This window comes from Leptosomus discolor, unplaced genomic scaffold, assembly GCF_034619465.1.
Source record: "Leptosomus discolor isolate bLepDis1 unplaced genomic scaffold, bLepDis1.hap2 HAP2_SCAFFOLD_94, whole genome shotgun sequence".
Lineage (NCBI taxonomy): Eukaryota > Metazoa > Chordata > Aves > Leptosomiformes > Leptosomidae > Leptosomus > Leptosomus discolor.
Genome location: NW_028237920.1, coordinates 218,520 through 288,454, shown reverse-complemented (window position 1 = coordinate 288,454; position 69,935 = coordinate 218,520). Strand labels below are relative to the sequence as shown.

The 69,935-nt window shown below is 51.1% G+C and overlaps 1 protein-coding gene across 1 annotated transcript; it reads left to right on the top strand.

Annotated features, from left to right (window-relative positions):
• Nucleotides 1–40,156: 40,156 nt before the first annotated feature.
• LOC147412369 (coiled-coil domain-containing protein 40-like) lies at nt 40,157–52,966 on the top strand. The gene is made up of 18 exons (XM_086481439.1): nt 40,157–40,269; nt 41,454–41,622; nt 41,800–41,990; nt 42,513–42,596; nt 42,685–42,904; nt 43,739–43,893; nt 44,718–44,840; nt 45,238–45,359; nt 46,082–46,325; nt 46,433–46,615; nt 47,856–48,101; nt 48,862–49,075; nt 49,625–49,794; nt 49,919–50,010; nt 50,613–50,733; nt 51,397–51,585; nt 51,797–51,955; nt 52,716–52,966. Exons 1-18 carry the CDS (start codon nt 40,171–40,173, stop codon nt 52,959–52,961), a joined length of 3,027 nt encoding a protein of 1,008 aa, XP_086337565.1. The 5' UTR covers nt 40,157–40,170; the 3' UTR covers nt 52,962–52,966.
• The last annotated feature ends 16,969 nt before the right edge of the window (nt 52,967–69,935 follow it).

Genomic DNA, 69,935 nt, shown 5'->3' with positions numbered 1-69,935 from the left:
GGGCACAGAGGATAGATTATGTAGCTCAACATACTTAAGGGGCTGGGGGCTTCCAGGCCATGCTGCTAAGGTCAAGTTTGAAGTCAGTCTGTGGCCTCAGTCCTTCCATCAGTGGGGCTAAATCCTGAGGATTTTTGTTGTTGACGATTGCAGAGATTCACTCCAAAGTTGAAGCAAAGAGCGACCGTGTGTCTTCCTGTAGTAAGTGGTGCCTGTGTAACAGCCAGGATCTGACTTACTCTGTGTCTCGGATCTCCTAAATGTGTGTTCAGCCTAGAGGATGATGACCCATCTTGCTCAAAAGCCTCTTTAGAGTAGAACTGCTGCTTCAGGGTGATGACTCGGGTTAAATGGTTCACAATTGAAGAAAACAACCTTCTGAACACCACTTGAATTCTTGGAGCTGAGCATACATTTTTATTTCCGCACTAATGTGCAGTAAGCTTTGGTTCATTTATTTTAGGGGAGAGAGCGGCTTTGCAATGGCATCCGCCAGCTCCCTCAACACTTGTCGGTGCATCCCATCAGGGCCCATGGATTTGTGGGTGTCTAGTTTACCTAGAAGATCCCTAACCCAATCCTTCTCGACCAAGGGGTAGTCTTCCTTTCTTCTGACTTCTTTCCCTAGTGCCAGGGTCAGGGACTCCTGAGGGTCAGCTTTAGTAGTAAAGACTGAGGCAAAGGCAGCACTTAACAACTCCACCTTCTCCATATCCTCCGTCACCAGGGCACCCGCCTCGTTCAGCAATGGGCCCACAGTTTCCCTCGTCTTTCTTTTACTGCCAATGTGTTTGAAGAAGCCCTTCTTGTTGTTTTTGACATCCTTGGCTAGCTTTAAGTCCTGGTTGCATCCCTGCGTTCTCTGGCAGTGTTTCTATATCCCTCCCAAGTGACTAGCCCCTTTTTCCACCTGCTGTACATTTCTTTCTTCCCTTTGAGTTTTACTAGAAGCTCCTTGCCCATCCAAGCAGGCCTCCTGCCTCCTTTGCTCCACTTCTTCCTCATAGGAATGCACCCATCTTGAGCTTGGAGGAAGTGCTGCTTGAATAGCAACCAGCTCTCTTGGGCCCCTCTGCTTTCTAGAGCCCCAGCCCACAGGATTCTTCCAAGTAGGTTTTTGAGGAGGCTGAAGTTGGCTCTCCAAGTCCAGGGTTGCCATCCTACTTAGTGCCCTGCTTCTTCCATGCAGGACCCTAAACTCCACCATCTCGTGGTCACTACAGCAAGGGTGCCCCCAACCTTCACATCTCCAACCAATCCTTCTTTGTTTGTCAGTATGAGGTCAAGCAGCGCCCCTCTCCTCATTGCTTCCTCCACCACCTGTGTCAGAAAGTATCCTCAGTGCTCTGTAGGAACCTCTTGGACTGTGGCTCCTTGGCTGGGTTGCTTTTCCAGCAAATGTCAGGGTAGTTGAAGTCCCCCATGAGACCCAGAGCCTGTGATTGTGAGGCCACTTTCAGCTGGCTGTAGAAGGCCTCATTGACTTCCTCCTCCTGGTCAGGTGGCCTGTAGTAAACACCCACAATAGTGTCACCCACATTAGCCTGCCCCTTAAGTCTCACCCGTAAGCTCTCAACTTGTCCCTCCCCTAGGCAAAGCTCGATACATTCCAGATCCTTTTTCACAGAGGGCAACTCCCCCACCTCGCCTGGCTGGCCTGTCTTTCCTGAAGAGCCCGTAGCCATCCATGACAGTGTTCCCGTCATTGAGCTGGCCCACCATGTCTCCGTTAGTGCTATGAGATCACGGCCCTGCAGCCGCACACAGATCTCTAACTCCTCCTGTTTGCTCCCCGTGCTGTGTGCGTTGATGTACAGGCATTTTGGGGAGGTAACTGAGCACGCAGGTTTCCCTGGAGGGATGGAGGAGGATCTACCATAGCTAGACATGCCCTGGAGGCAGCTGGCCTTCTGGTTTTCTTCTGGAGAGGCAGCTGTGGGACACTTGTTGTTGCTCTGCTTCGCCTGGTCTATTCCCCAGTCGAATGTAACGGCAGGGGCATTGCCACCCTGGACCCCATGCCTGGGCACATTCAGTTTGAAGCCCTCCTTACCAAGCTGGCCGGCCTTTTACCAAAGATACCCTTGCCTCTGCCAGACAGGTGAACTCCATCCCTCCCCAATAGGTTAATGTCAAAGGATGCCCCACTGTCATAAACCCCAAACCCCTCACAACAGCACCAGCCGCACAACCAAGAGTTGATGTGCATTATCTGTTGATTTGCGGCTGCTTCTTTTCCCCCTAACTGGTAAAATGCAGGAAAAGGTAACTCGGGCACCTGAATTTTGCACTGTTGACCCCAGGACATTGTAGTCTTCTTTGATTCTACACAGGTTGTGACTTGTTAGGTCATTCATGCCCACATGAAAGAGGAACAGTGGGTAGCAGTCCATGCTCTTGACAAGCTGTGGTACCTTCTCAGCTCCGTCTCGGATCTCACCCCTTCCCTTTTGTTGCTGCTAGGTGTCACTCCTTGGCGCAGATGGTTTAGAGCGGGATGCTGATGGAACCGAAGAGAAGTCCTCAGAGCAACGAGCTCGCCGACCAGTGAATGCGTTTTTCTTGTTCTGCAAACACCATCGCGCTCTCGTGCGTAAAGAACACCCTTGGCTCAATAGCCGTGATGCAACCAAGGTCCTGGCGGGTCGGTGGGCTGTTGTAGAGACAGAAGAAGAGCAGAAATACACTAACATGGCCAAGGAGGTGTGTTCTGCCGGGATGTAAAGGGAGTTCATTACCTATTTGCCTGTTTTCTGTTTCTCTGTGTATTCAATGTTTTCTGTGAGGTCTTTCTCTTCCCTGAGTTCCTCAGCTTCCCCAGTGGGATTCTGGTGCCCAGAGCAGCTGCTCTTCTTGCTTTAAATCACGTGGTCCTTCGGACCAGAATGAAAAGAAATTGGTCTGTGTACACAAACTAACCTGGCTCTAGTAGTCATTGGCACAAATCTACGTATTTTGTGGTAGATATCACCTGGTAATCCCTGCGGTACGAGCATTATCACGGGGACAGTGCATGGGCAGGGGCCACTGAACACAGTAACATACAGTTCAGTGTCAGCTGACCAGTGATCCTTCGCTCAGGCTGTGCATTTGCTATCGGTAATACAGGTTGCTGTTATAATACAGGTGGACAAAAGAAAAAGCATAGTCAACAAATGTAGTTGCTTTTTACTTTTGATGCTAAAGAATTTAAAAATTCTTAGTGTTTCATGAAGTACTCTCCCTATGTATTGTTCCCCAGTTTCCGACAGAGCAACGTTTTGTGAAGCAGAGTCCGGTGTCTGAATCAGAGAGCAACCCATTGTCAGAGTCCTTTAACTGGGAGCAAGGAAAAGAGATTTATCCCCATATTTCACAAAGTATCTTTAGGTCAACTTCAAATTTAAATGAGGCCTTTTAAGAAATAGCTTGCTTGGTAAGCTGGCCCCAAGAAGGCTGCAGATCTCAGTAGCAGAGTGAGGGGGACACAGCCAGGCACTCAGGCTGATAACATCACCCCAGAACAGATCCCTGTAGTTACCCACGTGATATAGGTTGTGGGTAACCACTGAACTCGATCTTAGGAAAAATGATGGAGGGCCAGTCAGAAGGAAGGACATCTCTCATTTGTCCAGTAAGGGTGGAGCGCTACAAGAAGCACAGAGAGCTGTGAAATGATGGAGAAACCATTCTCTGTACCTGTACCTGTCACCCGAAGATGTCTGTTACTGTTAACACACGGGTACAAGGTTTGGCGGTTCAGTACTTTGTGTGAGCACGGAAGAGCCCACACGGAAATTGAAGTGTTCTGCATGGCAGGTCATTTTTGAAGCGGGGTCTGGAATGCCTCTGTAGTTCCCTGTCTGTGACACAGTGTAGAAATACCTGAGTATCAGCTTTGTCCAGCTGTTCCTGGTTTGTTCTGCATTCGCACTCACAAATTGGTGATGCTTTCTGAAAGGTGTGGGAAAAGGGCAGTTAGGAGATCCATCACTATTTTTCTTAGCCTTTTGTCTTGAATGAAGGAAACTCATTCATTAACAAGGAAAATAATTGCAGGAGTTCTGCATGGAGTGACAGATTTGAAACTATTAATGATACTGCTGTAGAAATCATTGCTCCTGTAGCGATTTATTTCTTTTTCTTGTCATGAAGAACAAATTGCATACTCACAGTCAAAGCAAAACAATAAATCTAAGTAGTTTGCATCATTACAACTGGTTCCAAGAATGTGTAGAAGAGAGATAGCATATAATTGTTATTCTTTAAACACCTGCCCTGGAGAGCTCGTGCTGTGCCTGTAGAACTCAGTGTTGGCTTCTGTTGGTGGTTTCCTTAGCAGCAGGCTTTCTATTTGTATCCTGCAGACTCCCTTGATCAACTTAACTTTTAAAGTTCCACGATCTAGGATATAAGCCCATTAGCTGAGAGGATTTATCAAGTGGAACCACAAGCGTTCCTGCCGTTCGTTAGCGTTTCCCTTCACCGAGGGGAAAATGAAATCTGGCCACTCGTAAACGTGCTCCAGCGTTTTTAGTTACTCCCATAACAGGGATAGTGTTCTTCTGTTAACTCTCACAGGCCTTACTGGGAATATCCAGCTGCCTTGGAAAATCGCCAGCCAGGTTACGGTTGCTCAAGCCCCGTTTCCCTTGCGAGAAAGCCCGTCGTTTTTAAACACGGCCGTGCGTCAGCAAGACCCCAGCAGTGGGGATTGTTCCTGCAGGGAGCAGCCTGATGAATCCCGGCTGCTGCTGCTCAGTGACGGAGCTGGACGGGTCTGCCCGTGAGTGCTCGGCCAGCGGTTCCGCAGGTACAGGCAGCCCAGCTGGGAGCTCCTGTCCTTGCTGTGCTGCTGCTTTGGCAGCCGCCTGCGGTAGGAGGGGACAAGTGTTGCCCTCCCGCAGTTTGCTCCCTCCCCTTTGGGGAGGTCGGTTGATGTTCAGCCCTGGCTTTGCAGAGCAAATCCATTCATACAGCAGCTCACGTGAACTGCTCCTGTTGGGAACCGACGGAAAGCTGATCGCTGCCTTGTCTGGCGAACGGCAGGCGTTCTGGTTCTCCTGTGATGGACAGCCTGTCAGCTCGTCGGATTTCTCCGTGGAACAGTTCGGTTACTCGAAGCAGCAAGGCTGATACGAAGAGCTCACACACCTCATTGCTAGCGGTTCTGTGCTTTCCACTCTGCAGGCTGGAAACGTGATTCCTGCGTGGGCTGTGGCTTTAACGAGGGGAGGCAAAGCTGCTTCACTGTGTATTTCCCTCCCATCTCTTCCCTTACCCCCTCCTCTTCCCTTCCCTCCACCAAGCTATTTTTGTGGCCTACTGAGCTCCCAAACCGAACTGGGGGAAAGGGGCGAGGTGAGAAGTGTTGCAGTCCTCAGGCTGCAGATTAAAGACACGGGCCCTATTCAGAAAAGGCGGGGGGTGTGGGGGGGTCAGCGGGCCCTGCAGGGTTTTGTTGTTTACAGCCGTTCCTGTAAATCCAGGCTTTCACACGGCGGGTTCACTCGGCGCTGAGCTGCTTGGCCACTGAATAGTTTTCCCCCTTGCTGCAGCCTGCAGGCAGCAAATGCCGGCTGGCAGGTTCAGATGGAAATGAAAGCAAGCGACGCACGTGCGATGGTGATCCTGCCGCAAGGCGTGCGGGGTGTTGGGCTGGGAACCACTGCAGGGACTTCCATCAGAGGGCCAGGTTCCCGGAGCTGTTTCTGTGTGGGACACCCAAGGGGTTTTCTTCCTTCTGCGCGTGTTTCTGTGCAGGCACACGCGTGAAACGTAGGTGCTTCTCTGTGCCGTGGTGGGGCCTGGCGGCAGCTGGTGGGTGGGAACATGTGCAAGCCCAGGAGAACTTCCTGCAGCTGCCCTGCCGTGTGCTTCAGGGTAAAACAGCTCTTCTGGTCCTTTGCTGCCATCGAGCGCTGCTGAGTGCCCGGGAAGGTGGTGGGTATTGGGTTCCTCCTCCCTGGGGTCAGCACTGGTCCTTGCTGGGTGGCCTCCCACAGCAGCCAGTGCTGTACACCCCTGTCAGCCGTCAGGCAGACATCTGCAGCAAGATCAGCAAGATACTTGGAAAACATCACTGTTGCATTTTGTGAGCGAAATAGGTCCCCATCCTTCCCCTACTCCCCAAACTGTTGAGAATCCAGAGCTTTTCCCCCACCCTGCTATGTGTAGCCTGGCTTTGTTTTGGTGCCTGCTACCAAGAATATAGCAAACAAGTGAGATGTGTGCTGTGTGCTCTGGGCCAAAGAAAGTTTTAAATGGTCCCAGTTTATTGTATGCAGCCATGCAGCACGGTACATTTGGAAGGAACGCTGGGATCATGTATCAGAAATTACTGAAAACAAAATGATACTGGTAGTGGTTTACATTTGGTGCCTGGTTTGGGAAAGCATATACTCCAATATTCTAAAATACAGATCTCCTAGAGAACAATGAGTGCAAGTTAGGGAGCATCATGCTGCATTTATTGCTAAATGTATGTTTTAATTGCATTCAAACTAGGAAGTAAACCAAGATTGTACCTGCAAAAGAACTGGAATGGTGTCTGTTTCCCAGAGTGAGCGTACAAGCACTGGAGAGCAGCTTGCAGGACCAGAACTTCAGCCTGCTCTGGGTAATAGAGCCTCAGGAGAGGGAAGAGAAAACCCACTTTTTAAAATACAGCTCTACTGATCTTATTATTTCTTCTTATTAAATTGTGTTGTCAGTGAGACTCTCGGCATGTGATTGAACTGTTAAAAATCAAGATATTTAAGGATTATTTACTGTATTAAATCCTCTTACAAGGGGTGCGCTCTGTTGCCCTGTGAATAGTATAATGCCATGACTGGCGTAACGGGTCCTTTTCTTTGCTAGCACAAGGATGAATTTATGAAGGCAAATCCCGGGTACAAGTGGTGCCCAACAACAAACCAACCTGTGAAAACCAAGACATCCGCTGTTAGAAACAGGAAAAAGCTGCGGGCCTTGGCATCAGACTCTGCAAAAGATTTACCAAGCCAGAGGGAAGTGACAGAAAGTGAAGGAATGCCCCAGTTTAACTTGGGGATGGCGGGTGAGATTTCCACCCATGTTACTCAGACGCAGTGTCCTTGTTTTGTTGGAGGGTGGGTGTGGCATTGAAACGGAACTGTGACACCGCTTTGCCTTACTGCACATGGGACTGCCGTGCAAATACCTTTCCTGTCCCTAATTAAGCTGCCAGGCTCTGGTTAAACCTCTGCATAACAACTTTCTAAAATTTTCCTTCGTGCATGATTGCTGTCGGGTGTCGAGTCCAGATCTATGGCGGCATATCATAACCCACACTGCCTTTGGGGTCCAGATTTGGTTGATTTTTAATCCCAGCTTGTCTGTTAGGGATGTTCATTTTCTCATCAAAAAGGGAAATGCTGGTTGTGTGCATTCTGTTTCACTGTCACAGAGCGGTGTTCTGTCGTTAGGAATTTGCGTTTACGAAAAGAGCTTATGGGTGTCTGTGAAGTTGGAGGTGTTGACATTCTTGTGGATGAATGTACAGGTGGAGCTAACCTTTATTTAACCTGTATTTAAATCAAGAGAAGTGTAATTTAATTTCAGTTACAATATGCTTTTTTCCCCATTATACCTTGAAGGGGCAGATTCGAACCTTTGAAACATTTAAAAATAATAATAATCTGTGAATAAGTGTAGGTGAAGTGCCTGAACTGGTGAAAGGCAGATCATCTCTCACTGATACCCACAAATAGAACTGTTCAACCGTGACCTGGAAATACAGAGACATTAATGTTAAATACTGTCAGCTTAAGAACATAACGGTCAAGGTAGAATATCATTTTTCCCCCACCATCCTTTTTTCTTTTTTTTTCCTTTTTGTGCTTTAAAGTTTCTAATTTTATAAATACTGATGTATTTGAAACATTGACATATCCTGCCCGGTTTATGACAGCTTATGTGGCAGATAGGACTTTTCTGCTTAGAGAGGTCATGGGCTGGAGGGTGGAAAATGCTTTTCTGGAACAGGTGTAAAAGGATAAAAAGGCTTGTAAGCCTTTTTGCTAGTATAGTGGTTGTGAAAATGCCAGTCATGAAATTCCTTCTGGCTATGAAGGAACTGGGAAATGTGATCAAAATAAAGTTTTTCATGATACCTAGTTATGATATATGGGAGACCCATTCTAAAAATCGCAGTCCCCTTCATCAGGCCTGCTTTTGCTCTCAGAGAGTGACATCTATGGTCCTTAAGGTTTATTGGCGTAACACAAAGAACAAGGAATAGGTCCTGATCCGCCAGTCTGCCGTTCCCCACTGCTCCTGCTGGGCTATCCCAGTGTAGAGTTTCTGAGTACAGAGAGATCTTGAATCAAAGTAGAGGACAGAGAACGTCAGAATTAATTAGAAACTAATCTTCTCCATTGTTTTATCTACAGAGCCATTCACTTCTGAAGACGGCCCTTTTGTGCTACATGTGATTTAATTGATTGATTGATTGATTGACTGATTTACTGCAGGCTGAGTCAGTGAGCGTAGTAATTGCCAGGGTCTCACCCCAGCCCTAATGCCAATGAGTGCTGGCTACTGCTTAGGGATAACAACAGCTCCTGAAGTCACGGCAGCTCCTGACAGAGATGTTGGCATATCCAAATCACGACCAGCCTGCCACGCCAAAGGGATGAGCGTTTTGTCAGCTGTGTGCCAGTTCATGCTGAATCTGGTTTGTGGTGTTCTGCTCCCCTCAGCTTCCTGTGATAGTGCAACTCAACGCTGACTCTTCTATCCAGCACAACCTCTTTTAAAACCCAGGCTGTATACCAGCTGATGAGCTAAAAGGTAGCTGAACTACCTCAGAAACACTTTCACCTTTGACATGTCACTGGCTGTCTTGCACCTTCAAGGCATGTAGCTTCCTTAGGACAGGGATGATATGATTCCAGAATAATTCCAGGAAATTTGTTTTACTTGTTGGTAACTGTTAATCCTGTCTTGATTGCTTTTTGCATATTGCATTTCATTTTGTAAAATGGAATAGAGGGAGAATAAGATCTTGCTTTCTTTTTTTAAAATCCCCCAGAGGCCAGATCTCTCCTCTATTTTGGCATTCCAACAGGAACCACTCCACCTTTAAGTTTCTCATGGTGACTTATCATTGTGTCAAGAACCTGAGGTGTGGCACCAGCACCAGGCTTCTGACCTGCAGACCTGCTGGTGGTGTCCTTGCTCGTCCGGCCCAGGAGTTGTAACTGAGCAGGTTTTCCTCATGACGTGGCTCACCTGTGATGTGTTGGGGCAGAAGGCAAAGACCATTGCTGTTTGCAGGGGGGTGTTACCGGTGCAGCATCTGCCCTCGCAGCTGCAGAGCTAAGTGGGCAACAGCTTTCCCATATGAATGTGCAAGATTCCCAGTGCTTTCACATTTCTGCATCAGGAGAAAACCTTCTGGGCCAAAAAGCTTTCTAGTGAGGCAAAGAGTGGAAAAAACACACTTCCTAGAATAGCCAATATCCTGAGAGAGATGCAGTTTTTGTTTGTATAGAGAAGCTTCATTCTGCTCCCAGGAGGAAGTTAGTTGAAACTGGTACCTGCTGGCCGTCTTTCTGCATAGTTCTTCCTCGGTTCTTTCTTTCCTCCGATGGAAAACCTGCCGTGATGGACAAGCCATCCTGCCGAGTTTCTAACCAGACCAACACTAACAGAGTATGTCATTCCCAAACAGTGAGATGCTTCCAAGCTTCATCAGTAGGAAAAGCTGTTGAGAAAGTCACGAATCATTTACCATTCTGCAACTCAAGTTCTTGACTATTTTCTCACTACTGTTGCTTTAACTGTGAATTGCTTTAAAACAGCACTTAAAGCTTGTAATTTTTCATACCAGTAAGTTCTTGGTGCCATAAGAGAAACGTTGTGCTGAGACGGCCCTACAAACAGGTGGCAATGTTGGTATGTATGCGTTTTGTCTTCTCTTAGATGAAGTTACTGTGTCATTTGAAACCTTAGTGGAAGGATGTTTGGTTTTCTCAGGATCAGACATCTAAGTGCCAGCCCTCTGCTACAGCTGCAGCAGAAGTATTCAAGTTGCTTACGCACCAAAATAAACTTTCCCTTCCCACTTAGCTGTCATTTTTTTCTCCCTTCCTCTTAATTTTTATATTTAAATGAACAGTTTAAGTGTTTGCTTACTTGGGGAGACCCCCAGTGCTATGTTTGTCCTGTTACAATAAGCTACTTCCTTGAAGGGCAGAGACCCCCGAGAAAACATTTAGAAGGGGGAAAGAATTTTAGAGCCATAAGCTGGATGTGCTTCAGCTGGCCAGAACAGAGGAGGGGGGAGGAGACCTGCAGGTAGCTGAAGGGAAGCACTTGAGAGCAGCTGGGAGACACCAGTGTGCTGTGGGGATAAGAAAGTGCTGCCCTGCAGTGTGTCAGGGCAAGTGTTTTCAGGAGCCCTCGAGAAGAGTTATTGCCCCTGAACAGCGCCCAGCTGGGCTGATGTGGTTTCCCTGCTGACCCTTCACGTACCAGCAAGACGAACTCCCCCTGGAAAAACTGGAGAGGAGAGCTGCAGGGATCGCTGGGACATGGGGGGTGGACCTGTGTGATGACACCAGGAGTTCTTGATTTGCTTAGGCTAGAAAAGCAAGTGGAAGAAGAGTGGGGTGAGTGCTGTAAATGCAGACGAGGGAAATAACGCTTTAGGGAGAACAGTTACTAAGCTGAAAGGTATGGGCACCAGAAAAAATGTGTACCGCCTGGCCCTGAGTGAATTTAAGCTGAAAACTACAAGAAGACTCATAATGGTTAGAAGATTTGGGTTCTGCAACGGCCTTCCAATGGGAATAAAGAAAAGAGAAAGCAACCAGCCAACCCCTTCTTGCTTAATACGGAGTTCAGTAAGTCTATGATGAGCCTGGAGGCCTCTTCCAATCTCTCCTTCCTCCGAAAGAACTGCCTCTTCAGGCATTGTCTTTCAAGATACGTGTTCCCTTTTCACTTTTTCATTGCTCGGATGTCCCTTGTTTGAAGGACCGAACTGTTTGCTGATCAAGTATTTTGATGGCAAAAAGTGCTCTGCTGACAGGATCACTTCACTTGTGGATCGTGCTTCGGGACTTGCTGAGCCTTCCCATTTTCTGTCTCTATTTCTTCCATCACTGCTTGTTACTAGATCCTACTCTTCTGACAGTGCCTTGTCTCTTTGTAGACACGTAATACCTTTTGTTCCCTTTTTTATTTAAAAGTAAAAGGTTTAAAAAGCCAAACCAAACCAACAAAAACCTGTACACCTTCTACCTGTTCATCACAGCAGCGGTTTGAAGCCAGATGCTCTTTAGGCTGTGTTCTTAAGAGGATGAGCCGCTCTTCTGTCCTTGAGACAATGGATGAGCTTGGGTTCCTCACATGGCCTTCCTCTGCTGCTGTTCACCGCTGCTCTAAGAGGGTATGGAAGAACCTACCCGGTGTCTGTGAGCGTGAGGTGCTGTCTGAGGGAGCCCTTTTGGCAGCATCTCTGGTATTGAATTAAACAGCACCAGCGAGTGCTCCCGTGAACTGGACCTTGATCATCTGCAGTGCTAAATCATTTGGAGGTTAACAGTTACAGGTTTGGCCAATGTCATTTAAAAAGCTCAACAAATTCCCTGGCACCACTGACGAGTGGGAAGGGGCCTGGGGATTTCCCAGGGGGCATTTTCAGCGCAGCTACTCTGCACCCAAATTTTGCACAACAAAATGCCATCAAAAGGACAAGAGTAACACCTTCAGGAATGTCAGGCATCACGAGTTGCAGTACTGAAGGGGTACACAAGTTCCTTCTGAGCCCACATTGTCTGGGTGCCTTTTCTAAAGATGAGAAAAAATGTTCTGCCTTCCTCCCAGGAAAAAGAAGCTCAGGAAAAGGCAAGTCCTCAAATCGTGAAGAAAAGTGGCCTTTTCCACGAAGTGGACCGAGTGGGAACAAAAACCAGGAAAAGCCATTAGGATTTAGTCGAGTTGCGGATTAACACTGTCCGAAGCTTTAGTTAGGTCAGTGTGGTAACTGAACCGTGAGCTCTCTTCATTGCAGCCCAGTGAACTGCATCCAACACTCAAATAATCACAGTTAGTCAGAATTCCTGAAAATTACCAACCCCACTGGGCTGAGCCATGTTCTGGGTACCTGTTGCTTGTGTACCAAAGTAGTTCCTTTGAGGTCTTTCCTGGGTTACACTACCATAAACAGATTTAAATGACATTATTTACTCCCTTTAAAAAAAGGTGCAATATTTACCCACTCAAGAGGTGGTGAAGAGGGTTACTTATATTTTGAGAGCACTTTGCAAGCAGCATTTAACGTTCTGTGTAGGTGTTCAGTCATCCTAAACAGAATTAGACTAGAAAGAATGATCTCTCTGCCCGCTTGGAGAGATTGCATATGGAGGAAGAGTAAACAATTTTCTAATATTGACAAATAATTGTGATAAACATATGATTTTTCCATTGTAGAGACAAGATGTTTAAACTGTTCGCATTCACTGTGAATAAATTAAATGTATTGGAAGAATAATTAATGATTACAAATGCATTAAAACTTAGCAAGGCTCCACAGAATTACTTTTCCATTATCTAACTTCCCCGGGATGTTAAGTGAATAAAAGCAGAGCCATGTTTTTGTTTGTTGGTTTTGGGGTGTTGTTCCCTGCCCTCCCCCCCACTAGGGCTGTATGCTTTAGTGTGGTATATTTTGGAGTAAATGGTGCCAGAACAAATACAAAGCTAATTCCCACCCCAAAGCATCAGGTTTTAGAATATCCCCAGAAGATTGAATCATTTGACATTTTTCTTCTGCTTTGAATTGTTGTTGTTTTCTTTCTGGTGTAAGGACTTGTGTGTGAGGTTTATTTACTGGCTTTATTGTCCTTTTTTGTTTGTTTCCCTCGCAGAACAGACACATTTCCTGTATGAATCTGTGCAGCGAACAGAGCTGAAGTCACCAGTCTGACATTGATTTTTTTCCCTAATTTTAATGTATGCAGCTGATGTAATCCATGTGTACTGACTGAGGAAGGCAGAGGCTGCAGTGTATGTTCTCATCACAAAACTGGATTAACATATACTAGTTTGGTGCTTAGAGTGTGTTTGCGCTGCTTCTTTCACAGACTCATCACAGAAGGGTTGGGGCTGGAAGGGGCCTCCAAGGCCACCCAGTGCCACCCGCTGCCCTGGGCAGGGACACCTCCCACCAGCCCAGTCGCTCCCAGCCCCGTCCAGCCTGGCCTGGAGCCCTGCCAGGCAGGGGCAGCCCCAGCCGCTCCGGGCAGCCTGTGCCAGCGCCTCGCCGCCCTCCCGGGAAGAGTTTCCTCCCCGTATCTCACGGGAGGGAAGCGCCCCGCAGCCCCCGGCCCCGCCGCTGTCCCGCAGGGCAAACGCCCCCGCAGCGGCCCTGGCCCCGCGTCCGGCGCCCCGCTCCGGTCGGAGCCGTTTCTGCCCGCGCTGCCGGTGCCGCCGGGAGCGCGGCCGCGCGGTTCCCTCGGCTCGGGGCCGGCGCCGTCGAGCCCCGGGGGGCCGGGGAAGGGGCTGCCAGGCCGGGCGGCGGTGCCGCCTCGGGGGAACCCCCAGAGCGCCCGGCCCGGCCCCGGCCCGCCCGTGCCTTGGCCGAGCTGGGCTCTGCCCACGGGGCGGGGGGAGAGAGCCCGGGAAGGGGCAGTGTCCTCCTTCCCTCTCACGCCGCTTTCGCCGCTCCTGCTCCTTCCCCCGGCCCCTCCTTGCCCTCCTCCGGGGGGGCCAGAGCGGCAGGACCCGGGTGACAGGGCCAGAGCCCCTTCCCGGAGGGGCCCGGGTGGCGAGCGGAGCGGAGCGGGACGGGGAGGTCGGGGCGAGGGGGCGGGGAGCCGCGGGGCCGCCGGCTGCGGTGCGGGGGAGAGGGGGCCGACTGCTCTCCCCTCCCGCAGGGAAACCAGTGCCGGGGACACGGGGCGAGGAGGGGAGAGGGGGAGCGCCGCTCTCCCGGGCTCCGCCGCTGCAGTGGCCCCCGCGAAAATCAAGTCCCGGAGCTGTCTCGGAATCGGGCGCGCAGCAGCCCACCCACCCTCCGCGGCCCGGCCCGGCCCCCGGCCGTTGCCCCTCGAGACATTTCCCGGGCTGGCCCGGGATAATCGACGGTGGGGCCGGGACGAGGGGACGAGCGGGCGGGGAAGCGCCGCTGCCGCTAAAGCTCGTCACAGCGGAGCGCCGGGTCGGCACGACAGCGCCGGCGAAGCGCTGCCAGCGGGAGGGGAGAGCTTCGGCCGGCAAGTCGCGGCCGGACGGGATCGGGCCTCTCGCCGGTCCGGGGAGGCCGGCGGCCGCCCGGCAGCAGTCGCCTCTCGCTCGGGGGCACCCGCGCCCGTCCCCGCCGCGCCCCCTGCAGAGCTCCGCCTTTTACGGCGGCGCCGGGGGGGGCAAAGAAAAGAGGGGGCTGCGGGGACTGCAGGGGCGAGAGCCCCCCCGCCCCGGGCACGGCGGGACCGAGGCACGGCGGGAGCATCCCCGGCACCGGGCAGCCCCGGCGGCGGGTGTCCGTCCGCCCCGCAAACGCCCGGGGAGGGCAGGGTGGGCAGCAGCGGCAGCCCCGAGACCGCCCGCAGCCGTCCCGGGGCGGGCGAGCCCCGCCGGCGCTATCCCGGGATGGGGAGGCGGGGACGGGCGGGTCCCCCCGCGGGAGCTCGGCCGCCGCCGGCCCCGCCGCCCCCCTCCCTCCCCCCGAGCGGCGGGGACAGCCCGGCCGCCCGCCCAGCGCTCGGCTCTCCCGGGGGGCTCCAGGCCGCCCCTGGCAGCGGGGCCGAAGGAGCAGCGGGGCCGAAGGAGCAGCGGGGCCCCGGGCGGGCTCAGGGAGAGCATCGCTCCGCTCCGCACCCGGCCCCCGGCCCGGCCCCGAGGAGCGGCGCCGAGCGCGGCTTCCCCCGCCTCGGCCGGAGGACTCGGGTCTCACCGCGCCTCGCAAGGGGCAGCGGGATCCGCCGCCGGAGCCCGCGCGCGGTGCCGGCCTTGCCCGGGACAGCGAGCCGGGAACGGCCGTGGGAGCCGGGTCCCACCACCGGCAGCCAGAGGAGCCGCGGGGGAGAGCGGGAGGCCGGGCCGGGAGGGCGCGGGCTGCGCAGGGGGAGAGAGCGCAGCGGCTGCCGCCCGCCGGGGCTCCTGCCGGCCCGCCGGGAAAGGAGCCCCGGAGCCCGGACAGCGCGCTGGGTGCGCCTGACGCCACCCCGCCGGGCTGTTCGCCCTTTTTTCCCCTCAATCTGACCAAGCTCAGCAGCAGCTCGTACACAGGAGTTACCCTTTTCCTCCAGCTGTCGAACAGTCGAATACTGTTTTGTTGTTACCTTTGTCGTCGAACTACGAATTCCCGTGGATCAACGGCCAGAAAGTTAGAAGAATTCGTGATTCGGGACTTCAGTACCCCTGGGGAAAAAGGGAAAAGGCCGGTGGTTCAGCCCGGCTCTTCCCTGTCTGATTCGTTACTATTATTCTATCTGGTGATATGGATGGACGGGGAGACTCACTCCGAGCCCAAACGAGCCGGTTTATAAACACCACCGCCTGAAGGGCTCCGTTTATACTTTGTCAAAACGACAAAACGGTGGAGACGCGCGGGGACAGCGCGATGGCGGGACCGCAGGAAAGGTCCTGTAAGAGCACGACCGGCTTGTTAATCGATTAATGTTTATTGAGTGTAAATATTTGGTAAAGTTTTTAGGAAAACAGGCGATTCTAAATGATTAGACCGGTCAGCAGGGCTTTTGAATAACGCATCCCATTAAATACATCTAAATATCTCTGTAGCGATTGCTTTATTTGCAGGGCATCCCTCGCACCTTTCTCTCCCGTTCATTTGTTCTTCCGCCGCCGGCAGCTGGTTTCTTCTTGGCGCTTTCGCCTGAATATCAGGATCCCCAAATACGTGTTTCTCCCTGTACTTATAAACCGAACGTTTACAGAAAATGCTCTTTCAGCCTTGAAATCGGGAGCGGTAATCACTTGGAAATTTCGAGTCGGAAGCGAAACTATAAAACTAAGGGGAAACCGAACTGAGTGCGTATACTTTTTGCTGGTTGGTGACTTCTGGTTTGTACACAGCATTTAATTTAGACAGGTTTGATTACAGACATATTTTTCCCAATAAAAGCCTTTTCTTTCTGTTTGAAATTCCCCCCCCCCCCCCCCCCCCCCCGTGCATGATTTTCACGTTTCCTTATTTCCACCGGAAAAAAAGGCGATTATTTCCCATCGCTTTCCCCCATCCATCCTCAATCTCGCTACAAAAAGAACGGATATTATTATCAATAATGACGCACCCGAAAGGCGCCTGCGGGGCGCGGGGTGCCGGGGAGCCCGCTCCGCTCCGTCCCCGGCCGCGCTCCCGCTCGGGGGGGGCCGAGGGACGGCCGAGCTCAGGGGACACGCCGAGGGGGCAGGGCCGAGGGCTCGCACCCCGAGGCGCGAATCCTTTTAACGGCAACGACTGACGTGAATCAGCGAGAGACCGGGCCTTCTCCTCGCCCGGCTCCGACCTGGCAGCTCGGCATCGGCCGGCGCCCCCCAAACCCTCTCCCGGTGCCTGCGCCCAGCGGAGACCAGCCGGGAGCCGGGACCCCCGCAGCGCCCGGGGGACAGAGCCGCGTCCCAGCGCCCGCCCCGGCGGCAGCGCTCAGCCCCGGCCCCGCCGTCACCGCCGCGCCCCTCCCCCGGGACGGCGCGGCTCGGCAGTGACCGACTCCGGCCGGAGCGGCTGCCACCTCCCCCCAAACCGCGCTCGGCCCCTCACAGACACCCCGCTCTCTGCCCGCAAACCGCCCGCGCCAGCGCGCCCCGCGGAGGCGTGCGGAGAGCGGAGCGCTCACGGCAGCCGCTCCCGCCGGCCCCTCCCGCGGACGCGGGGCTCGGGGGGTCCCGCTGCCGCCCCCGCCTCCCGCCCCTGCTCCCCGCCGCTCCCGGGGCCGGTCCGCCCGCGGCAGAGCCGAGCCCGGCCGGCGGCTGGGGGCGCCGGGCGGGACGTACCGGGCGCCGGGCGAGTCCCCGCCGGCTGCGGCTCCGCTGGGAGCGCGGGGGCGGGCGGGGCAGGGCGGGAGGGAGGAGACCGGCAGGGCGGGTGTTGGGCTGTGGGGGCTGGAAACGCCCCCGACCAGACCGAGGCGCCGCAGGAGCGTTCCACAGCCACGACCCCCTGTCACTCCTACGGCCGTTCGGCACCCGAGGCCCGTGCTCAGCCTCCGGCCCGGCAAGTCTCCCCCCGGGGGAGCGGGGACGGTCCCGCAGCTCCACCGCGGCGGGCGGCAGAAACCAGCGCCCCGCGCTCGGCACGGAGCCGCCGTCCTGCCCGGCACCGGAGCGCCCCGGGGCAGCACAGACAGCTACCGCGGCCCTCGCTCCGCACCCTGGAACGCAACAGCTCCGCTATTTCAGTCAGAACTGCTGACAGTGAGGGAGAGTTCAAATCCCTGACAGACAGAGGTGCCTCTCTCAAATCGTCCTTCGCCGGCACAGCCCGGCTCACGCACGGGCAGACCAGGCGCCAGCAGGGGCTCCCCGGGGGCCCGCTCTGTCCCGGGAACCGCGCTGCGCACCCCTCTCGCTCAGACGGACACGACCAGCGGCAGCACCGCGGGGGCCGGGGCGTCTCTGCGCGTTCGCCGCGGGGAAAGGAGGTTCGTCAGCGCCTGGGCTCTGCCCCAGCCGATGCTGAACCAGACCCGACGGGACCTCTTGGGCTGCAGCATCTCCCCCCGCAGCGAGGAGCAGGCGAGGCGCAGCGGCTCCCGGCCGGGCTCTCACGCAGAGGGTCGCGGCGAGCGGCTGCAGCCTCCCCCTGCCCCGCGGGGAGGAACTTGCCCAACTTTCGCAGTGTCGCAGCCCGGGGCTTCTCCCAAAGCGCCCCCACCCTGCTTCTGCCCTCGCAGTCATAACCCCTTCGTTATCCTTGCCTGCACTTTGAACAGCAAAACCAACAGCCCGCGCCTCTTCCAGACCTAATCCCCTGCCGGCTTTTCCTCTGGGCAGGAACAGCAGCCGTCGGCACAGTTGCCGTTTAACCGCCGCCGGGAGCTCAGCCCCACACAGCCGCTCGCTCACTTCCCCCCGGTGGGACGGCGGAGAGAATCGGAGGGGTAAAAGTGAGAGAACTCGTGGGTGGAGATAAAGGCCGTTTAAGAGGCAAAGCAAAAGCTGCGCACACAGGCAAAGCGAGACAAGGACTCCAGTCACCCCTTCCCACCGGCAGGCAGGCGTGCAGCCCCCTCCAGGAGAGCCGGGCTCCACCACGCCTTACGGGTACTTGGGCAGACAAACGCCACCGCTCCCAACGTGTCCCCCTTCCTTCTTCTTCCCCCAGCTCTTTACTGCCGAGCATGACGTCACACGGTACGGCACAGTCCTTCGGTCAGCTGGGGCCCGCTGTCCCGGCTCTGTCCCCTCCCAAATTCTTCCGCACGGCCGGCCTGCTCGCTGCTGGGGCAGTGGGAGAAGCAGAAAAGACCCGGACGCTGTGCGAGCACTGCTCAGCGGGAATGAAAACTTCCCGGGATTATCGGCTCTGATGCCAGCACAAAGCCATCGTCCTTTGGTCATCAAAGAAAAAAAAAAAAAAAAAAAAAAAAAGAAAAAGAAAAAGAAAAAAGCGCGGGACAAGCTGTTTTTTCCCCCACAAGGCTCCCAGGCGGGGAGGGCAGGACGGGCTGACCCAAGCTCCAGCCCGGCCATGTCGGAGCCGCCTCACTCCTCGCCACGGCCCGTCCCGACCCTGACGCGAAGCCACCGGAGCCCCAGGGCGCACCCCTGGGGGCCCTGGCTCGGGAGAGAGCGGGGCCGAGCCGGAACGGCTCCCAGACCGCCTGGCCCGCACGGACGGGGCAGCCCCGCGGAAACCTCTACCGCGCCCTTCGCTCCACACCCGCAGCGAAACCGCTCGCCACCCGGGGGGCCCCTCCCCTCCCCGCACCCGGGCCGGGCCGGGCGGCTCCCGCACGGTCGCTGCCGCCGCCTACCGCCCCCCCCCGCCGCTACCCGAGGCCCAAAGACGCCCCTGCCCCAGTCCCGCCGCGGGCACCGCGGCCCCGCCTGCCCCGGTCCCCGGCGCTCCCGCTCGGCCGACGGCTCCTCCTGCCCCGCGGGCACCAGCCCGCACCCCGGGCAGCGGAGTCCGGCACCGCCCGCCCGCCGGGAGCCCCGCGACGCCGCCGGGGCCGGGGCCGCCGCTCCCCAGCAGCCCCCAGCGAGCAGCCGGTGGCTCCGCCGCTCTCCGCCGCCCAGCCCGGCCGCCAGCCCAGGCCCGGGCCGGCCCCGCTCTCCCCAGCGGCGGCCCCCGCCGCGGCAGCGCCGCCCCGCCCCCGCCGGCCCTCCTCCAGAGCCATCAGCACCGCGGCACCGCACGTGACGTCAGCTGTAAATTCCAGACCCGACTGCCGAGCTGCAGGCATTCCAGTCACAGCCTTGTCAGGCTCATAAGCCTTCACGGGCTGTTTCACCGCCGTCCTCGGCTCCAAGATCCCTCCCAGCACTCCCGCCAGCACCCCCTTTCTTCTTGAAGGCTGCCACAAAGGGAACCAAAGAAAAAATCACGTTCAAAAGCCCAACCTAAAGAGTGAGGAGTAAAAGCAAAACCCAGAACTGTTAAGATAATCGCTGTTCAGAGGACAAATTAATGTGCAAGGTGCCTCAGGCACCAACGGTTTGGCTCTTCCCACAACTACCACGAGCAACCCCGAATGCAGGCAGAGCTCTCAAGGGCAGGGTAAACAGCTTGTTGTTCTTTGTTCTCCTCAGCCCCACTCACCCACTGGTTAGATACCCTTGTTAACTGAAACGGGACTTCAAGACTTACCTGTTCATTCTCAAAATGTTAAATGCTAAAGGAACACTGTTTAAAAATTCTGCAAATATTCTTTACTTGAAGTTTCTGGTTTACATTAAATAGCTGTATGCTGGTGATTGGCTAATTATTTGAAAGAGCTCCAGGCCATATTTATTACTTCCTTACCAAGCAGCCAGCAGACATCTCATATAAAATGAGAACAACAGAAAGCAGGTCAGGGAGTTTCATCTCCCGAACCAGGACCCTTTGTCTAGGAAAACATTCTGCTCTACAGGCAGAAGAAGAATGACGTGTTACACACAGATAATTACTGTTTGATCCCCAAACTGCACAAGTAAAACACAGTTGAATTATTGATGAAATGAGCCTTCAGGGTACATGAAAGCATAAAGTGTAAATATTTCCTGAACTGCCAGAAGTTCAGCTGTCTGACAAATACCAAAAAACATGGGGAAATGGGAGACCGAACCTCCCCCCCTTCTGTCTGCTCGTAATGCAGCAAAATAGAAACTACAAGATCAAGTTGATGTTCAGCTGCTCGGCCAACAGGAAGGGAAAGTGCCTGTCACAGAGCCCTGATAGCGTCACCTTGACAAAAGCTCCTCCACTGGGTGACACTGGGGTATCATCTCTAATCTGGTACAGTCAGTCAGGAAGTGCTCTGAGAGATGCACGGCCAGATTGGAATGCATCCTGTCTGATAGAGAGGAAAATGAAATATGAAGACAATTCTTTCATTTACAGCCCGAGCAAGGAAACCCACCAACTCACATTAAATGCTGGTAACACTAGCAAGGATACAGTCACAATTATAATCTCAGCTATAAACAAACATACTGTCATTCAAAATTTCTTAGCGACGTACAATTACAAATAACATGTTATAATGACCCATGAGATTTCCAATCAACAGAATCGCTGTTAAGCTCCATAAGAGAGGCCACACAGAGTAACTCATTGTATCTTTCCATTTTGCATAGTTAAGACCAGAATGAACTACAACTGTTAAAAGAGAACAACAATCATTTATTAACATACAGCCGAATAATACCAGTCCAGTTTGGAAAACAGGGAGTAGATTGATGTGACATTCTAACTTAGTCTGAAGCAATAGGAAAAACCGGCCTCACCACAAGAATGGGACAGCTGTACACACACGGATATACAGAGTTCATTTTTTTTTTAAACAGAACAGAGTCTAATTCTATTTTTAATTAAAAATACCTATTGATGTGCATAGGTATATGTGTGTGCATGCACACACCCACACCCCCACAGGGTAGATTTTTATCATCTCTATTGTGTAGCAGAAAATGGTGCTATTCACACCTGCCCCTGGTTTCCAATGACACCCAAGGGTTCTCAGTACCTCTGAAAAGATGCTAAAGTCTCCAGGGAATTCAAGTTTGTGAGAAAAGATGAACCACTCACTTCCCTAAGCTTTCAACCTGTCCCAGGCAGGCTGAAAACCAGTAGCTCTGTGCTATCCCAGAGGAAGGCTCTAACGGCTGGAAGGCTCACACGAGAACAGCACTGCCGCAGGAGCGGGATTCTGGCTCCGGTACTGAGGGAGCACGTTGCAGGGCTTTCCCTTGAGCTCGCTGCTGGGTGCTGGGTGTCCCAGGAACACAATTCGTTGGCTTTGCAATACGCAGCACCAGGGACTCCACACGATACTGCACAACAGGTTGGATACAGTCACTGTAATTTCAGAAATGCAGAGTAAACACGGCTGTATCCAACTGTGCGAGTACACACTCACATTTCCTGAATTTAAAGTACGGACAACCAGTTTTCCAAAATAAACAGCCACGCTCTCGCTTTTAAGGTACATTTTCTATCACATACAGTGGAACTTTTCCATGTGTTTCCTCATCATTTAGCCCTAATAACTGAAAATCTAGTACTTCTAATTTTTACCTATGGAAAAATAAACACCCAACAGGCTGCAACAACATGTGCGGATGGCCATGCTGCAGTCAGGGAACAAGCGTTTCGTGAACTGTATTTTTGCTGGACTTGCAGAACACTGAAGAAAACACAGTATAACATGCAGCTGGTGAGCATTTTCCTGGTCATCATTCCAGGAATGAGGCACTGCATTATGATTTCAACATCTGGGAAAACAGAGAAATGACACGGGAGCTGTGTCAGCTGGTAATTGTGCCTCCAAGCTTTTAACCGTGAGGAGTAACTAGAACGTGCTTTGCAGCAAGAGAACTAAGGGAAGAATCCAAGTTAGCCCAGTTCAAAAGTCTGCTGCTTTGCTCTGGGTATCGTGCTTTCTGCCTGAGGATGCCACAAGTAGTATAGGAAGCATAAAAACCCAAAAGTTTAAGAACTGTCACCTTGTTCGAGACATCACAAAATGTTGCATGTGGAGGTAGCAACATGAGAAAAACCAGCCCTATTTATTTATTACTCAATGCTTTAGTAAGGCTTTAAAAGCACTGATAGCCAGGTATTCACTGTGTCCATTCACAATAAAAAAGAAAATAGCTGAAAATTACACACATGGGTGGCAAAGGACTGAAAATCCCAAAATATCAAAGAACAGCCCCAGGTAATCCTGATTCTGTTCTTTGTAAGCAACTCAATCACTGCCCAAAAGCCCTCTGCCTGACGCACTACACATTCAAGTATTGTACTGAATGGCTTCGGTCTAATTTCTTTAACTCTGACGTTATCAATGAACTCAGAGAACCAGCAGCTTTAACCAGACCCTGCTACCTCACAAACAGGTTGGGGTTTGAAAGTGTAGCTCTGCAGCAGCATGAGCTGCTGCTGCTGCCTTGCACTAAGCTGTGTCCAGTGCTGAGCTCAGGTGTGTGATGAGGTGCTCAGGGACTGGCTCTGGCAAGAGCGAGGGGTTTGGGTTGGTTTTGTTTTCTTTTTTCTAGTGTTCAGCAAGTTCTTCAGTCATCTGACTAATAATCCCTAGGTCTATGACCATCTCCCTCTTAGATTTGTTTAGTCTACTATGGAATATTCAAGATAGCTTAATAAAATAAAAGAAAAAAACACCTTTAAAAAAGGTCTTGTAAAACTTTCAACACTGAGGAAGAGCTGAAAACTTGGTTTTAGTTTTGATTCCATTAATTTCTACTACGTGGAAATGACTCAGGTATTCCTTCTTGTCATTGAAGACAACAGAATGAGTTAAAAAATTTCAACAAAACAAGGAACAAAATCTGAAATACAAACTAGTTGGATAAACCTCTTTTAATGCAGGTTTATTAAATGCAATTCTTCTGTCACAGAACAGATTGACAGAACAGTTGAGGTTGGAAGGAGCTTCTGGAGACCATCTAGTCCAACTTCCCTGCTCAAAGCCTATGACCTCGTCTAGTCTTTCAGTTGGCTTTGGATTTTTTTAATTTGACTCCAGTTTCTACACAAAGGTATGTTTCACAAATTCGTTTTCACAAATGTATGATTTTTGTGTATAGGAAGTGATGTGTTTTGCTAACCCGTTGGAGCACGGGTGGAAGGAGCCATCCCCCGTGCTGCCCGGCACCGTAATACAGAATCCCTGCTTAATAACACTGAGTTGTCAGTGAGTTTTCTTTGAGTCAGTTACAGCACTGCTTCAGCAAATGCTTCCCAGGCTCTGGAGGTGAAGTGGCCTCACGAAAAACTCAGTTTGGGTAAACATCAAGATTTTAACTATGCAGAGGCAAATTAAGCTTCAAAACACACATTTAAAGAGATACACAGACGCACAAGTCAGCAGAGCGTGTGATTCTGTGATTTTTCTGAACACAAATGGCACTAAACACATGACTAAAACTTTCTTAAAACATACACTTAAACCAAAAAATGGCCCAAGTTTCAGATGCTCAAATGCCTACAACTTCTACAGCCTAAACTTAAGAACATAATAGGTGTAGAACAAGGCTTGAATTTTCCAAATTTGCCAGAAGTAGGGAGGTACTGAGAAGCTACTATAAGCTGTCTTAAAACAAGAATTTTTACCATAGTGAAAAAAACCCCACTGAAACGCAAAATCCAAACCAGTTTGGGTTTTTGGGTTTGTTTGGGTTTTTTTTTTTTTTGTTGGTTGTTTTTGGTTGTGGATTTTGGGTTTGGTTCATTTGTTGGCTGGATTTTTAAATGACGATCAAGTTGAGGACATCAATACAAAGTACAAAAAAACCCCCACAAACCACCCCCTCTCCCCACTCCCTCTCCCGTAAGTAGAAGTAGGATGAGTTACCTCCTCTTGTTGTCCCACTAATCCAACTCTTCTACAATCCTTTCCTCCCTATATCTAAAGTATAAAACGAGCTCGATCTTGTTTAAAAAGCAGTGACCCTCAAGACAGAACACAAAGGCTTACAGCACCGTCAAGACTCAATGGTTGAAACCGTTTCCTCAGTTGCAAGTCGTGCCATCCCCTTACCACTATGTACCTCCCAGAAACAGTACTTTCCCCTTCTCTCACAGAGGAAAATAAATTCTAGATTGGAAGGTAAAAAAGAACGGGGGGCGGGGGGGGGGTGTTTGAAGCGGGTAAGCAGAAGCCTCAGCTCTGACCACGGAGGCGAACATGAGGTTTATCACTCACGACGCTGCTCCTGGATCCCACGCTGCCACCGGGAAGGCGAACTCACCCGGGAAAGTCGAGTTTCAGATTGATTTCTGCCCGAGGGAAGGAACCGCAGGGAGATCCTGCCTACGTCAGCTCCCCAGCCACATCCCCCACGGCGCCACACGAGCCTCCCCAGCTCGCGCGCTCCGTTTGGAGATGAAAAACAGCTAAAAAGGAGCTACAAGGCGCTGGCCCAAGGGCACCTCCTACCTGCCAGCTCTGCAGCCTCGTCAGAGGGGGGGGTCAGGCCCCAAGCCCCGGCGGTGGCCGATGACCCTGTGCCCGATCGCGGCTTTGTCTCGGAGCCGCGCGTGCCTCCCGCCCGCCGCCCCGCGAGCGCGTTCATCGCCGCAGCGGGGACCGAAGGCGGAAGCAACCGGCGGGACGCTCGCAGCCCCGGGACCGTTGTCCCGCAGGCGCCGGCACGGCGGGAGACGCGGCCCGGACGCGCCCGCCCTCCCCCGGGCAGCGGAGGGGCCGCCCCGGCCCCGACCCCCGCCCCCCCCCGCCCCGGGCCGCCCTCCCCGCGCCGCGCCGGCGCCTGCGCTCTTGCGCCGCTCGCACTTGCGGTGAGAGCCCGGGGGAAGAGGCGCTGCCGGGGCCGCCTCGCCGTCCGGCGGCGGGGCCGGCGCTGCGGCTGCCGCGACACCAGCCCCGGCCCGGGCCGAGGGAGCTGCAGCCCCGCGGCCGGGAGGCCTCTCCCGGCGGGAGCGCCGCTGCGGGGCCCCGGAGGGGAGCGAGGTAACGCGGCGTCCGCCCGCGGGGCCTCCGGTCCCGCTCTCTGCGTCCCTGCCGCCGGGCCCGCTCCCCTTCCCTGGCCGCCCCGTGCCTTCGGAGAGCCGCCTGCCGGGGACGGCCGCGGCGGGGTGGAGGTGAGAGGGTTTCATCTCGGCGCTGCCGGGGGGGGAGGCAGGGAGGGAGGGAGGGAGGGAGGGAGGGAAGTGCTTGACGGCCCTTGCCGTAACTGCAGACCGTGGGGGCTGGGAGCTGAACTGGGAAGCCGCAGCTTTCGGGACTTGTCACCTTGGCCGTGACGCCGTACTCGAGGTCACCTCGCCGGGAAGCGAGGGAGGGCAGAGCTGAATCGTTGGACTCGGAGATGCGGTTGTGTTTAACTGAAGCAAAATGACAATCAATGCCCCTGGTTGTGCTTTCTTACAGCACGCAGTGGGTTTTCCTTAGGAGAACCCTCGCTGTTGAAAGCTGCGGGAACGGAGCCGATGGTTTTGAATTCAGGTGGCCTCTTAAGTGGCAAATAAATATGTTCCATGGGAAGATAATGTTCTAGCTTTTGGCTTTGTAGGTGAGGTAAAAATTTCAGCTGTTGAGCTGCAGCAGGCACAGTTCTCTGTAGCTTCAGTAATGCCAGTGTCAGTAACCCTTGCTGCTTGTCGGTGTGGGTTTTGAGGGGAGATGGTATTTTACTTGGTATGAAGGACTCAACACTGTTTTACTGTCTGCAGTCCCAATTTGATGCTCTGTTGACCATTCGCAGTGTGTTCAGAAGCGTTCTTAGCCTCACCTTCCTTCAGAGAAGTCCTCTCTGATGTCTCTGGTGTACCTACTGTTCTACGGTTTCCCAAACCTCAACCCAAATCAAAAGGCAGTACCTAGGAATCGCTCCCTTTTGGGTGGAGTTTCTAAACAGTTTTGTGTAGATGCCTCCAGCAAAGAAGATAAAAATAGCCATTTCAGTTTCTAGGTGTTTTGCCTGAAGTTTCTGCAAAGCTTTAAGCTCGCTCACGTAAATCAGTGAGGCTTTAGAATTATCTCTTGTTTTATTTTGTTTTGTGGTTTTGTTTGGATTTTTTTAAACACAACTTTTCCTGTGTCCCTTGAAACAACTCTCCTGGTAGAGGTGGAGGGAGAAGGACTGGGAAGAGTCATGGCTCAGGGGTGACGTAGCCAGGCACGCTGCTGGATGCAAACTCTAACGGACTGAGGCCCGTGGACTGCAATTAGACAGCCCAAACTGCTACAGCCCCCAAAGGTGTTCCTGGTGCTTCTGAGTGTGGCTGTGCTCGAGGCAGGAGTGTTCGGCCTTCCTGTGAACCGCCAGTTGAGCCCTGTGTTTGAGGGTGCTGTAACACTGGGTAGTATGATGACTTGGGGAACTTTTCTGCCCAGTTAGAATCCCACAACTTTGCAAAGGCAGTAACTTTTGTAATTACGTCTTTTTTTACGAGGTGCGTGGTGGACGAGGAGAAGCTGAGCCTGGAAAGCTGTGGCTGAGCGACCCCGAGGCGATGCTTACGGACTGGTCCCACGTGTGGGATTGGAGAGACGGGAGCAGGTCAGTTAACAAACACCTTCATCTCGAGGGGACATGAAACAAGCTTTTTTGGCAATGAAGGGGTATAGAAATGGCTAGCTTCATCTAGCTAGAGACAGGCTGATTCAAAGTGTGAAAGTCTCCTCGAAAACAAAGAACCCTGAAGTAGTGGAGAACTTGCTGTGCTTCAGAAGGTTTGGTTAAAATTTAGGCACTCACGAATAAGAACCTCTAAATACCTGTAGCCTGTGCACGTAAATACAACGTAGGCAGAGAAGTTTCTTGGAAAAGCTTTGGACCTCTACCGTGCTTTACCAGTTCAGCAGTGTCAGCAACTGGGGATTTTAAAAGCTCTGATTCTCAGATCAGAGTTCACGGTACAGGTTTCTAGGTGTGCGCTGTGTGTTTTATTCTGGCAGAAGAACAGGCCTGTATGCTGTGACCCCTGGGGTACCTTGTGGGTGTAGCTATCAGTACACCTTCAAGGTGAAGAGTGTGTGTATGTCCAGAGAACCCAGTTATTTCCAGGCCCACCCAGTTTCCTGGAGGATGGTGAGGACTGTGCAAGGACTGAGCTGTGAACGGAAGGAGTTTGCCATCAGCTGAAGTAAAGGTCTGTGGGGTTGTTTTGTGATTAGGAAAGATAATTGGCTGCTGGTCTTCCAGTTCCTCGAGCCCCTTGCTTCTGTGAGGAAAAAGGGCAGCTGTCTGGTACAAGACCAGTTGTGCTGGTGGGTTGCTGGGGAGGTGTTCAAACCAGGGCTCGCTTGCCAAGGGCAATGTCAGGTGGTGAAGAGGAAGACCCCCGGGTCCGAGTTGCCAGGGCCAGGAGCAGCAGTCGGTCTCTGCCCAGACTTCTGGAATGCCGTGGGGACAGGTTTGCTCGTGCCAGGCTGGGGTCTGTTAGATACAGCCTGCGCTCAGCCACGGGGAGTGGAATTTCGGGGTGGGATTACTGTGCAGCACAGGGGGGCACAAATTCCTGTGTTTTCATCTCCCCCTTTAGCGTAAGACTTAAGTTTTTATACGGTGCTGACTCAGCAGCCTATTTCAGCAGCTTAGAATTAAGAAAGGTTGTTTCACAATTAAAGCCACTGAATTTCGTGCTGCTAGTCAGAAGCTGGAGATGTGAAGTAATTCGAATTCAGATGTTTCATGTGGCTGTAAATGATTCCTGGGTTGTCACCTGGGGGGTCAGTCTGTGGGCGCGGGGGTGGAGGCGGCACAGCAGGAGGTGTGTTCCTGCGGGGCGGGTGGCGAAGGGGTGAGCGTGCGAGGGGAGACCTCTGGGCGTAGTCACAAGGGAGACTTGTGCAGGACTTGCAAAGTGGGGGTTTTATGGTGGTCCTACGCTAGCGTGGTACAAACTGCCTACAACGGCGGGCACTGGTGCTGCGCTGCAGAAGGGAACGTCCTAACCCCTGGCCCGTGTTGCCCCCGAGACTTCCTCATGTCACATCCCACTTCTTCGTTGCCCCTTCTCCATGGGCTCAGGGTTACAGTCTTCCTGTGTCTCAAGTGTGTTTCTGACCGTCAGAACAAATTTCTAATGAGTTTAATATTTAGGAAAATGAATGTAATACTTATTGTAGTTTACTCATGCATTAATTACCGAGTTGGAAAAAAAGCTGTGTTCTTTGAGATGTGAGCCATGTTCAGTGTCCTTGTTGTGATCCATTTTATACTCACGTTGTGTAATGCTGACCTTGGGGATGAAGGTATTTCTGCGTGTTTTATTGACTTACATCTTGAAAATGAGGTGTTGATATGTACATTAGATGTTAGGCAAGACAAAAACATAATAAAAAAAGCACAGTAATGGTATCTTTCCTCTCACCCAGTTATTATGGTAGAGCAAGTTTTTTTTGTTGGGGCTTTTGTTGTTGTTGGTGGTGGGTTGGGTTTTTTGTATTTAGAATGGTCTGTCTGTTCCTGTTTAGACACAGAGGCATGTGAGATGTTAAAGCTGTTGTGACCTGATGCATCTACAGCTCCAAATTAAGTGGATGAGTGGGTTAATTGATACAATATTGAAACAGAGGAGCCTATTTTATTGTAGTTCTGATTTTGCATACATACGAGATATGATGTAATAATATTTATGCAATGCATGAGTAACTATTCATTATTAAAAACTGTAGAGCCTGAGGTTGTCTGGCAGGTATCAGGCTTTCTGTGTGTGAGGTTAACTCCTTCAGGCTCATTTTCTTTTAAGAAAATGTTTAGGCTCTGCCATATCATGAATGCGGCATCACAAAGTAAACAGTGAAGTAGTTTAGTTGTCCAGCTGTTAGAAACACAGTAGGAAATCCCTGGCTTCTCAAGCCATAAACTGTGATATGAGTTTGCATAATACAGGCGTTTCTAATTTGTCTTGGTTAGAGAAGACCCTTCACTATAGTCTGCAAAGGAAGTGTGATTTGGCCATTTTCTATCTGTTTCCATGTGAAACTTTTTAATGGCTTTTTTTGCTTTCTATACCTTTAGTGATGATTGCTAATAAGCTTCAAGAACTTCTTATTACATCTGTGGTTTGGTTTTTTTTTTAAAAAAAGGAGATAAATGTAATTCTGTCTCTTTTCAGGGGTGTTGGACCCACACGGTTGTTGTCAGAAGTCCTGTAGGTGACTTCAGAGGCACCTATCCAATTATTTGCTTGAGAGTTGAAATACAGAAGGAAATCAAGTGTAATCGCCTCTGTCTACACTGACATTTTCCTTGAGGAGAAAGAAATAGCAGAAACAACTTCTAACCCGCTGTACAAGAGAGCGGAGTGTCCTTCCTGTTTGGCTCGCAGGCAGCGCGATGCTTGTCTTCCCTGGAGTTGGTAGGGATCAGAACGACCCTTTCTCACGGGGTCTGACGTGCGTGTCTTGCCTGCAGGAAGGCGCTCAGCTGCCGGGCTGCCTGCCTGCCAGCCACCCACCCTGCCTGTACAGGCTGCTGCTCCTCTGGCGTGGGGAGCTCTGCACCAGCCTCCGTCTGTGTCAGGCTGGGTGTCCAGGCTGGGCAGCTGCTGGGGAGTCAGGGTCAGCCCAGGCTCCTCGTTCCACCTGCGCAGTGAAGGGGCGGATGGGCACGTGGAAGCGGCTGATGCAGATGTTCAGAAGCCGAACGTCCAGCAGCGCTGCAGCTCGTGGCTAGTGCCAGCTGTGGGCGCTGGCTCTGAAGCTGCCTACCTAGTCTTTCTGCCTCTTCTTCTGGAGGGGTTGTGCTCAGCGAGGTGTATGAACAAGGCCTGCCAGTGTTCTTCTCTCTGAGGGCTTTTGTGTGCTCCTGTGCTCAGCCATCGGTTTGTAAAGGTTTGCTGGTACAATCTAGGAAGTTAAAGTGGTTTATGCTGTGGTGGTTGGGGGAAGTGAAACCCTGACTTTTAATTGAAAATGGTGGAAGGATCAGCTCCTCAAATGGACTGTGCTGGCACTAAGGTTTGACAACTTCTGTAGGTCTTTTGAAGGAGAAATCTCATTGCATTTGGCAAGACTATGGGCGTCATCTCTTGATGTCCTGCATCTTTCGTAGTAAGAGCTTGAAAGGCAAGGCATCAAACTTTTGTTTGAACCCAAAAATCCGCCTATGATTTTCTGTTGCTCTGTAAAATACAGAGAGTAAAATTTTGACTACAGTAGCAAAGTGAAGTGAAGCACCACTGGAATTCATGTTTGAATGCATCTTAGCTGGTTGAGCCCTTTTATTCCATTTTAGCCCTTCGGTGCTTGGAGCAGACTGGCTTGTCTGTTGACACAGTGTCTTGGACAAAAGTGTAATTTCAGAAATGCTGTAACGCTGCCGTAGTGGTAATACAATGAAAGCAGGGTTAAATTCATGCTTTGAGGTGTAAGGTTGTCGGTATTATTTGATGCGGTAGTCTTTGTATCTCTAAAGGAGTCTCACAATGTTGCTGCTTATATATAGAAACAATAGCTTGTAATTCACTAGGCAATGCTGAAGTATGAAACAAAATTTCGTTACTTTCTAAGGCAGTATTTCCTTTCAACACACCAAAAAAGCCCTTTGAGAAATTGCAAGGCCTGTTTATTAGAGTAAAATCATAATGAAAATGGGGTTTTCTGTTTACATACGGCCTTTTGTTTAGTTGGTGATTCTTGAATTGTTCTTGTTGCTAACTTGGGGTGTATGGAGGTATCAAAGTTTTGATTTATTTCCTGCCAGCTCTTGGCCATTTCAAGCTCTTGAGTCTTTCCTCAAGATTTCCGTGACTGCTTCAAAATGAGTATGTGACTGTTCAGTTGGGCGTTTCTGTCAGGTGCTTATTCAGCTGCAGGAAGACAGAACCAAGCTGTAAATCCAGCCGTAAAGAAATCAGAGGGAGACTAGATGTCATGTTAGGGGAGACATTAACAAACGAGCTGACGTTGCTAAATTACTGCTTTGCTTAACAAGCCTGAGTGCAAAGCAGCTGGGGACACTGAGAGTAAACAGCATACAAGATACCTGTTGGTGTGTGGTGAGTGTTGTAAAACAGATAGGTGAAGTGTTTTTAAAAATCAGAATTCTGATTTGGGTGTGGTTTGAGGCTGCTACGTGACAAACTTTACAGAAATAGGTACACATTTTAAAATTGCATTTGAAGGGTGTTAGCCTGAGAAATGTGTGTTCAGTTGACAGGAGGGCCTTTGGAGAAGGCAGATTAGGAATTTACCTAAAACAAAGCAACGTATAATTTGAGGAATATTATAACTGCTGTCCTTAACTGCCACCTTATGTTTGTCTCTTTTTGAAGGGTTTTGTATTTTACATTATGAAATCACTGATCCAAGAATGAATCTTACTTCAGGGCAGCACAAACACTCAGCCAAAGAGGAGGATGTTCTGAAGTCACTCTTGCGTGCTTTTGATGGCGAGTTTTTCTGAGGCTAGGTGTGATTCAGAGTAGGGGTTTGCAGTCAGCAAAATCTGAATGCATTTCAGGTAGGTGTCTAAGTTTGGTGGCTTCTCTTTGGTTTTCTGAGAGGGGAAAAAAGCAGAGGCAAGTGCTCCAGCTCTGATCTGGCTCCCTTCTAGCAGCAGTAGCTCTGGTCTGGCTCAGTGAGGGGGCCTGCTTCTCTTCTTTCCTCTGTTCTTCCCTTCCCTCTCCTGGCTGGGCTGTGTATCTGATGCCATCCAAGTGTCTGTCTCTCCTCCACTGCTGCTCACTTGAGAAGGAACGAGCTCATGGCAGGAACTCGCTGCTTTCTACACTCAGCGCGGGAGTAACTTTTCGTTTCCCACAGTGCTCCTGCCCCGTAGCCTCCTTGGTTCACTGTCCCAGTGCTCACGGCCCGGCATCGTTCCAGTTGCCGTCACTTCCCGTGTTCCGTTTTTCAGAAGTGGGCACTTCTTGTCCACAGCCTTCCAGTCCCTTCTGCGGTTTCATAGGGAGGGGCTGAGGCTGCAAAGCGGATACAGGCATTGTGGTGCGGCTTATGCCTCTGCCTTCCTTTCTCACACCCTCTCCCAAACTACCCCAGCGTCCAGCTCCGGACAGGGGGTTATTCTGCGGGCTGCAGCGTGGCCTCGCAGATTGTCGGCATCGTACAGTGTAGCTCCGCTTCCAGCACACCATTTCTGCGCCTCGCACGGGCAGGCTTCTCGTGCTTCTGAAGAGCTCTTTGGAAAATAGCCTCCTGTCCTTTTGTTTCTTTTTTTTCTCCAGAGGTTTATAGCTTCTGTGAGCTGTGAATAGGGCTGGAGTAGGACTGAGGAATTGGAGACCGTGTAGTTATTCTGAGATTGTTTTCAGTGTTGGAATTTTGTCAGTGATGAGATGGGAGGTCATTAGCCTCTACCTTCCCTGGTTCTTAAAAGGATGTGTTGTCTGGTGTGTCGTGGGGGTGTTTTTTGGAGAACCTTCTCCTTTTTTGAGGCGTTTGTTCCATACTTTGTATAGATTGCCTGCTGAGTTGTTTGAGCAATGAGAGGCTGCCTGAATAGACTGCGAGATTCAGCTCTGCTGGCATGAAACTCATTCAGTAGCAAATTTAGTACCCATCTGTGGTACCGTATATACAGCTTGCTTTAGTTCTGTTTCTTGAATAAATCTTAAAATACTGTGACAAAATCGATGTTCTAGAATGCAGATATTGCTTTCATAACCGTTCTTCGGTTTGCCACTGTGGGTCACCTCTTGATCAAGTCACTGAATATATTCGTGCTTTTGTAATTCGATCAAACAAATACACGTATAGCTGACACTGCATGCTTACAACTCCATCAGCTGGAGGCATCAAAGTGTTTCATAAAGTATCTGCATCTATACTGGGTCTAACATATAACTTGGGACTGATGTTTATGATCAGTGCCCCTGGAAGTAGGCTAACGGCTTATCTCTCTCAGCTACAACTTCCAGTTCTGTCACATACTTCTTAAGGGTGCTCTTTGGCTTGGTGAAACATCTTCTTTTTCAGTGTGTAAAGTGAACCTCCTCAAAATAACATGCTGGCCTGAAAACAGTTGTCTGTCTTATGTTGTCTCTCTCTGTACAGCTTGTTTGTGTGTCCGGGTGAACACAGTCGCATCCAAATGGTGTGGAAAGGTTGCCAAGTAGCTGTCTTGAAGTTGATGACCCTGCAGCTGTAAAAGTTACTGGCAGGTTTTGGCGCTGTTAGTGAAAACTGATTTAGATTTGAAAAGCAGAAGAAAAGAAAGAGATTAACTCCAGAGACCATGTCAGCTTGGGTTTGTTCCTCAGTGACAGGTTCTTTTCCTGAAACTTGCAGAGAAAGTAGGAGCAGACCCTGCTTATTTCCATCCCAGTTGTGCCTCTGTGCTGTTTGCTGCCTAAACCAGTGTGTGCTACAGCAAGGCTGTATGTCCTGTTTCAGGTGCAATATCAGTACGCGGTACCCAGTGGGAATGTTGAAAGGGCTGTGGGATGTTGCAGCTAATCCATAATGCTTGGCATTGCTCCTCAGGGGAGGTTTGCAATACAAGTTTTCTGAGTTGTGTATGATGAGATGTACAATGAGTCTTTCCTTTTGTGTTTGAAACTGCCGAGGTGGGTTTCTGTGTAGCACAGTTCTGGTTAAGCAGTGGGAACTGGAAACTGATTGGGGCCTCACTTCTGCGGGTCCTGCCTTCAGATCAGTAATGAACACGTTTTTATTGCTGCCACCCCTATTATATTTGTCATCCAGTGGAGGAGGTTGTTTTCTGGAGTTCTCGATACAGCAGCTTTTGTATTTGCTTTTAAAAAGCTGTATATTTAACCTAGCTAAAATGTTACAAAAGACTTTCATCACAGGTGAATCTTGCTTCATGTTCTTGTGTGGTTTTATCCGTTGACCGTTAAGCATTCACATTTGTAAGCAGTGAAACCCAGTGTAGTGTCTGTAGGAAACTGAGAGAGATTACAGGCAGTTTCTTACATTGAGGTAAAATGAAGCTGGTTTTATAAATACTTGGTATCAACTATTTTGACTTTTGGGCTGTTTGAATTAGCTTTGTAGTACTGAGGCTTAATCATCTTTACTGTTAGGTGTAAATAGCAGCAGGAAAACCAACCCAGTTCTGCTGTGAGTATTATCTGTTCCTCTGTTTCCTACCACAGAAGTGGGTTTTTTACCCTCAGATTAATGTTCAGGTTGGAAGGGACCTCTAGAGATCATTTAGTTAGTCCAAGCGCCCTGCTCCCATCAGGGTCATCTAGACCAGCTCCAGGGATGGAAACGCCACAGCCTGTCTGGGTGAGTTCCAGTGTTTGACCACCCTCACAGAAAAACAAAACAAACAGCGGGGGGGGGGGGGGGGGGGGAAGAAAGAAACCAAACCCACCCCAAACTTCCTTTTTAAGTTTCTTGTGTTTCCAGTTGTGCCTGTTGCCTCTTGTCCGTTCACTGGGCACCACTTGGGTGAGTCAGACCCACTCTTTTTTACTGCTTCCCATCAGGTTTTTATACGCATCAATAAGATTCTTTCCCGCCACCCCCAGTCCTTCTTGAGGCTACAAAATCCTGGCTCACACAGCCTTCCCTTGTATGTCCGATGCTCCAAGCCCTTCATCGGGCTCCAGTATGTCCGTGTTTGCCTTGTACTGGGGAGCCTAGACCTGGGCCCAGCACTCCAGATGTGTCTCACCAGTGCTGAGCAGAGGGAAAGGGTCACGTCCCTCGACCTGCTGGTGCTCTTCCTAATGCAGCCAGGGTCACGTCCCCCGACCTGCTGGTGCTCTTCCTAATGCAGCCCGGGACACTGTTGGCCGCCTTTGTGGCCGAGGCGCGTTGCTGGCTGCTTCACCCAGGACCCCGGGTCCTGTTCTGCAGAGCTGCTTTCCAGACAGTCTGCCTCCAGCCCGCAGTGAGGGACGGGGTTATTCCTCCCCGCGTGAGGACTTTGCATTTCCCCTTGTAGGGCTTCAGGAGATTCCTCTCTGCCCATTTCTCCGGCCTGCCGAGGTCCTGCTGAATGTCAGCGCAACCCTCTGGTGTGTAAGGCACTCCTCCAAATGTTATCATCTGCAGACCTGCTGAGGGTACACCTGTTCGCTGTCCAGGCCGTTAATGAAGGTGTGATAGCTAGAGACACGGACAATTTAAAGTGTCAAAATCCAATGCGAATTTTATTATATTAGCAAGCGAACAAGAGCAAAGGCAGCGCTGGGCGGCCGGGGAGTCTGCGCTCCGCCAACGGCTCGCGCCTTCCCGCCTCGTGTAAGCACCTTATATACAGTCTCATTTCCTGCATTCGTGTACTAGTAAACTGGGTATCATTGCTAATTTCTGTATCATTTGTAGGTCCCAGAGTTTGTTCGTGTGAGAGTATGGAATTTGGTCCAATTGGTTCAGGATCGTTTGGAACGGCCTCTTTTTTAATAAGTATTAGTCCCCCTCTATCTGTTCCAGGCTCCCAAAGTCTTATACCCCAGGTTCTTCCTACGATCCATCCCGCATCCTGTTCTTGTTTTATTGTGAGTATTAAGGACTTACAGTTTCCAGGCCTATTTATCCCACCACTGTAATCATATGTTGGTTTTGTACACTTCTTTGGCCCCCAGGTAATTCCGAGATATTTATCCGGGGTTTGTGGTGTCCATTTACCGGTTACTATGGTCTCACATCCCCAATAAGCGCAATAATAATGACCAGGGGAGTTACAATAACTTTTCCCAGGATTTGCACTAGGACACCAATAAGTAACTTTTAGATTTGAGGCCCCCCCAGCTATATTGTTGGGACGGGTGGCAGCCAGCAGTAGTACTCGTATCATCTCCCAATATGGACCTTAACAAATCACAATTGGTTACATTAAAGGAGGGTGGTCCTACCGTAACTATAGTTTGAATGATCCTGGAATCGTCCCAACTAGAGAGAGTCCACTTAAAGGGTTCATGTGCATATGATTCACAAACAGGGATGCATAATATTATCCAGATTGCCCCTATAAATACGTATCGGGAAAAGTGGTGGTTTTTGTAATATACTAATTGCTTATTCCTACCCCAATTTGATACCCGTACCCGATTTTTGTCGTTTGCACTCCAGGGCTTCGCCTTTTCGCTACCATCCTTGAGGCAGGATCTCAAGCACTGCTTTGCTGTCCCAATTGTTGGGTTCGTTCCTCCACAGTTTTTTACTCCTCTGCCTCGCTCGTCGACTCGGTTGCTTCGAGCCACGAGGGGTACCATCTTCTCGGCAGCAGGGGTATTCTTCAGGAGGGCTAGTGCTTACTTTAGCAGCTTGCCTCAGGATGTACAAATTCCAGTTGGTATCTTTAACTTGGGGTGCGTTGCACTTCAACCCTTTCAGGAACTTCCGGCACTGCCCTCTTACTATTTCAGCGACAAAAGGAATCGGTTCGTTCGAATGGTAACAATAATTTTTGGGCCGGATTCCCTTAGCAAATATCCCCCACCATTCTCTTGATTCGGGAATAGTCTCTCTCTGTGATTCTTTTAATTTTAGTGCCAATTTTGTAAGTTCTCTTTCCCACTCCCAGCAGATTCGGCAGACGCCCCTTGGGGGTCTTCCGTCTCGGCAATGGGCCCACCACCGTTCCCGACACACCTTACACACAAAGCACACGAATGAGTAACAGTTACAACTTAATATCTGCAATCTTACATGCCCATCTTTAGTCAGAATTGGATTTTCAATATATTCAATTTCAAAAGTATTCATTCAGGTCTTTTGAAATTTTATTTTTAGGTCCCCGGGTACACTGGTCACTTGCCACTGTTGATTCTTTATGGGTCCTTTGATTCGGCTGGCGTGAGTCCACCCTCTTTCAGCTGTTCGTATGGAGGTTTCTGTAGTAAGTAAAACAGGACAAGGCCCTTCCCACTATGGGGTTAGTAAGGTCTCTTTACTTTCAGGTCCCAGCTGGCTGAGTATTTGCCACAACTGGGAACCTTGCAAGTGTTCTTTTGTTAATTTCCCGTAGGTCATGGACTAATCTATAGGACCCATCAGTTTTCTTTACGGGTAAGATGGGTGTATTGAAGGGAGACATGCATGGTTCCAGTAGCCTTGGTTTAATTAATCTTTCAATCTCTGGTTTCAACCCCATCCTGCCTTCTTGTGAGATTGGGTATTGTTTTATTTTTATTGGAATTTCTGGATCCTTGATAGTTACAGTGAAGGGTGGGATATTTAATTTGCCCACTCTCTCCGGAGTGTACCAAACCTCGGGGTTAATTTTTACTTCATCCTCACTTCTAAGGGGACATAATTTTACTTGTAACTCATTATTTTTAACTTCCAAATTAATGCCCAGTGTGATGATTATATTTTGTCCCAGTAGGTTATAATCTGCTTCTGGGGCCAACAATAGGGATCCCACCCCAAATTTAGATTTTGTTTCAAAAAGAATGTCTTTTATTACTGGAACCCCCTAAAGGCTCTCCTTTTGCTCCAATTACTTGCATTGTCTCCGGGGACAAGTGACATCCCCGGGGTAACTCTTGTACTGTGGACCTCTCGGCCCCGGAGTCCACAAGGAACTCGATTTCCTGTTGCTGGGGACCTATTTTAATTTTTATCAAGGGCTCGGTTTTATGTCTAGCCCCAGCAAATAGAGCCCCTGACACCCCTAATCCTCCTTGAATATTTTCTCATCTTGCAGCCGCTTTCTGCATTCCCTTCTCATATGACCCTTCTTCCCACAATAATAACACTCCACAATAACTCCACAATAATAACTTTCTCCTTGTTCCTTCCACCCCAGGTCTTGGGTCCGTCTTGTAATCCCACCCCCACGCTGTCCTTCCCGAGCCACTGCCACCATCAATCTTGCCTGCTTCTTAAACCTCTCGTCTTCCCTTCTGACAAACACCTTCTGTGCCTCCCTCAATAACTCATCCAAACCTCTGTTCTGCCAATCATCTATCTTCTCAATTTTTCTTTTAATATCTTCCCATGCATTTGCTACAAATTGCATTTTCAGCAGAGCCTGCCCCTCCTGAGTGTCTACATTCAGACTGGGATACATTTGGAGACTCTTTCGTAGTCTCTCTAACCATTTAGTGGGCGACTCATCTGCTTCTTGATATTCCTTGAAAGCTTTATTAATTCTTCCTCTCTATTCTTCCTCCCTCGGTAGCCACCCCCCTTTTCTTTTAAAGGGTATAAATTTACCCTAGTGTCGGCCACCATCCACAGACTGGCATATTCACTTTCTTCCAAATTAAATGGTTCCTTTGAGTTAACATAAATGTTTAGCGCCTGACATATCCAATCCTCAAATGATCCAAAACCAGGCCAATACAGATGGTCTCCTCGAATCTGTTTTCCGCCCCAGACCTCTATGCAATAATGGATCATTTTTACCTTATCCTTTCCCTGCCTAGAGGGAAAGTTATCCCAGTGTTTCAACATCAGCCCTAGGGGACTATCGGGCGGTATTTGGGGCAATTTCACATGGGGCCCCTCTCCCATGGGCTCAAAGGGCTTGCTTTTCCTTTGTCCCATCTTCTGAGGCACTCACACACACACCCCAACCGCTCCCCTCGTTTGGGGCTCGCTCCCTCGCGGGCTACGAGAAACGCACTACTAGAGGGTCCGCACTCACTTCGCCCTGGCAGGACGTCTCATACACCGTGCCCCAGGATACCCAGCCCTAACCGAACGGATTCCCGGCCTATACTCACGCGTCCTGCGTCTTCGTTCGGAGCTTCGTGCACAAAGATTACAGGGTTACCGGTTCTCCTTTGCTCAGTGTTCAATTTAGGGTCGTCGGTCGAGACAGAAGCGACCTGAGGGCTGCAGGGGCCGCCGGCTGGCGGGGCGCCTCCCCAATGCAGCTGCAGGCCACAATCTAGTCGCGATCCGAGTCACGGCACCAAATTGTGATAGGTAGAGACACGGACAATTTACAGTGTCAAAATCCAATGCGAATTTTATTATATTAGCAAGCGAACAAGAGCAAAGGCAGCGCTGGGCGGCCGGGGAGTCTGCGCTCCGCCAACGGCTCGCGCCTTCCCGCCTCGTGTAAGCACATTATATACAGTCTCATTTCCTGCATTCGTGATGTCGCAATCAGGGCGATACTCTGCGCATGTTCCTTCTGTTGCTGGGGGGTCTTTCTCTGCCTCCTGGTGGTCGTAAGGATGAAGGCTGAAGGTCTTCCTCGTTGCCCTGTGGGTGAACTTATGCAAGAATGTGATTACTCAACCCCCTCAGCTGCGGGTCTTGTTTACTTTGCCGGATGTCCTTCGGTTGGGCTATCAAGCCTTGCGGGCACATAAATCTTCCCTCCATACCTTCCCATACAGGTTTAATGAACAAAGCACAATATGTTACTTATTACACCGACCATCCACCCTCATGTCTCTGCTGATAACAGCAAAGGAAGAGGTAGATACTGGGGCAATTTGAGAGAGGACCCCCTCCCCAAAAGGAGGGCAATCCTAAATACACCCCAAGCTTTAGGGAGCCAGCCCAGAACAGCAGAAAATAAAGTTAAAATGAACTCTTTCGCATTCCGCCAGCCCCCAGCCGGCAGCACACCGAGCGCCTCGGGGCTCCGGTGGGAAGGGAAGACAAAGAGCGGGATAAAAGAAAATGGATGCATCCCCGGGGTGCTGGGCAGCGTCCCGGGTGCCTCGTCCCCGCAGCTCCCCCCGCCCAGACTCCAGCCCTCGGCGCCGTTACCTGCTGCCCCGCACCGGGGCTGGCGCCGCCAGGGCGGCCGGGACGCCGCGGGCCCCCCCCGGGCCCGGCGGGCTGAGGTAGTGCGGGCCGAGCGCCCCCCCCACAGCCCCCCCCATCTCCACGAGCCGAGGTGGTGCGGCCCGCGTTCCCCCCCCTCCGCGGGCTGAGGTGGTGCGGCCCGGAGCGCTCACGTGACCGGGTGTTGCTGCGTCGCCTGGCAACGGGAACACGGGAACATGGCGCAGACGGCGGCGGGTGAGTGCGGGGCTGGGCCGCGGCCGGGCCTTGAACCGCCCGGCCCTCGGCCGCCCGGCCTCCCCGGCCCCGCGGGTGCCCGTGCCCAGCCCCGCGGCGGCCTGCAGCTGGCGGGCCCCGGGGAGCCGGGCTGGTTCTCACTCTTCCCTCCGCTCTGGTTGCAGGCACAGGCCATCCCCAGCCCAGCAATATGGAGGAGGCCGCCGGTGGCGCAGCAGAGGGCTCTGGGGTGGAATCCGGCTCCGCTGCGCAGGATATCGTCCGAGTTCCGTCGCCTCTTGCTATGGAGGTGATTTCCTTCAGAACGTTCGTGGGGCAGCATGATGTTCCTACGCTCTCCTTGCAGAGTGATGGCTTCGTGGAAGCAGTTTCAATAGGGAGAAGTAAAACAAGGGAGCGGTTGTTGAAGTCTTGCCCTGCCTATTAAAAAAACCAAGTTAAATGTAGTTGTAGTTCTGTGTGTCAGCAGCGTCCTGAAGCATGTGCTTCTCACTCAGCTCCCAGATGGCTGTAGGCATGTTAAACGGGAGGTTGTCCCCATCTCACAGACACACGTACGGGGGCTGTGTTCGAGGTTGGTGGTGCTAAGTTTTTTTTGTCTGTTGGTACTGCACGATATTTGAATTTGGCAAATGATGGTACAGGATAAAACAGTGTCTCTTTAAAAAGAAGATAATAGTTTGGCTACGTGTAGCACCAGCTGGAGGACTAAAATCCCTAAGGGCATTTTTTAAAAAAATAGACGTGAGCCAGAGACACATCTGAAGTTAAAAGTGGTGTGTAGAATTTTTGTCAGGATCTTTACCGTCTTCATGCTGCCTGGGTGACTGTTTTTGTGAACGAGATTAAACTTCAAAATTAAACTCCCATGACAAAAAGCAGTTGTTAGAGCACCGTAGCATGAGCATTAAACCAAATGCACAACCTGCTGTAACGCTGCTATTCTGCTTTTTGCCTGTGTGTGTGCTAGGCAGTAGAGGCGGAGAATGGGAGCGACAATGAAGAAGAAGGGTCCATTCCTCTGCAGGACCAAAAAGAGACATTTCCCCCAGCAGAAAGAGGAGCTACAGAGCTGTTTGTTAGTTCTGCAGAGGTGAGACACTAATAACACACACAATCTTATTCACAGAAGGCATGGCCGGTATTTGTAATTTCAAATTCTCCTGGGGCAGTTTTGTTGCTGCCAACACAAACCCGACCAGAACTGAACAGAGAGAAGCTAACTGGTCAGGCACAAAGTCTACAAAAGCTGTGACAGAGCTGGAGAGGTTCCTCTGTTGTGCTGCATGTGGGTAAAGGTGGTTTTTGAATCGGCAGAGGCACAGCTTTGCCAGTGTATCTGTGGGCTGAGTTTAGAACAAGGCCCTCTGGCCGATTCTGTGTCTGCATCGTTCTTGTCTCGTGATGACAGAAACAAGCAGATTGTCAGGGCAGACTGAAAAGCTGTTTCAGGTGGTGGATTTTACGTTTCAGAAAAAATCCCCTGAGACTTTCTTGGACAAAGTCGAATTAGACAGTTGTCCTCCTGCGTTGGGTGACATGGAGCAGCCAGTAACCGAGAGAGAAAACTCTCCCCTTCCTTCAGGAGCTCCTCAGCAGGTGTCTGCGTGGTCAGCGGAGCGGAACAGCTGCACAGAGTCAGGTATCCTTCAGTCCCTTGCTAACAGTACAACACTCCATACCACCCGTCAAGCACAGTTTCTAGTTTTCTCCCTTTCTCATCATTGTTAGTCCAACTGGAGGCACAACGCTTTGAAATCTAAGCATTTTCTTTGTCTTCTTTTTCTTTTTTTTTTTTTTCTTGGGGGGTGGGGTCCAGGTGACATTGGAGAACCCATTTCTCTCTGCTCAGAGACTGCCTTTGAGCAGTTGGATCAGCTCACCAGTGAGCATGGTGACCAAAGGCGGGAACAGGCATGCCAGCAGCGTGGAGCTGAGGGGCACGAAACGAGTGGAAGAAGTGAAGAAACCGTAGAAGAAACAGAGCTGGTTGTCTTGGATCTAGAACATGTGAGAAGTCCTCCAATCTTGTCGTTCTTCTTCGCAGACCTGCTGTTTTTATTTGTATGAAATACACAAGGTAGATTGTCAGCAGCGGCTCAGCCATAGGCTGAAACCACGTGTTTAAAACAGGCTTTTGCAGCAGTACTGACTCCTGAGCGTGTCTGCTCCCTCAGGGTTAACCCCAAACGGGAGGCTCAGGAGGGAGCCGTGTAGTGGGTAAATCTGATACTCCTCAGTGCTCCTGAAAGAGAAGTACTGTCAGCAAGAGCGAGGGGATGGGCTCTCAGAGGCAGCTCTTCTGATGTGTTTCTGACTTTCAGATATCCTCAGTAGTGGCTTTCTGCTGTCAACAAATACCCACTGTGTAACTCCTCTCACTCGTTACAGTGAGCGTAGCTAAAGGAAGAATGCAAGGGTCTGTGGCAGAAAATACGCTGTGTTATTTAACAGCGGGGGTAGCAGTAAGGTTTCTTCATAATTTCTTTACACAAGTACGTTGACTTGTATCAATGTCATACTTCTTGACAGCCTCTGATGAGAAGATTCCAGGCTGCCCTGAAGAGTCACCTCACTAAGCAGATGGAAAAAGTGAGCCTAGAGCTTCAGGAACTGGTACGTGGCATTCTTACTTTGCCTTCCCGCAGCAGCCCACCCCTGCCCGAGCTGAAGCCAGGTAACTGGTTTCCTCTTGTGTTTGCAGAGGGCAGCAGCGAAGAAGGGGCAAGCAGAGAGGGAAGAGCTTGGGCTGGTTCTTTACGGAGCGCAGCAGCAGCTGGCCCGCCTGCAGCTGGAACTGGAGAAGAGCCACGACCGCCGTTCTCAGGTGGCCGCAGCACGTCAGCAGCTGGAGGAGGAGCTGGAGGGCCTCAGGCTTACTTACAAGCAAATGTGTCAGAACATACACGATGAACGCCAGAAAGGTGACCGAGGCAGCCCTTGCCAGGTTTCCTGGCTCTAGTACTGTGTGGAGAAAGGGATTTATTTGAATCCAAGTCAAGCATTGGATTGAAAAATACAGTAACATTGATCAGGAATCAGGCACTCGCTGAAACCTTTCACAGGTATTCCTGGTTGTTTCTAAGACCGTGTGGCTACCTTGTACTTCTAAGAAGGTCTTTAGGACTAAAACTGTTCCGGGCAGATGGGCTGCTCTGTGACTTAGAAGGAGGAAGATCCTGTCGCTCTGTTACGTTTGCCTGTGTCTCTGTAAGGGTGTGACGAGATCGCAAAGGTTGTGGGTCGTGAGGGGCACCCGGCAGCCTGAGAGTGCCATCCGCGTGGGAACCCGTCCCAGCCAAAGAAATGGACTTGACTCATGCTGGTTGTGCTGCAGGCCTGTGGGTAGGGGACAGGAAAACAACTGTGATGGCGAGGGTAGCTCAGCGTAGGATAAACTGCCTGGAAAGGTTTGGCAGGTTGCTGAAAAAAATAGAGAAGCGTTCAACAGACTGAGAAAGAGACAGTTCTGTTTTGGGGCAGAGGAGTGGAGTCACAGCCTCCTGAGGCCGCCCCTTCTTTGATCTCCTGGGCTTCTGAGTGCTGGGAAGCAATGAATTGCTTACCAAGATATTAGCTGTGCTTGTGGAGCTGTACTCCAAAGCCGATGCAAATTCACATTTCAGGGGGGCTGATTTGGCTGGTCAGTGTGCGAATTTGGCTTTGGGTGTTTCTGTGTTTCTTTCCCTTTTACCTCTGTTTAAAGTGTGTCTTACAAACATACTTTTCTGTAAATATTTTTCCCCCTGCCTCCCCAGTCTCTGCAATGCAGACCCAGGTTGAAAACTTGGCCTTGCACCTCTTCTACATGCAGAACACGGACCATATGCACCATAATATTTTACTAACGAAACGGTCGACAAAGAGGGCTGAGCTGGAGAAGGCCCAAGCTGACGTGGAAAAGAAAAAACAGGTATCAAGTAAAACTCTCTTCTTTCAAATAAATAAATGAATTCAGGTGACAGCTAGCGGCGAGTCTCGGAGGACGTGCTGCCTTGGCAGAAGGAAGGCTGTAGTGAATATACAGACACCATGGAAGGTGCTTGGGGATATTTTCCCCAAATAATTGAAAATGAGAAGAATCCCCCCCACCAAGATAGTGGCATGTACTGAACAGAATTTTTTTATGAGCCTTATAATAGGAAGTAGTAATCAGTAGTGATCACTCTTCACGCAGGCAACGGGGGTGTGGGGGCAGAAAGATATTTAGCAAAGAAGTATCATATGTTGAAGTCTGGAGAATTGCTCTGAGTCCCAAGGAAGAGCGAACTTGGAAGGTGAACTGAGCGGTCGGTGTGCTGGAGCTCCCTCTGCTGCCTCCTGCTTGCAGCAGGACACCAACTAATTACTGTTGATGCAGAATTGCGGGCAAACGGTTGAGATGGAATGGGTTTAGATGGTTTTTAACAAAGGATTTTAAACCATAAATTATCAAGATTCCCAGCTGCTGGAGAGGTGGCGCAATGTAACCCATGCTGGCAGGGATGAATGCTGCTTCAGATCTGAAGGACCAATTTCCTACTGTGGGTGGAACGATAAAAACCAGCAAAGAAGGTTTTGTTCTCTTGAAAATTGTCACTGCTGCATTCAGGAGTCGTTTGGATAGGAATGGAAGAGTTTCAGTAGGAATCAAAGCTAACTGAATTCATTTTCAGCCCAAGTTATTGCTGTAGAATTTAGTTGGTTAAGCCTGAGATTATGTTACTCATCCTGAGCTGTTTGGCTCTGCCTCTCTAGGATCTTCTGGTAGACCGCTTGACCCGGAAAGCCTACGAGCTGCAGGAACAGATTGCTCTGTTCGAAGCTCAGTTTGTGGCTCAGGCAGAGGACACCAAAGTAACTCGGCAAGCAGCAAATGAGGTAGGAGAATGCTTTTTTTTTGCTTCTGGTTAATATTTCCCTCTGGAAGGACCGACCCCGTTGGCTCATGCTCACGTGGTAGCTACAGTGTAGGACAGAGTTGTATGATCAGTTCCTGTTTGGAGGAATGAAGACTTTTTTGTTTTGGTTTGTTTTGTCTTTCCCTTTGTCCTCAAGAATTGCCTATAAATCACTTCCTCCCCCACCCTCTCTGCATTTTTTTCCTTGCAGACCTATGCTCTGTGGTCGGGGGTGACCATAAACCAGAGGCACGTTAGCTGAAGCTGTTCCTGCCCAGCGTATTATGAACACACACCAAAAAAAAGGCATTGTAACGTGAATTTGGTTTCCCAGCCTAGTATAGATTTATCCTGTCTACAAATCCTCTCTCCCCCAGGCTTGTATGGAGGTTCAGGCTATTAACATGGAGAAAAAGCGACTGATGAACCACTGGAATAGCAGCTTGGCGGGAATGAAGCAGAGAGATGAGGCCTATATCGCCACCCAAGCGCTGCTGAGGTACGGTATCTGAGAACAGTCCCAGGAGAGACCTCACACGGGTTGGACGGGAGGGCTGCTGAAAGGGGCAGTGCGTCTCCAGTTTATTGCTGCGCGTGCAGGATATGTCAAGCAGAACAAGTTTGCTGCTCTGAAGCACGTAGTAAGGTTAAAGGATAGGAAGCACAGTTCTTCGTCACTATTCTGTATCCAAAACACAACTCTCCCCCCAAATGTGTGGGGTTTTTAAAGCTGTTTAGAGTTTTTCTGTTCATATTTTAGTCCTTTAGAAGAGTTCCTTCACCTTTGCAACATCTCTCAATCCAAAGAGCTAGACTTCAAGAGGGATTTTACCTGTCGCTCTCAGTTAGGGTTTTGTGATGCCTTCAGAAATCATCAGGAAAACCGTCCTGTTGTTGCCAAAGGAAGCGCTTATTTGCTCTGGAGTCAGCCTGGCTGATTCCCTGCAATGTGCTTTGATGGTGGCATCCTGGTAAGAGTGGGGGGTGGGGACAGGACTGAAAGCGGGAATTAATTTTCCTACGTACGTTTGCTTTTCAGTCTTCTGTCTCCATCCATCTTCTGATGACTCTGCACTGTCACAGCAGGGTGGCCTTTGTAAAGATCTTCCTCCTTGGTCTGTTGTCGCTGCAGTAGCGTGTTTGAAAAGAGGAATTTGTAGATGACTGTTCAGCGCGTGAGTCTTCCCCTGTGGTGATTTTCCATCCTCTTTGCCTCTCCAGCAAGTACAGACATGACCTCAAGTCCCTAGAAACGGACATCCATGGCTGTAGGAAGTCAATCAGGAAGGAGGAGGAGAAGAATGAGTTGCTTGTCGCCATCCTGAGCCGTTCACAGAACGATGCCAAGATGACAAAGAAGCTGATTGCCCAGTGCCTTTCCAGGCAGGAGGCCTTGAAGGTGGAATCTGGCACCTACGCTCGCGTTCTCCACGAGACAGAGCAGGCCCTCAACAGGACCAGGATGGTGAGGAGAGTTACTTGGAAGAAGAACCTTTCAAATCAGACACAGATGTTTAATCCCCTTCCCCAAACAGTTGTAGTGACCCTGTCTCCTGTCTTTCCTGCGTTTAGGATCAAGCTGCTTGTCTGAATCAGTTGCTGTCCATCAGTAAGGACATAGAGAAAGGAACTGATGCCAAAGTGCAGATGGAGAACGAAATCATGGCAAAGCTTCAGGACCAGATGGTGTCCAGCAAAGCCACAAAGCACTTCTCGCAGCTGGCTGCAAAGCTCCGTAGGAGAAAAACAGACCTGGTGTGTTATCTCTTCCGTTTGGGAGGGCAGGGGAAGGAAACCGCCCTGAGCGGTGTTTCTCAAGTGTGTTTCGTCCGCGCCTTCGTTCTGCTTTTCAGATCTGCAGTTGAAGGTCTGCTGAGTTTGTGACTTCAGTTTGGTTCTTCCAGTGCTCTTATTGCGGGATTCTGGTGTACGCGAGAGGGTTTGGCCAAAAAGGCCTTGACACATAATGTACTGTTCTTTCTTTACTTAAAAAACGGGACAGAACGATGAATTCTGGGAGTTTTTACCATAAAGTAGTACCAGTTCTTATGTATTGGAGGAAGACAGTGGATATGTAGTACTGCTGTACTCCCCATTGAACTAACCTGTATCTCTGTCCGGCATCATGGAATGCGATACAGGCCTGCTCTCGTTCCTGAGTGAGGATTACAGCCCAAGGAGCAATCGAACCAGACCCACAGTTCTTTGTGGCACGATCAGTTGCTCTCTTTGGGAGTGTGTAACTGGAACAGATAGAAAAACGAGAAGATCCAGCGTAGTGTTTGTGGTGTTGAGTTGTGTGGGCTGGCACTAACAAGGCACCCACACCTCTGTATTTCTGCGGGTTACTTCAGCCTGGCCCTGGGATTTTTAAATCGGGGGCATTATCTTGAGCAAGAGGAAGAGTTCCAGGGCTGGCTTCCGTTGTGAGAGAGGGGCCCCCCGCCCCCTTCCCACAGGCACACCAACAAGCGGACACTCGCGTTGTCTCCCATCAGCACCTGCGGTGCACGGCTGGATGTAGCCAGAGAGTCGTGGCCGCTGGCGGCGCAGGGGCAGCAGAAGTCACCCGGCTGCATTCGCGCTGCGCTCAACAGGCACCCGCCTTTCTGGCTGCTGCGGTGGTGGTTCGGTGAGGGACGTGTTTGTCGGGTGTGGTGGAGAATGTCCTGCTCCGGTGAGCCGGGCAGGTGGAGACACCCAGGCAGGGCAGGTAACTGCAGAGGTGATGAGCGCGGCCTCTTAAAGGCTTTGGGATGTTTGGGCTCCTTCATGCTCTTCAGCAGCCTTATGGCAGAGGTAAATGTTGGTATCTCCGTCAGGAGATGGAGAAACAAAGGTACAGAGCGGGTAAGTGGCTGGCTCGCAGCTTGTGGCACAGACCTGGGAGGAGAATCTAAATCCCCTGACTCCTGTGCCTCAGGAAGCGGGCGTTCCAAATCAATGGGCTGCTGCTGGTGACAGTAATTTGTTTTCTGTCTGTTGGCGTTCCTAGGAGCTGCATTTTTCCAAGGTTGAGAATGATGTGGCCCAGGTTATTCTGAATGGAACTCATACCAGCTGCAGGCTGACAGTTCTCCAAAACACACTTTGTCAGCTGGACAAGGAAGTAAAAAATACCCGTGACCAGATCAGCTGCAGGGAAAGCGAGATTGCAAGGTGCAGTCTCCTGACTGAGAACAGGCAAGCGGTGCTCAGCCAGTACAACAAGAGGTTGGAGAAGATTCTTGCGCGGCAGGGGGTATGTACATTCCCATTTCAGTCCCAGGCTTGATTTTATTCTTTGTGGTGACCACAGGTGCCCCTGATAAATGTAACTGTGTAAGTGCTGAGTAGTTAAAACTTTTAGGCATCAGTATAGAGGTTTAAAAGCTGCACTAGTTAATGTAAATGTTTACGTCTGTCAAACAGCTCTTAGTGCACGGGGGGGGGGGGGGGGGGGGGGGGGGAGGAGCTGGCATGAGGGAATTGTGAAATGAGGGTGTGCCCAGCACAGATTTCTGCAGGGAGTTGTCTGCACCTGATGAAAACGTTGAATGACATCAATACCCTGGGAGTAACTAGGGTCTCATCAGAAAACCTGCAAATCCTGACAAGGGGCGAATGGAGCAGGCGGGGTGATGTAGATCACTTGGTGCTTGGCCCCATTCAGCTGATAGATACCCAGGTCTGCCCCTGGCACCGTGAGCTGCAAGACCTTTATAGAGCCCAATGCAAGAATGAGTGCTGTGGCAGACTCTTGGACACCCAGATGTGCCTGTTGTAGGAGCTTAGGAGGCCCCTCTCGCCCCAGAGCCTGAGAGCTGTTCGGGCTTCCCTTGCATTTGTTCCCGTGAGGTCAGGAATGATTGGTCCCATCCAGCTCCTGGGAAATAGAGGCACAAAGGAAGTAGCAGTATAGCAGAAGTATTCGGTAGGCATCTCAGCAGCTGGACCGGCCTTCTGCAAAAAGTGCTTCAGCAGCTTCTGCCTGATCAATCCCCAACCTTGCCCTCATCCAGGGTCAAGAACTGGGGCCACTGGAAATGGAGATCAACAAGCTGTCCAAACAGATAGAAGAATATCACTCTGAGGTGATGACGCTACAAAAGCACTGGCTCAATCAGCAGCAAGAGCTGGTCAAGTTAACACACCAACGGGAGGAACAAGTAGCCTCCCTGGACACGTTAAAGAAACGGATCACAGTAATGCAGCAGAAGAAAGTGCGCAGGGAAAGCAGGTCATTCCCCAACTCTTTTTAAAACGTTCAGCTGTGAATGGAGGAAAAAGGGAGCGAGGGCTTACGGACGGGTGAGCCAGACCTTCACCAGAGAATGCGCCGTGCTCCTACGTCCGTGTGAGCAGTAACGCAGGCGGCCCCAGCGCTGCTCTGGGGCTACGAGCCAGGCACCTCTGCTGCTCTGCCTGGCGTTATTCCCTGTCCCGACTGATCCCGCTGCCTTAACGGGCACAACCGAACCGAAGTGGCCGTGTCACGTGCTACACTTCTTAAATAACGTTTGCAAGTAGTTGGTGGGTAAATGTCCCCACCACGATGGTGCTTCCTTTGGCTCAAACCAGCTCTTTTCCACAGCAGTCTCCTTCAAAACCGTATTTGGGTTTTGGGCTTGTGGAAAAACGGTTTGGCTGGGTACGTGGGACGCAGGTGGCTCTGCAGGCAGCGTTGTCTGGTCTGATGGCAGTCTGTCATGCCTTGCCTGTGTTCCACCTGCTGCTTGTGGGAATTTTAAGACTTTTTTTTTTTTTTTTTCTGTTCACCTGTAGATGAAATTCAGCAGGAAACAAAAGAGCAGAAAGACATCGAACGTCACATGAGGAACATGTCCAATGACTTGATAAAGCTGAATGTGTTGATCCACAAGAACAGCAGCAGCTTCGAGGAGCTGCAATATGGCAACACGATCACCGAGAACGAGTTTGTGCGCTCTCTCAAGGTACAGACATCTCATTTCCAGGTCTCAGCCTCCCGTGCAGATCGGAGGCAGACAGTGACCGTGTAAATCTTTCTTAGTCTGACCACGTTGTGTTGTCTGACAATGTTATGCTTCCCAAACCTAGGCAGCAGAAAAAGAGTCGGTTGAGATGCAGGAGAAGCACAGTCAGCTGACTGAGGAGAAGGAAAGACTCCTAAACAGCCTGGTGGAAGCAGAGTAGGTACCAGAGAGGTTCTTGCTTTGTGCCACCCTCTTTGAATGTAGGTGTCCATGTCACCTTTCCTCTCTGCTCATCGAACTGAACCAGCAACAGCAAATGTGCTTCTGTCCTTCTCGGAGAAGATGAAAGGAGTTTCATGGATTTTTGGGCGCAGAAGCTGAAAGGTGCTTTAGCTGTCTCTGCAAGCAGCGAGAGCCGTGAGGATGTCGGCTTTAACAGTTCCAGCAGGCTCGTGCTGGACGTTGCTGAGATCTGTACGGGGTGACTCTGCCTGCGCTCTCCTCCGCCAGTCACTCGGAGCGAGCGTGCTGCGCTGGGCAGCTCACTGGGGTCCACCAGCCCCCGGCAGCCTGGGCACGCTTGTTGTTAGTCACCGTGCCACCACCGTGCCACGTTGTGGATGGCGGAGCTCCCTGTCTGGTTCCACGCTGCTCCTGGCTGCCCTTTTACGTGTCCCACGTGCAAACCCTCAGGTTCTGCTGCACCTTCAGCTCCATGTTCAGGACTGAGCTCGGGAGCGTGCTGCCACGCGTGCACAGGGAGCGAGCGTCCTCTCGGGCACTGACAAAGGTGCCGCTTTCCCTTTCTGTCACTGAAGGCATCAAATCCTGCTGTGGGAGAAGAAGATCCAGCTGACGAGAGAGATGCGTGCGGCGGTGGAGTCTGAGTCAGGGCACGGCGAGCTCCACGCCATGAGAACAGAGATTCACAGGATGCAGGTGAGCCCCGGGGGAGGAGCACTGGGGAGGGGAAGCTGCACACGATGGATTCAGCTTCGGCGTTGCTGAAGGCAGGAGATGAGAAACGGGCTGGGGAAGCAGCATTGCCAGGCCACAGCAATGTTGGAAATCGTACACCCTCCAGCTGGGCCGAATGAAATACATCCAGCGTGCATGCTCTTCGTGCCTTCCTTGCGCCTGCCGTGTAATGGGCTGCAGCAGAGTCTAGAGACACCTGAGAAATCTATTTAAAACATAATATGTTTGCCACCTTATGCCGTGACCCCAATTTATAAGCAAAGGAATGTTGATGACTAAATATTGCATCATCTTAATCACTGGTTAGGGAAGCCTTCTGTCTTCTGGCAAAGCAACTCTTCCCTTTTGTTCCCAGGTTACTTTACTCTTCTGCTTTTCCTATTGCTAAGGAGTTCCAGTGAAACCTTTTGAAGATTACTTTAGACGAGTTGATAATCCAGCCCTTTGCTTTCCAGATCCACACAGGGCAAGCCGGGTTTGGGTTTAGAGCAAATTTGGCTTGCCAACGCTCACGTGTCACGTATGTCTGGTTTATGTGGAGGGGATGTGCCGCACAGAATCGGTTCGGTGCCGTTTGTGAACATTGGTTACTTTCAGCCTATTTCATATCTTGACACACGGCAGGTCCGCTACGGCCAGCTGATGAAGCAGCAGGAGACGATGATTCGTGATATGGAGGCATCTGTTTCTCGCAGAGAGGTGATAGCGCTTTGTGGAGAGGGTCAGAACAAAAGAGACAAGAAGCTTGTCCCCAACAGCGTCTTCCACTGCAAGAAACAGGAGCTGAGAAAGAAGATCAGCAAAGCCCAGAAGGTGAGCGAGCAGAGCAGGGCTGCAGGAGTTCACCGGGGCTGTAAGGAGCACCAGGGTGGGCTGAGCGCAGACACGCGGGGTGTCGGGACACAGACGGGACAGGCTTTGGAGGCTCCTTAAAAAACCCCACAGGAGAGTTCTGGGGAGATGGCTGGGAGTGCAGCTGGACGAAGAACCACACTCTGCCCTTTCCTTCTCTTCCGTTTGCCAGAACGTTCAGGACTGCAACGCAACCCTCCTGGAGCTGGAGAGCGCCCAGGCGTCCCTCGGTGCCGCCTTCTTGGAAAAGCAGCGAGAACTGCGCAGGCTGGGGGCTGAGTGCGACGGCCTCGATGCAGACGCAGAAGCTCGTCGGAACAGGAAGCGACGGGTGAGCGGCTCCGCTCCCTGGAGCTCGCGAGCCCGACGGGACCGGCTGCTTTCTCCTGGTGCCGGCTCCCCATCTCCCTGTCTCGCCACCATCCTGAACTGAGTGTGCTTGGCATTTTAGCGGCACTTTAAGTTAACTGAGCACACCTTGAGGGCTCATGGGGGTCCTGAATTGGGGCTGCAGTTGTACTCTTAGCGAGGCAGCATTCACCTGGAGACATCAGCCTGAAGGACATGGTTTGTGTCTTGAAAATACCCCGTCACAGCTCTCCTCTGTGAGCGCTTTCTGGCTGCTCATATGTCACAGATTTGAGAGCCAGCTGAAGGTCTTGAATGGCCTCCTGCAAAGGTTGTAGGTTGGTCAAACTCTGTCCTGGCGAGGGTTGCCCTGTGCATGCAGGTATTTCTCTGGTTTATGGAATTCTGTGATGAACATTTAATTTTTTTTTTTTTTTTCTATTAGCTGACGTGTAGATGTGGTGCTTAGGGACACGGTTTAATGGTGGACTTGGCAGCGTTAGGTTCATGGTTGGACTCAATGATCTTAAAGGTCTCTTCCAACCTAACCACTTCTCTGGCTGTACCCGTTAGCAGCTGTTCTGCCGGTACAAGGGGGACTTGATAGCCCTGTCCCTCTTCAGAAGCCCTTCCCTTTCAGAATGTGATGGTTCCAGTACCGGTGACAAAAGTCACCTGCCTTTCTTAGTGCTTTTCTCTCTGCGGCCTGCTGTCAAAGCAATTTCTGTTGTTGCTTTCCTCAGAACCTTTTGGAGATCGTGTCCTACCAGACTCGCCGGAAGCACCTGCAGGCGCTGAAGGAAGGGACGTACACTCCCCTGTGCCGCACGGAGCAAGCCTGGAGAAATGAGCACCAGAAACTGCGCCACCGGCTCCAGACCATCGATGCCATCGTCCAGCAGATCCAGCAGGACCATCCCCAGCACTACCGGACTCTCCAGTGGCTCAGACAGTGCTTGGGCTCCAGGCTGGGCTCGCAGGAAGCCTGACTGCCACGAACCCCGTCCATGTAACCCTCAGCTCTTGTTCTGCTGGAGCCTGCAGGCTTTGTAAATAAACAAATATCTAAAAACTAAGTCTGTGTAGCAGGTAGTGGTCACCAAAGCAGTAGCAGTGCAACTGATTTTTGTTTCCTTGGCTGCACAAGGGTGGCTTCATCCCTCCCCCTGGCCTGGGGCGCTGGGGGCAGCCGCCCCCTTCCCCTCCGGGCCCCCCCTCTCTCACCGCCTTTCCCTGCAGCTCCGGGAGGCGGAAGGCCCCGGCCCCGGCGGGGGAAGGCGCCCGCCCGCTCCCGGGGCCGGTCCCGCCCCGCAGACGCCTCCGTGACGCGGGGCCGGTCCCGCCGCGCCTGCTGGGAGGCCGGGCCGGGCCGGCGGGGCCATGGCGGGGCCGGGGCTCCCGGCCGCGCTGCTGCTGCTGGCGCTGCTGGGCTCCGCCGCGGCGGGCAGCCCCGGGGCCGCCGGCTGCCAGGTGCCCCCGGGCGAACGCTTCGACTGCGGCCCCGAGCGGCTGCTGTCGCGGGCGGACTGCGAGGAGCGGGGCTGCTGCTACGCACCCGCCGGCTCCGGCTCCAGCCCCGGCTCCAGCCCTGGCTCCAGCCCCGGCCCGCCCTGGTGCTTCTTCCCCAGCGGCTACCGGAGCTACCGGGCGGAGAACCTGACGGCCACCGCCACCGGCTCCGCCACCCGGCTCCGCCGCGTCGCCGCCAGCTTCCTGCCGGGGGCCGTGGGCAGCTGGCGGCTGGACGTGGCGCTGGAGACCCCCACCCACCTCCGCTTCACGGTGCGAGCCGGCCCCGGGCCCGGTGCCCCGGTGCTCCGGACCCCCCCGCTGACACCCCCACCCCTCCCTTCTGTCCCCGCAGCTGCGGGACCCGGCCCGGCAGCGGTACGAGGTGCCCCTGGCCACGCCGCGGGCGAGCGGCCGAGCCGCCTCCCCGCTCTACGGGCTGCAGATCAACCAGGATCCCTTCGGCCTCGTCGTCTGCCGGCAGCGCGACGAGCAGGTCCTGTAAGTGCCCGTCCTGCCCCGAGCCTTCCCGAAGGGATTCGGTCTGGAAGCGGGTCCTGGCCCCAACCCCAGCGGTGCGTGGGACGGAGCAGGGATGCGGCAGGGGATGGCGGTGACAGCAGCGGGGTGGCGGTCAGCGGCTGCGGGGGCTTTGCTTTGAGCCCCTCTGCGGTTCGGTGCCTGGGAAGGGAAGCAGAAGTCCCAGAGATCAGTCGAAACCCGGCTGCTGGGCACCGCTGGGGCTGTTTGCCGGAGTCTCCCTTTCTCTCCGGCAGGCTGAACACCACCGTCGTGCCCCTCTTCTTCGCAGACCAGTTCCTGCAGATCTCCACCTCTTTGCCCTCCCATTTCATTTCTGGGCTGGGGGAGCACCAGACGCCGCTGGTCCTCAACACGGCGTGGACCAGGGTCACCCTCTGGAATTGGGATATGGCGCCTGTGGTACGGAGCGGGGCTGAGGGAGAGGGAGGTGGCTCATCTGCGCCTGTGGGGGTGGCCCTGCAAACTCTGACATCTTGTTTGGGGCTGGGGAAAGGCATCCGTGGCTGTGGAGCTCTGGGACCTGGCCTCAGCCCTGGGCAAGCCCGTGGGACCGTTGTCCCCAAGTCAGGCTTTGTCCTCCCTGGGGCTCTGTGCTGCTCAGAAGCCGCTTTCCCTGACACGGTCCAGGGCTCTTGTTTGGGGCAGAGCTCTGCTGACTCAGGCAGTGTCTGGGGCTGCAAGCCCTGGCTTTGCACCCCGAGCTGTGACGGTGCTTCTGGCCAGTGGCAGGCAGGTGGGTGGGTGGGTGCTGTGCTGGGGCCTCCAACGGAGCCTCACCCACACTGCGCTGTGCTCTACTCCAGCCCCAGGTCAACCTCTACGGCTCCCACCCTTTCTACCTGGTGATGGAGGACAGCGGTTTGGCTCACAGCGTCTTTCTGCTGAACAGCAACGCGATGGGTGAGTCCCACGGAGGTGCTGGGCATGGGCTTGGCCCACGTCCCCATCCTCAGCTTGTTCCTCCGGCGCTCATGCTTCGCCAGATGTGCTCCTGCAGCCCAGCCCGGCCCTGACCTGGCGCACGACGGGCGGGATCCTGGACTTCTACGTCTTCCTGGGCCCTGACCCCAAGAGCGTGGTGCGGCAGTACCTGGACGTCATCGGTAGGGCCGAGCCGCGGGCGGGGGGCACGGGTGCTCCTGGGATGGCTCTGCCGGGATGCTGCGTGGCCCATCTGAGGTGAGGGCTGGGGCTGCCCCTGAGGTGAGTGAGGCCCTTGGGTGTGTGACGGGGTGTCTTCTGCCTGCTGGCTGCCTGGGGGTGGTGGGTGGGAGCTCCAAGCCGGATCCGGGTCAGTTGGGGCATCCCCGGGGGTGACCTGAGAGCTGGGGAGGGGAAGGAGAAGGGAGACAGACCAGCCAGCACAGGCACTGGACACGCCGACTCTCAGACCCCCCCCGAGCCCCCCCAGCCCCGCTCCCCCCCTGCAGCTGCCCCGTCCCCAGCCCCTCCCCTGAGGCCTGTCCCGCAGCCCCAGGCTGCCCCACGGCCTGTCCTGGCAGCGGCGAGCGGGGCCTCGGGCAGGCCCAGGGCTCTGTTAACCCAGGGGCCTTCAGCAGCAGTGCGGGGAAGGAGCGGGGTCTGCAGGAGCGGCTGCAGCAGGAGGGGCTCCGGCCTGGGGCCGGCTGTGACAGTCAGGGTTCTTTCCCTCTGCCAGAGGCCGTGACAGGGCTCGGTTGTCTGTTCCTGCCCTGGGGATGTCGTCAGCTGCATCCAGCTCAGGCTGAAGCTGAAGAGATGGGCAAAAGGAAAAGCGGCTGGAGAAGGACACGAAGGGGATCCGGCTGCGAGCTGCCCCCAGCTGCAGACAAGAGACAGCCGGCCTCTCGGCGTGAGGAAGGGTCCCTGTGAGTAGTCCTGAGCAGAGCTGGTCACCAACATGCACCGCGGGGTCTGTGTGCGTAACCAAAGCACGGTACAGCCATGTAGTGTGTGTGTGTGTGTGCGCACGTGAGGCTGTGTATGTAGGAAGCCTCATATTGTAAGAGCTGAGAGAGGCAGAGACAGAAGAGTCTGAAGAGTAAAATGCTCCCAGCAGCACCAAGAGCGGGAGCGGCAGTGAGTCCTGGGCCCTTGCGTTATACTCAGATCTGAATTTTGATTTCATTGGTAATTAATTGTTTTGAATGAACAACTAACGTCTTATAGTTAATTCTTTCCTGATTCAATTAATTTACATTATGGTAAGAAATATACAAAACCTCACTTATGCTAAGAGACAGCAGATGCAGGCCTTAGGAAGATGGCCAAAGCTGAAGCTGCTGTGGATTGGGAAACTGTACAGAACACAGAACGAGGAGGGAGGGAGGCAGGTACAAGGGGTGAAATTGTACGTTCTCAGCTAGTTCTCTTATCTTATGTGATGAAACCATTGAAACAAAGGAATGTTGCTGTGAAGACTCTCCCATCCTCCCCATCCTAATTTGTATATCAGAGATTTTGATCAGTAAAATAACGAATGACTAGATTAGGAAAGGACTATTAAGAAAGTTATAGAATAGGGCGGACCAATCATTGTAACTGTCAAAATTAATAGCGGGCATAACATGCATGCTTATGTTAAAATCTGTTAAAGATCCTGACTTTGCAGAAAAAGGGTGTAAGATGTTGAATTTTTGATGTAACTTTGAAGCCCGTCGGGTGGAGCTGTCCCCGTGCTTCCCAGCGCTGCAATAAAGACGTGCCGGCTTATCTGCAAGTGTGTAGATAAATTTGTCGTGATTGCGACCCTCCGTCCACACTTGGGGCCGTGTCACCCCTCTTGTGCTCCGGGTGCCTCCCTGTGCCTGTGCCCTCCCACCTTCCATCACTGGCGTCACTCTTTTGCTTCCCTGTACCTTTCTTCTTCTGTCTGTTCTTGTCCCCTGCTCCCTGTTCGTCCCTCTCTGCTTTCCAAGCCCCTCTCTTGTTCTGCTATTCTACCTGCCCCTTTGGTTTTCCTTGCTCTCCCTCTGTCCTGCTCCCTGCCCCTCTTTTTTCCTTCCTCTGTCTCTGTCCTGCAGCGCATGGCTGGTTTTTTGTTCACTGCCTCTTTGTCCCGATCTGCATCCCTCCTTGTTGTTCACAGTCTCTCTGGCTTCTTGCCTGAGCTGCTTTTTCTCTCTCTGCCTGCATGTCCCACTCCCTGCCCCTGTCCTCCTCTCTCTCCTTCATCGAATTGTAGAATGTATTGGGTTGGAAGGGACCTCTAAAGGCCATCTAGTCCAAGCCTCCTACAACAAGCCGGGACATCTCTAACGAGGTCAGGTTGCTCAGAGCCCCATCAGGCCTGACCTTGAATGGCTCCAGGGATGGGGCTTCCAGTACCTCTCTGGCAACCTCTTCCAGTGACCCAGCACCCTCATATTAAAGAACTTTTTCCTAATGTCCAACCGAAATCTAGCCTTTTCTAGCTCAAAACCACTACCTCTCGTCCTATTGCTACAAACCCTTGCGAATTGTTCTTCCCTGCCTTCTTAGAGGCCCCCTTCAGGTATTGCAAGGTTGCTACCAGGTCCTCCTGGAGCCTTCTCTTCTCCAGGCTGAACAACCCCAACTCTCTCAGCCTGTCTTCATAGGGGTGTCAGACCTTGGTGGCACCAAACTGATCTCAAACAAAGACAACAGGAGTTTGAAGATAAGAGAACGGTAAATGTCTGATTTCCTAGGTCAAGTTAGGAGGGACATCATTTACTTCACTGCAGTTCCTTTGTTGTTGTTTTGTATCTTAAGACCCAGCTTCTTTCCCCAAAGGGGTGCTAGCTTTGTGGAGGTACCACCTAGCACACTTTTCTGTGCAGGACTGGAATTAAACAAATATCCTGACTGTGTTTTTCAGCTCTTTGCAGACTGAGTAAAAGAACCCTGATTTGGGGGACAACAGGACTTACAGTGCTAATACCCCCCCCAGCTTTTTGGAAAGCACATAGAAGAAAGTGTGACAAATGAGCTCATAGAGAGGAGGGGGGAAGAAAACCCACCAGATGACTAAGAGCTATGTCTGTAGTTGGATAAAGCTGCTCCGAGAGAGAGAGACATCCATCTTCCCTCCATGGGAGAGTCAGGGCAACGACTAGAAATGAGGAGCTGTAATCAGGTGTCCTTTTTCAACCCCAGTGTCGAAGCTGTCCTTTGAGCATTTCCTAATCCCACTGCAGCTGAAGTGGGTCAGGTACCTCAAAAGCATCTCTTGACTGACCCAGCTGATCTCTGCACTTGTCCACATGTGAAGGGGGAAAATACCCGCTTTGAGTAATGGCCTCATTAATGCCTTTAGCCTTAGGGTCTGGGTATGGACTCTGACAAGCAGGAGGAGTTGAATAGACCTTCTGATGGGTCTCCCCCTGTTGCTGCTAGTGTTTCTGTAGGGATCCTTCATCTGTTAAGTACAGTTCTTGCCTCCGGTCCCACTCCTCTCTCTCTGCTGGTTTCAGCTGGTAGTGAAAAGTCGGGGGTTTTCTCCATTTTTCCCTTTCTAAAGCAAGGAGTTTATGTGTAAAAAAAAAAAAAAAAAAAAGCTAATGCTGCCTTTAATTGAATGTTGCCCTGCCCTGTCGGTCCTGTGCTGCTTCTGACTGCAAATGAGCCTCAACACGCAGGACAAGTGGAGGGTGGGAGGTGAAAATTGTGCCTTGCTGTAGCTGGAGTTCCAGGGCAGTAACCTGGGGGCCTCCAAACCAGGTGCCTGGTGTTGTGCTCTGCCTAATGGGGCAGTGAGCTCGCTGAGCCAGATCTGAACACCCTCTACAACCAGAGCTTGGCTTGGGCTGCTTTGTATGCTGACTGCTTTAGATAAAACAGCCGTGTGTACAGCTGAGCCTCTGGACTATAAAAACTGAACACCGTGTTAAGAGCAGGAGGCTCTCCCAGCAACATTCGCTGCAGATTGGTTCATGTTCTCCCACTCTTCCATAAACAAACCCAAGGTAATACTGAATTTACTGCATGAGCTGTGTTTAACAGACTGCTTTGTTATTTCTCCTTCCACTAGAAGGCCCTTCCAGAATCAGCAGCAGCACAGCAAATACATTGAACGAAAAGAAGCCGGTGTTAAACTGTCTTGTTTAGTGTCATCAGGAAGCTGATGGGAATATCCTTAAGTCAAAACTGGTATGGAACTGGAAATGGGTCCAAAACCTCTGCTGTGTGGCCCTTAGTAGGGTTGAAACCTTTTCCTTTCCTGGTGATTAGTTCTAGCTGTCCAGAGCAATGCAAATCAGTTGTGTTAAGTTGGTAGCAACTTGGATCTTTTCTTCTATCCCCAAATGTTTTTCAAAAGAGGTAGTTGTGGCTTCTAAATTGGGTCAAGTTATCTAAAAATCATCAGCAGGATTTTTTTTCTCATTTCTGTTAGTGCTGGGTAAAAGAGTAGAAGTTGATTTGGAAACCTGTAAGCTGAAGGGTGTTTCCCAATAAGTTTCTTTTTTTGCTTTTGTGGAGTCTTCAGCATTTTATTTTCTCCCACAGTACTTGTAGGCTGCAGAAGCAGCCCCAGAGGCACTATGAATTACTTGTGCAATTAGCTTGGCTCCTGCTAAGGATGTAGATTGCCGTCATACTCAGAAGCTGGTTGAAGCGATGAAGCCATGTGGGGTATTTGAAGACGAGGAAGATCTGAATCGCAGGTCTAACAAGGCTGTAAAACTTGTTCACCTCTTCATTTTTTTAGGACAAACGGATGAGTTTTCTTTACAGGCTGGTTGTTCCTGGAAAACTGAGTAACTTGGTCAAAGAATGGATGTCAGACCTTGGTGAGAGCAAGGGAAGGATTTTTTACACGTTCTTCTGAAAACAGCTGAAGCCTTTTGATTTCTTTTCAAGGCCGTACTACTGGGCTTTATGCTAAAGCTCAACTTTTGACTTTCTTCTCAAGTATTGAGTGGAGCCGTTGTAACTGTCATTGAAATAAGGTCTAAAAGATACCTCAGAGGAAGATCTTGAAGTCTTTGGGGCCCCGAATCAGTCTGTGAAGTGGCTCCATCAGTTGACTTGTAGCAGTTCACAAAGCTGGAACAAGGTGTTGTGGGGGAGGTAGATGGTAAATGGGCACTGATTTGCCCCAAACAGCCTGCAGCACCCAGTCTGCTTCGACATTGTGACAGGAAATTTGCCTTTTGTATAGCTTCTTCGTGTGTGCCTGCTGCAGGGAAGACCAACAATAGGTCTTATTTTGGGTAAAGTAATGAAAGGAATGCTACATTGGGGTGGGGGTTGGGGGGTGTGCTTTTGGGTTTTTTGAGTTGCAAGCACTCACTGCAGAAAACCAGCATCAGTCTGTTAGACTAACCACTGGGTACGGGCCTGAGAAGACACTTTATGGAGGCTGTTCTGGTAATGGTGGTGACGGGAGCCTCAGTGGAGTTGACAGCATTTGTGTTTCCTTTCAGCAGAGTGCTTTACCTGAGGAGAGTTGAGAGCAGAAGGAAATGACTTGTGTTCTTCTAGTTGTTTGATCCAGCCTTGTTCTTCCTTCATTAAACCACCTGTAATTGCCGTGCTATGGAATCAATTAGTGCTGTGTGTGAGCTGGTGGCTCCGTGAAGGTGCTGTAGAGCATTCAGCCTAAAGCAATGCAGGGGCAGCAGGCCCACCCCAGCTCAGATGCCCCTTTCCGCTGAGGAGGTACATCCATGTGACGATTACTGGGTGAACAGTCTCAGTTCCGTTGAAGCTGCTCTAGACTGAGCTGCGGATGGGAGCAGTCTGACCTTCAGCCATCCGGTGTCCCAGCAGGGTTGAGATTAATGGAGGAGAAAGAAAAGGACAAGGCTGCTGGGGTAGGACAGGAGGAGCAGAGCAGGAAGGGGGATGGGAGGACAGTGTGAGTGACAGTGGCAGGGAGAGGGGATGGAGGAAAGAAGAGAATGAGATGAAGAGGAGGCAAGCAAACAGGAGGGCGCAAGCGTGGGGTCAAACCCTTTCTCTCTCTGGAGAAAAGCTGCTGCTTAGCTGAGTCATGTTTTTCTGCCAAACAACTGCTCTTTTAACGTAATAATGATGGTGATGCTGCAGACCGTGGAAGACAGAAAACTCTTTCCTTGTTCTCTTTGGTCTATAAGAGTTGCTGAGGTGGAGTGGGTGGCCCTTGTGGCTAACTGCTGTGCGGCAGGAGTGTATTGTGAGGGGTGTTTGTGAGAAGATCCAACAGGAATGTCCAGTATAAACCCCTTGAATCCACTCAGTCATTGCTTCAAGGGAGTCATGCCTTTTCGTCTCATTTTGCCAGTTTACATAACCCAGAAGTGATGTGAGTTGCAGGGCACAGAGAGAAGTGTCCGAGTTTTTAGACTGGGGAGGGGTGAGGGTGTTGCAAGGAGATGTTGAGTTCTGTATTTAATTTATGGTTTATCAGCATTTGAATGACGGATGTTCTATCCCCAGTCTGGTAGGCAGAGGTCTGTGAAGCAGATGAGGCAAATCTTAGGGAATGAGCTGGTGGAACACTTGCCCGCTGGCAGGAGAGGCCTAGAATGGACAAGTGCTGCTTTTGATGGGACGTTTCCTGTAATGCCTTATTTCGCTTCTAGATTTGGCTGTTGCTTTGAACTGAATTTGGTGATCCTTTAAATCTAACTTTCGCTGCATTTGCTTGGAAATGCTGAAGTAGGAGAAGCCAATTTTGTTATCTCCAGTCAAAAGTTATATGTGCTGAATGGAGATGATGTCTTGTAACTGGCAACATCTATCCTGAAAATCAAACAACATTGTCGTTGAGATAAAAGAAGGAGAAAAGCCTTTGCCTTTGTATTTGATCTATTGCTGCCATTTTTATTGCATGCTAACTGAAAATAATTCATCACTTAACATTGTGTAGGGGTGTGCAGTACAGACCAAAGGTGACAGTTAATTATTTAATGAGGGTAAATGCAACAATGCAGAGAAAGGATTAGAAACACCCAAAGTACTCTAGACTGTAATTCTGAAGAGAAGAGCAGAGCATCTTCCAACTGAAGGAGGCTGTAAGGCAGGAGAAGAAAGGCACAGCAAGAGAGGCCTTGTGGAGCTAGTGTCTGTGAGCAAAGACAGACCCAGGCTGGGAGGGTGCTGGTCCATAGCGAGTTCAGGCTTTGGATGAGACCCCTAGGTAAACTTGGTCAGCTGGCAGACATAATAGTAAAACGTCAGAGAAAAATGTTAATTAAAAGTCCATGAGCATGGTAGTGCTTTATGTTAGAAGACTGATGTGCCAGGAAATAGATTTCGCAAAGCTCCATCCTGGTTGATAAGGGTGGACGGGGACACTTGCTTTTGAAGTCAGACACACGCAAAGTTGTCTTCATCCAGCTCTTTTTGCTGTGCATAGCGTGGCTGTCCCTGGCGCTGCACGGAGGGAATACGGAAGGCAAAGACAGGACCTGAACAACTGCTCCTTCCTCTCCTGCTGATGTGTTACTATGGCACGTGTATTCGTTTTCGTGTTGTCATCGATAGATGGTGATACACGGGCCTTTGGAGATCCTGATAGAGAGTCCCACTGTGAGAGGCACAGTATAAACCTCTCGCCTATCTCTGGGTTTCTCACAACTGTTAGTGTGAAGTCACGTCACATCAGATCTATAGAGAAGCCTGCTCAGCACCACGGTGAGGATATGTCGACCAGACACACCTTAAACTGGTAAGGAGGGCAGCTGAGGTGAGGGGGGATCCTGGGGGGCAGAGTACTTGCTTGAAAGATGTGAGAGGATGTGGCTGTTTTCTGTTCTACATGAGCGCTTTAAGCGTGACTGAGTTCCTGAGTTTGTGTTAATAGCTCTCGCATACCTCAAGTGAGCGCTGTAAGACAGGAATTTGCTCTCGACAGCTCCTTCCAAGGAAGTTGTAGTGAGGCTGGTGTTGGTCTCTTCTCCCAAGTAACTAATGACAGGACAAGAGGTAATGGCCAGGGCAGACTGGCTATTAGGAAAAATTTCTTTACTGAAAGTGTGGTCAGACATTGGCCCAGGCTGCCCAGGGAGGTGTTGGAGTCACCATCCCTGGAGGTGTTCAAAAGACGTATAGATGTGGTGCTTAGGGACCTAGTTTAGGGGTGGGCTTGGTCGTGTTAGGTTAATGGTTGGACCTGATGATCTTAAAGGTCTTTTCCGACCAAAACGCTTCTCTGATTCTATAACATTTTTTCGGTCATTTTTCGAGTGAAAAGACAAACGTATTTGGTAGAATGGCAGTTCCCCTCTCGGCTGTTACAGAGGTACCACTGGCACTAGAGAAGATCCTACAGACAGCTCTGTGCTGTATTATCCAGCCACGTGGTAGTTAGTCTTGGAGAATGCTGGTTCTGCAGGGAAGCCCAATATGTGAGGTACCCACCAGCAGGATAGATGTTTGCATGTGGGTTTATGCTGTGTTTATCTGGGTGTTTGGGAGTTGTCCAGAACTGGCATTATTGTGACCATTTCTCAGAGAAATAAATCTCTGTTGAACATGGGTTCTTGATGCATCAGAGGGAAGGCAGCTTCTCTCAGCCTTTGTTCCACTCACGCTTTATCAGGGTCACTAAAAGTGGGCTGAAGTGAGATTTGTCAATCGTAAAAGGCTCAGGAGATGGATGACCACAAGGGATGTTACTTTTGAAAGTTGTTAAACTAGGAGGGAGATGAGAATCGGACGCAGATGCAGACTGACTGACTTCCAAGCCAGTCAAACCCTAGATTGGGGTGGCACCAAGGCTAAGTTTAAATGTTCTTCAGGTGGAGTTTTTCATTCAGTAAGGCCTGCAATTGGCTGGTAGGTGTTGGCTGTGCAGGTATATGGGGAAAATGACAGGCTTTCCAATTCAGGAAATTGCACTGGAGATTTAAAGCAATTGCTCATCCATATAGTTTGAACGCAGAGCTGCGGCTTTCAGCGATTGGATCAATTTTGAAATTCCACCCTCCCTCGTAAGGTGTCCGAGACTTCAGCCAAGGCTTTGGCACTTTCTGCCTGTTTTCCCAGTCCCTGGTTTCTGCATCTTTACAGGAGAGAACCTAGAGAGCTACAGGAGCTCGCAAAAGAGGCGTCCTTAGCAGCAGTGGCGGAACTCAGTGTTAGGATTTTGAGAATTTAAATGCAGATTCTTAAGCCCGCAGGGTTCCCTGGTATGCTGCAAATGAATTGTATCAGGATGGGGTTTAGCTTTTAGTCAGACAGCAGTGATCATTTCAGCAAGATGGGTTTGCGTTATTAAGCATTCAAAATCCAGTGTAAAGCTCCTAAAATACACAGTGTTGTCCACAAATACAGAACCGTCTGGTTGTGCCTGCACTGAATCCCCAGGAAAACAAGTGAAGCCTTAAATCATTATGCCATGAAGAGCAGAGTTGATTTAAAATGAGTTTCATGCCCTTTTTTTCCTATCACAGTCCTAACTTTCTTTTGATTGTAAAGTTAATCCTGGTTTTAGCTGTGTATTTTGGTAGAGAAGAGAATGATTGCATCTAGTGTAGAAGCTACTAACTTGAATGGTAAGGTGTCAACCAAAATTTGTGAAAGTAATCTTAGAGGTAGCATGGGAGCTTGGTCAAGATGTGTGAGGCTGCAGCTGTTCAGTATTCTAAATGCTCCTTCTTTCCACTTGACATCTACAGGGCACTCCAGAGCAGTGGGCCAGGCTGGTCCAGACCTCCAGCGTAACAAAACTGGAGCAGAAGAAGAACCGACAAGCTGTTCTAGCTGTTCTCAAATTCAGACTGGGTACAGGGTATACTTGTTTTGTGCGTTTTATGAGTTATTGTGGGATCCTTTGAGCAATGTGTTCGTGTTCCAGAGGAAGAGAATTTTTTGGGATGCTTTGTGACACAGCACATTTTTCAGGGCTGCTGTCATGATGTCACGGGAACGTTGGCTCAGAGGAGAAGGAAGGTGTCAGTGCCCAGAGCAGCCTTTGTAGCACGCTCCTTCCAGGAGGGTGTGACGAGAGTGCCCTTTTGTCCCCTTGGTTGGGCCCCGTCTGCAGACTTGTAGTGTAGCGCTGCAAAGATGAAGGAGCAAGTCTGTGGTGTGCTCTTCAGTGTTCTTTTGCCTTTGGCCCATTCCTTCTGGTTTTTGCTAGACAAAGTGTGGCTGATGACGGATCTAGCAGGTAAGCAGAGGGGTTTACTAGGTGCAGGATATCTGGCTTTTGTATCGATGTGTCCTTTTGCTGTTCCTTAATAACCTTAATAAAATACCATTAAGGTACCGATAGTGCAGAGGAGCCCACAAAGGTGGTGAGGGGGCTGGAGCACCTGCCCTGTGAGGACAGTCTGAGAGAGTTGGAGTTGTTCAGCCTGGAGAAGAGAAGGCTCCGGGGAGACCTTCTCGCGCCCTTCCAGTGCTTAAAGGGGGGCTACAGGCAAGGTGGGGAGGGACTCTTTGTCAGGGAGTGCCGTGATAGGACGAAGGGTAACGGTTTGAAACTGAACGAGGGGAGATTTCAATGCGATCTTGGGAAGAAATTCTTTCCTGGGAGGCTGGTGAGACACTGGAAGAGGTTGCCCAGAGAAGCTGTGGCTGCCCCCTCCCTGGCAGTGTTCAAGGCCAGGCTGGATGGGGCTGGGAGCAACCTGGTCTGGGGGAAGGTGTCCCTGCCCACAGCAGGGGGTTGGAACGAGATGGTCTTTAAGGTCCCTTCCAGCCCAAACCATTCTACGAAAAGAAGCTGCTTTAGCTCTTGGGCAGAGCAGAAGCATTGACTGTTAAAGAGCAATTTGCATTTTCTTCATCAAGTTTCTGTTTATTTTATTGGCTGGCAAAACCGGGCAAAACATAGACACCAGAAACTCTAGAAAAAGAGTAGCCTAGTATATTGTCCTGCTGTCTTGCTTGCTATGTAAAATAGCTGTGGCTGCTGGAGGGCTGTTGTGAAAGAGAAATGCTATCTGTTTGGATTTACTTGTTTTGTGGGGTTCCCCCCATCAGGCAGTTTTATAACGGCATCTGGTTAATTCTCCCTTGCACGTTGCAGGTGAAAGCGCCCATGGATACCCAGAAGCCCGTCCTTCGGTGAGTGTGAAAGGAACCTCTTCCTTCCATGGTGTTTCAGAACTGTGGAGCAGGCTCTGAGCTTTGCCTTTGGTGAGAGTGCCAGCCTCGTAGGCTGAACGAAAATACCTTTTAGTGTCTATGCAGCGGCAGTAAAGGGGTCACTGGCTGTTCTCTAATTTTCTGTTCAAGAACTTTTAGACAGATGAAAGTCTGGTTCTGCAGACAGAAGATCGCTTGCTGTTCTTGGGCATGGTGGAATATATCATTCACAACAGTATTCAGTACTGTCTAATTAATCCATTTTAATTTTTAACAACTTAGTGTCGATTTCTGTTACTTGTTATGATTTCTCCTTAGTACAGATGGATGTGGAGCTGAATATAGATAAGGTTAGAACTGATACGTAAGTGACTGGAACCATTGCAAGAAAGTTTGAAATAATCCTCCACTCTAATGAATACTGGATTGCATAGCAATCCCAGAGATGTAGTCATGCCCTCCCCGTGAATATTGACCAGCTTTAGTAGTGTTGATGTGAGTGGACTGAATAGCAAATGACTGAACGGGGATTTGGCCTTTATTTTCGAGTATCAAGCACCTTAATTTGAGGTTTGGGATTACACAGCAGAGAGCGTGTCTAACAAAATGAAAGTCATCTTTGAATAGTCACACTTCAGATTTTCAGTTGATTCCACTTTCATCATCTTGCTAAAACACACCTTTAAAAGGAAGTTTGGGGTTCAGCAGAGCACCATAAGCCTTCCCCATGGCTTTTCCCGTGGGTACGGGTGCATTGGCGGATGCTGTGGCAGTTTGCTCTAGCAGACGTAGGCAGTGGTGAGATAGTTCAGACGGGAGCTTTCAAAAGTTACCGACTCAGAGAATGCTGGTTGGATGTCACAGTGCAGGGAAAAGCAGACTCAAGTGTGGTGTGATTATCAAACCTCCCAAGTGCCAGAATGGGGACTGTCACTCACGCTGCTGTCTGTCTGTCCACAGAGCACAAAACCAGCCTCACAACCCCCACCAGCTCCCTCTGTTTCTGAAGGAGAGGATGAAGGTGATGAAGAAGAGGAAGAGGACAACAAACCTCCCCCTGTTATCGCCCCGTGGCCTGAACATACAAAACCAGGAAGTCCCAGCTTTGGTCAGCACTGCGGTGGGTGTCATTCAGAGCTACATGTTTCGGATCAGACAGCATTTGCCGTCCACGGATGAACGGGCTGGAGTCCTACCGTGACCCAGTGCTTCACCCACGTCACCGACACCAGGAAAGTGTGCCTTGAACTTTCCCATGTAGTCATGAGTTTCCTGTGATTCTGAGAGGGACCGTGTGTTCATCAGTATCAGATAAGAGGCAGCACTGTGTCTGTTAATGCCAGCGGTGTCAACGTGAGCAGCTTTGTCCAAAGTGCCTGTATGGGCTCTCTGGCATCAGCGGAGAGAGCGGTCATCAGACACAGTCCACCCCCTTGTGGGATCCTTAGGAGAAAGTGTCCCCTGGAGGTAGCCGTCGCTCTCCGCAGGCTGTACAAGTAGGTAAATGAAGAGCTTAGGCTGCCCCCTTAGCTTTTCCATGGCTGCAGTTTGGTGAGGAGAATCCTGCACAGCTCTGCCTTGTGAAGAGAAGGGAGGTCTCTGAAGGACTGGAACGCAATTCCTCGTGGCCACTCCCTACGGCTTGAAATCCTGATGAGAAGTCAGTTCCACCGTTGTGATCAGAAAAGGGAGATGCTTCCTGCTTCTGTTCAGACACTTGCGTAGCAGCTAAAGAGTCGTGTCGTTACCCGAGAAAACACACGAGCTTCAAGGCACAAGGCTCTGGGGCCCTGGACAGACCTATTTCTGTATCCTTGCACCACAGTAAATTCATTGTTTGAGGCATCTTTTCAGAAAATCAATGAAAATTGAAAATGAAACTGACCATGAACTTGTGTAAAGCCAGCCTTTCACTTTTGTCTGTTGAGGTTGAGAAGGGGAGAGCAAACCCAAACATTTTAAGAGCCCTGGATGGGGCAGACAGCATCTTCCTAAGGGTTTGCATTTGAAACACGATCTCAGGGGCATCTCTGCAAGCTGCTTTTCTGACACAAAATACTTTCTCATCACAGACCTACACCCGCTCTGTAATTGAACCTGCGGCTGCACCAGCACCAGCTGAAGGAGCCAGCACTCACCAGCCTGAAAACTCAAATGCTTTGTACAGAGACACGGACCGGTGGCAAAAGAAACCCGAAATGAGCGATGAGGAGATCCTAGAGAAACTGAGTATGTGTTCTGTATTTCTTGTCTGATAAAGCAGTGTGTGCTCTACGCGTGTCTCGGGGTTACAGGTGCTCAGTGTTCATCCTCAGTTCAGTGTCGCAGCGTCCCGACTCCCTACACGAACTGTGACTGTGCTGAAGAGGAAGCGAGAGAGCGCTCTGGGTGTTCCTTGTGCCGCCGAGGGCAGCTGTGACGCGGTTGGATTTGCCTGAGCTGCCTTCTCCGCTGAAGGCAGAAGCAGAGATTGTTTCTGGTTGAGAAGAAGGCTGTGACCTCCTGACTGGCCTAGCGAACGCTGTGTGCTAATGGCCAAATGGACCAGAAGATTTGGGTTCCTGAGTGATCTTTAGACTCCTGATTCTTGGCAGTCATTGGAGCCAAATATACTTTGCAGAAATCTGTTGGGCTGTTGGTTTGGGATTGTTTTGCTTTGTGGTTTTGTTGGGTTTGGTTTCTTTTTTAACCCATAGACAACCACAGCACTAAGCTGATTCTTTCAGCCTCAAGGAGCTCTCCTGCCCCAGATACTCCATTGGTGACATTTTTATGCCTGCTGTTACTACTACTGCTTCTACTAATAGATGGGAGTTCATTTTCATAAGAATTCTCTGTTTTTGTCAGAGAGAACTCCTTTGAAAGAACATCAGTTGGCACTGTGGATAGAGAGGAGGAGGTGTTTTCAATGTGCCCCAACAGAAAAAAGAAAAAACTTTTATAACAATCCTTGTTTTATTTCTTAGCTTTATGCTTCTAAAGATGTACCCGAGACACATCTGCGTGGCTCGATCAGGTAAAACTGCACTGCAGGCGTGTCTCAGGAGGCAGCCTGCAGCACATCCACTGTATATCCTTCCGATACGGGGCACTTTGTCATAGCTCATTCCCAGCCAGTTCATACCATTAGAATCCTGACCGTTGGCCCCAACCCCTGGCTAGGCCCTACTCTAGGAAAAGACACCAAGCCCTTTGTGATTCTGCAGTACAAGAGCTTAATCTGCTTCTTGCACTTCATAACGGCCAGTGCTGTGTTCTCAGATGGAAACTTGTTGGGTCCATAGCACAGCCCAGTTTACTCTGTGTCTGCTGTTGACTGTTAGGACAGCAAGCGGATGGAGCTACACCTCCTCGTGTGTGATCTCAAAGCCAACACCATTCTGTCTGTAACGGGGACAACAGCTTGTAAAGGGGTGCAGTCTGGCTGTGGCTTCTTCACAGCGGCTGTCAGTGCTCGTTCTTGTGCTGTACCACCCTTTCTGTCGCACCTGCCCTGCCGCTGATGGCTGGTGTGACTGCAGAGGCTGAAGCCTTCCTCAGCTGGGAGATTTCAGCTGCTCCTGTAGAGTTCTCTGCACCCTTAGCAGGTTGACAGGACTCTCAAGAACTGAATCTCAGTGCCATGAGGGAGTATCCAAGGGCTCAGTTCAATAGCTTTAGCTGAGGGCACAATGAAGTAAATTCCAGGGCAGAGGGTTCCTTGCAGGTATGCCAGCTTATAAAGGGAGGAATTAGAGCATCTTCAACAGAGGCTAAATGTTTGAGGCAGGCTTTGCAAAACAGTGTTAGCAGGGGGTGTAGCCGGTGGTGGGGTTGCTCCGTCGTCTTGCCGTGCTGGCAGGCAGGATTCCTGGCTAGGCATCCAGTCAGATGCCCATGTGGATGCTGAAGCCCTCTGCTCCAGAGAAAAGGCCTGGACAGGGGAGGGAGGTATTTGTTCCTACTTACAG

Bases quoted from the DNA above. Each gene is read 5' to 3' on its own strand.
- LOC147412369 (XM_086481439.1), top strand. From the start codon at position 40,171: ATGGAGGAGGCCGCCGGTGGCGCAGCAGAGGGCTCTGGGGTGGAATCC. The intron at 51,586-51,796 runs GTGAGCGAGCAG...TCCGTTTGCCAG, and splicing joins AGATCAGCAAAGCCCAGAAG to AACGTTCAGGACTGCAACGC. The intron at 51,956-52,715 runs GTGAGCGGCTCC...TGCTTTCCTCAG, and splicing joins GTCGGAACAGGAAGCGACGG to AACCTTTTGGAGATCGTGTC.